The sequence below is a fragment of the Colias eurytheme genome, chromosome 13 (genome assembly GCF_061535395.1).
Source record: "Colias eurytheme isolate Ceu_HAF_F1 chromosome 13, ilColEury1 Martin Lab GWU primary, whole genome shotgun sequence".
Classification (NCBI taxonomy): Eukaryota; Metazoa; Arthropoda; class Insecta; order Lepidoptera; family Pieridae; genus Colias; species Colias eurytheme.
This window is the reverse complement of record NC_142992.1, coordinates 4,596,024-4,656,971: the sequence shown is the minus strand read 5'-3', so window position 1 is coordinate 4,656,971 and position 60,948 is coordinate 4,596,024. Positions and strand designations below refer to the sequence as shown.

At 31.6% G+C, this 60,948-nt stretch overlaps 3 protein-coding genes across 3 annotated transcripts; 1 reads left to right on the top strand and 2 right to left on the bottom strand.

Moving 5' to 3' along the window:
- Positions 1-2,141: 2,141 nt before the first annotated feature.
- LOC149903358 (alpha-amylase 2-like) lies at positions 2,142-18,375 on the bottom strand. The gene is made up of 10 exons (XM_090108743.1): positions 18,250-18,375; positions 15,804-15,982; positions 13,545-13,696; positions 12,414-12,594; positions 8,581-8,696; positions 7,059-7,295; positions 5,795-6,065; positions 4,358-4,558; positions 2,653-2,814; positions 2,142-2,226 (listed from the first exon to the last, which is right to left on the bottom strand). The coding sequence occupies exons 1-10, from the start codon at positions 18,251-18,253 to the stop codon at positions 2,215-2,217; spliced, it is 1,515 nt and encodes a 504-aa protein (XP_089964869.1). The 5' UTR covers positions 18,254-18,375; the 3' UTR covers positions 2,142-2,214.
- Positions 18,376-29,397: 11,022 nt separating this feature from the next.
- Fbxl4 (F box and leucine-rich-repeat gene 4) lies at positions 29,398-43,322 on the bottom strand. Its single transcript, XM_090108502.1, has 13 exons — positions 43,012-43,322; positions 42,761-42,854; positions 42,494-42,686; positions 42,140-42,294; positions 41,854-41,978; positions 38,049-38,201; positions 37,329-37,426; positions 36,164-36,273; positions 33,144-33,299; positions 32,263-32,428; positions 31,200-31,385; positions 30,481-30,550; positions 29,398-29,623 (listed from the first exon to the last, which is right to left on the bottom strand). Exons 1-13 carry the CDS (start codon positions 43,234-43,236, stop codon positions 29,513-29,515), a joined length of 1,842 nt encoding a protein of 613 aa, XP_089964628.1. The 5' UTR covers positions 43,237-43,322; the 3' UTR covers positions 29,398-29,512.
- A 3,889-nt stretch (positions 43,323-47,211) lies between these two features.
- Positions 47,212-50,557, top strand: Spx (Spliceosomal protein on the X). The gene is made up of 6 exons (XM_090108713.1): positions 47,212-47,340; positions 47,930-48,013; positions 48,225-48,322; positions 48,578-48,754; positions 49,508-49,692; positions 50,079-50,557. Exons 1-6 carry the CDS (start codon positions 47,307-47,309, stop codon positions 50,527-50,529), a joined length of 1,029 nt encoding a protein of 342 aa, XP_089964839.1. The 5' UTR covers positions 47,212-47,306; the 3' UTR covers positions 50,530-50,557.
- Positions 50,558-60,948: the final 10,391 nt, after the last annotated feature.

The window sequence follows — 60,948 nt, the reverse complement described above, 5'->3', positions numbered from 1 at the left end:
AAATAAAATATCGTCGTCATTTGTCGTTGAGACGTCCACTGCTGGACAGAGGCCTCCTTTAAATATTTCTAGTAGAATAATATATTAAACAAGAATAAGATCCCTAGCTTTATCTTTTTTTCTTATTTTTAAGCTACATAAAAGTAAAAAGTAACGAGTTTATTATTTTGAGCATGCACTTGTACAATGTACACGTCGCACCTGTTTCATTGTGATGAAAATTATATCTGTAGGTATGGTTTCATTATCAATAAAAAATTTAACTTTGTAACAATTGTTACGACTCTCCTATATTGATATCAATGTAAAAATGGAATAAGGGATGCATATTTAAGACGTTTTACATAGGATTGTGATGTTTTTTGTAAAAAACAAACAGAATAGATAGCTGATAGAACCTTGTTTTTGCACTTTCAAACGAAGGTCGGACAAAAATGTTCCAAGTCAATCAACACCTTTATTTTTAGATAGAGCTCTTAGCAGTCTATAAACTAAAGTTTATAAACTGTAAGGAGTTTACGTAATTCTGTTTATAACTTGTCCAATTTACTGCTTGATATTGACGGGTATATTTCATTACGATTTATTACCTCTACCGAGCGAATTGTTTAAATAACATCAATTGTAGAATTAGACTTTACAATTAAATGAATATTTCTAAGAACCCAACAAAGATCCTGACTTTCACAACATAAGGAAAAGTAACGGTGTAGCAATGTAGTGTGGCAATATAATAAATGTTGATTTATTTTTTACTAAGATAAGAAATAAAAGAATTTTTTTTAACCCGCTTTTATTAGCTTCATTTTGCAATGGCTTACTATTCTTACTAATAACATTTATAATTTCTAGACTAGATTTAGATAAGATAGGAATCTAAAGTACAAAGAATGTGGTTTAAACCTTTTGAAAAACATGTAATCCAATAACATACAGGCATTGTTTTGTATAGTTCATTCAACTATAACAGAATGTACCTAAGGTCAACATTACTATTTGTACATAACTATAGTTGCTCATCAAATTATTGTCTTGTCGGACGTTTGACATTTTAGTTTTGTTTGGTCTATAGATTCATAAAAATACATCTTTCTCTCAGAAAAGTCCAAGGCAGGACGGGTCCCATTGAACCCTGATTTCAACTTTTTCGTTAGGTTAGAAATTATATGAAAATTATTTTAATTATAATTTAATTAACCTACTCGCATTATAAGAAAATTTATATTAACTACCTGAAAATTACTGCAGTTAAACCGTAATAACTATTCAGTAATCTATGATGAAATTAAAGTAATCTATAATAAAATTAAAGCTGAAGAGTTTGTTTGTTTGTTTGAACGCGCTAATCTCAGGAACTAATAATATGTCCGATTTGAAAAATTCTTTCACTGTCAGATAGCCCAATCATCGAGGAAGGCTAGGCTATATTATATTATTATGATCACGCTAAGACCAACAGGAGCGGAGCCATGCGGGTGAAACCGCGGAGCGCAGATTATAGTCTATGATGAAACTCAAAAATTCGTCTCTACGAGGCGAGATTTTTGTAAGGAAGAAACTTACCTAAAGCTAATGACCCAGTAGATAAATAAACTTATTTGAGACTTGCTTCATACAACAAATATATTTATTGTTCATTTCGTGGCATTATTGATATCTCTTTGTGGAAAAAGTGAACGAACAAAATAAAAATCGTTTATTTACATTTATGGCACGAAAAGTTCCGTTTCCAAATTTTTATTAGCTAATTGGATTGGACTTCAAGTCGACTCAGAATTCTTACTTCAATCAAAATTCGAAGAAAGTGCCCAAATTGGTTCGTTAATAAAAAGGCCGAGTAAATTGAAATAATCCACTTTTCCCGGACATATTTTTAATATAATACGTTATCAGTATTCAGTCTCTGATTTTAAATTTCATTTACTTAACGTTTTTTATTAGGTCTTATCTTATGATTGACTTTGATATCTAGTTTTAAGATAAGTGCCAGATTACTCCATTGATTAATCTGTAATCTGTAACATTATAAGATTCATAAAAAATTGATTATTTTTATTGAGCGATTGATATGCCTTGATATTTTAATAATTATTCTATTTTGCAGGACTTCAAATGTAAGAATAAAACTCAGGAAATTTGTATTACAAATTTATTTTCTTTTTACATAAAAACACTTTTATCACTTCTCAGCAATCTTCATTACGCGTGTCAACCTTACAGTCTTGACTGAAACAAAAAAAAAGATGAATTAGTTTCATTGTTACAATGTTTTATATGAAAATTTTTAATTCGATTTGACAAAAAAGTTTTGTTATTTTCAACTCAATCAAACTTTTGATATTGGACATACATACATAAATATTATTATTATCATTCTTCCAAATTAAAACAGAAGAATTTAAAAAATAATGTGTGCGTGTACTAGTGTACACACGTATGAAGTGAAACTTCTTTATGACCTTATTTTTTCAAAAAATAATTTTCTATATGCAACTTTACAGAAATACGTCGAATCACGCGTGTTAGGGATAAGAAAAAGATGGCGTGTAACGGAAAAATGTCTCGCGTAACGAAAAAATGTTACACAAAATTTTTTTCCAACCCCGAATAAAGAAGTTTCTCTTCAAAAATGTAAAATGTAACTCAATTTACCTCATTTCCGCGGTGGATAGCCAGAACCATGTCTTGTTCGTTTGCACCGATGTGAATTTGGGCGCGTCCATTGCCGTCGACAGTGATAGTTTTGCCGGTGCAACCGTTGTTAACCTTTGCTCCTGAGATCACGTCGCAGTATCTACCAGCTGGCAGGCAAGTCTAGAACAAAATATAGTAAAGTGAGAAAGAATTGAATATTACAAAAAAAACTTAACTAATACAATACTTTTAGTATTGTATTAAAGGCGTCTTCCAAAGATTTAGGAACAGACGTCGCGTCGCAGTTAAATAAAAATACAGCATACAGCAGATTATTTGGCAAACTATAAATCAATTTATCAAGTTATAGTTAACGTTACAGCTTATAGCCTTCCTCGATGTGTTTCTTATAGTTCATGTACTTATAAATAAAATAACATTTTACCTAAGATTATGTATTTCAGATTTTGGACAAGTCAGTTCAATACATTTATATTGAATTGAAAAATTCGTCAACACTTATTCGATTGGGAAAAATGTAGTGAATTTTCGCGCGTGGAGTTTCACGAGCGATTCAATTCAACTACTCTACAAATCTAAGCGGACAATGCTGAAATTCCATTTCATTTTCAAATAAAAGTTACCAAAAGCAAAATGTAAACGTCATGATGATGAATGCTCTGCATCTTCATCAGTGGAGGACTATTCAGTATGATAGAGGAGTTAATAATACAATCATAATTTTCTCGTTAAAACTCGCGAAAAAGCTCAAGTTCTACTTAAACGTAAATCGCCCTGTCTTTCATTACCCTAATCTTGTTCTGTCTCCTCTTATTTTACTAAGGAATAACGTAGTTTACTTTTATAAAATAATTTGACATCAACAAGGTGAAAACCCACGCTATACATTATTATAATGTGACCTTTTCTTGGTCAAGTCTTTATATCATTCCTTGTATACGAATATAATTATTATTTTTCCAAAATCCCACCCACAATAAGGAGCTACGAAAAATCCTGTAGACGTTTCCATTTGCAAACTAGTGCGGAATAAGAGCGTAAAATTCCTTTTTCCTAAGACTTGTCCCTAACGTAAACCGCTGAGACGAATAGAATAATACAATTGCGTTTCATTTCTACCTCGTGGGGTATTATTTTACTCTCCTCGACATTTATTTACTAAAAGTTATATCATTTATGTAGTGACATTTTAATAAGTACGAGTTTTATGGTAGGTACTTTTTTTTAACCTTAACTTAAACTTTTAATTAAACCTGAGGATTTAACAGATTACACATGACTTAAATGAATTCTATTTAGATGGAACTTAATCGTGCTTTTTAAAGGTAATATTAAAAAAATTCTTGACGTAGATCAGACTGTTGTTAATATTAAAAAACATATGAAATTGAAGTATTGAACTCGCTATTAATCATTAAATTATAGTTTTTAACCGACTTCAAAAAAAACGAGGAGGTTATCAATTCGGCCGGTATAATTTTTTTTTTACTACACTAAGCACTCAATGCTCGTGCACCGACATCAAACCATTTTAGTAAATAGCACATCTAAATAATATGTAGTAATTAATAATATCAAATCTTTTTTATTTTTTACTTTTCTGTTTTTGAAGTCGGTTGTTTTTAACGCAGTTATTTTTTATTGTGTCTCTGTTGTCTTCCCTAAAACGCCAAATTATGTATTAGATATTTAATTAACAAACCTGCAAGCTCTGGTTCAAGTCGCGGTTCTCGTTGTTAAAAGCGACGAAACCTTGTCCACCACGGCAGAAGGCGATCTGGTTGTTTCCATTGTCCCACCAGTTTGAGAGCCCAGTGTTGCCGGCTGCGTTCCTGAATGCTACCATCTGGTAGATCTGTCTCCAGCGATGTTCGCACACCCAGCCGTTGCCGCAGCTGTTGTCCTGTAAGATAGAATAGTTTATTGCATATATCCTGTAAATTTGATACAATAAAGTAAATATATTATTGCATAAATATCCTATACATTTCGATGCAATAAACAGATAGGTCATGCTTTAGTGGACACAGAATTAACACATAAATTAATGTATTTAAAAAAACGATAAAACACGCTTAAACTCATGATATTATTGTATTGTCACCGATCCTTGATAAGTGTGCAAAGTTTGATTAAAATCTGTCCATTTAAAGGGAGTCAAATTCAAATCTAAGAGTCTTTTACATACAAACATGTAGGTGCAAATGTCTGATAGAATAGGAAACCTTACGGGTACTGTGAAAGACTGCACTATTTTTGTATAAATATTATTATAAAGCTACGTATTTTAAAATTTATTTCGTACTTATATCGCTGCTTAAATATATCATATTATTTTTGTATGGTAAGCAGACTCCCGGTGTCAGTCCTGTGTCTGACACCTATCACGGGTCTCATTATATTCCTCTATTCTCATGTAAATAAAAATATTGAAATATAAATAGTCACTTTGATAACTATAATTTTATATCGATCTAAATTTAATATGAATCATAAATTATTTATTAAATTGAACAACTATGAAGTAGATACTTATAGCTAATCTGATTCTGAAAATTGATGTGAAAAAGAAGTTTCGAAGAAAAGATATTTCTAGAACCTAGAAACCGTTTGTATTTGTCATCAAAGTATCGCGTTAATATCATTGTATTTTTTGTGAAGCGTTATATTGTTGCCTTTACCAAGAACTTGAGTAAACAAGCTATTAACAAGATGTTTATTTAAAGACGAACTAAAGTGCTTTTGTTCGGTTTTTTCTTATACACTAACAAGATTATTAACTGGCAATACACTTACCAAAAATAACTCGACTTGTTATATTATTATTTTTATAGTGTACCTATACTTTTAGATAGTTATCAAAGCTTTCAATTTATTTATTTAGACAAAGTACATCACGTCTTACTTTAAAAAAATATAATTATTCATGTTAAAATGTATTTGTATGTATATTTTATGTAATTTCAACACATAATTGTATTTAGTTTATGTTTTTATATCAAACCGTATGAACTAGGTATTTATTACATTGAACAAAAATGCTATCCCTATTATATTATAATATATAGATTATATATAGATATACACACAACACATGTATGTGTATACAGAATTTTAACCAGATATTGAAAATTCTTACAGAGTTGATGGTCGGTGAACGAATGTTTCCATTAGAGTCCATTGGAGGTCCAGCTTCTGTGTCCGTAAAGTGGAAGCTGCTCATCAGCTGAGCGACACCATAAGGATGCGCCAACATGAAGGCAATCGCTCCCTTATATTGCTTCGGGGACTTGTGGGTTAGAATGTTACCACCAGCACCATGACCACGTTGGTTGTCGTGGTTGTCAATGAAGACGAGCGCATCGTTGGACGCTAGGAGCGACCAGCTTGGACCCCAGTTGGATAGCCATCTGGAATTTCAGGTTTTGTTAAGCTTGATACGTACAGAAGTAAGTTAAAAGATGACTCAGTCAATATTAGCACAGAGGACTGGCTATAGCTTATTTTAAGAGTAGTCTTCTCCAGCTTACTTACTATTTATATCTTTAGTAGGTAAATTCCCATGAAAAGCAGTGATTTTGCTGTTTAAAAACGAAGATTTTTATGTTACATGACAATATGTAGTGCATAAATTTTTTAATAATAATAATCTGTACTTCAAGAGCCTATTTTTGTCAGTTTCACTGTTATTACTATACTTGAAAGTAGTAGTAATAGTAAACGAAGAATAAAAACTACAAACATCTACGTAATATCTCTTTTTAAAAACATTTGTTATAAAATTGTGCTTCAAATACATAAATAATATGAAACTAGTGGAATATGTTGTAAAGCACATTAATATAAACCACTACCACCAATATAAATAGATATTGTAAATTGAAAGCAATGTATAAATAGAATGAAAACAATTGAAGTATTGGAGAAATGTATTAGCTTTTGTTTCTATCTAATTGTATTAATTCTAAAAGTATAAAGAGAGGGAATTGTTATTGATTATAACATTAATTAATCTATAAATAACACTCGGAATTATTGAATTCAGAGAAAATACTCATTTGTTAGACTGAATTGAAAAATTGGATTTAATATTTTAAACTACGATGCTCTACAATTTTTCATTAGTTCTTCCATTTAACGATAATAAAATGGGAGTAAATCTACTTTTCTGTAATACGACATTTCACTGACCATTTTAAACAAATATCATCAAACAGAGTCATTTTAAAAATTGCCCAAATTTTAAACTACCTTTCCCTACCTACTAAGATTCTTATAAAGTTCATCCATTTAACAATTATCAAATTAATAATGCAAAAGTACAAAATTCCACTGTCCGTTCCCAAATCAAAACTGAAAGTTATTCCTTAATATTTTTGTTTATTATAAAAGCAAAAACATACCTAAGTTGATTCTGTCCCCTGAAAGCTCTGCTCAATTCCATGCCGAATCTGAATTCAGTGACCGCCGCTAGGGGAGTGTACTCATTCCTGCTAATAGCTTCTCCGCCAAGATCAATTACTTCTTGGAAGATGTACGGGCGGGCTCCCTGGGGGAAGCCGTGGCTGGGGTTCAGGTTGTGTAGCCTGTCGTATATGACGCGCAGGTCTCCGGGCCACATGTGTTTGGCTGCGTCGATTCTGGAAGGAAGTTTTGGTAAAATTGTTGTTAAGTAACTATAGAAAAGTTTTTCGTTAATAATTATGATTCGATTCAAGAACATTTTATAATGATGTGAAAAAATATGGAACCTGTAAAATTATTACAATGATGTAAAAATTTGATGAAATCGGACACAGAGATAATAAACAAAATTATTTGGTTTAGTTTTATGTATTAGTATAAAGGAAAGCACATTAAAATTTTCCTATCCGCACCAAATAATATCTAAAGCTTCATATAAATCCTCTCATATAAAATACTTATAAAGCAGACCACGGCACACGAAAAAAAAATTGAAAGGTATTATTTCTAAATCTTTTTATCATGCACTGAACTAGACACACTACGAAAATTATTTTTCTGAAATATATGTATTTTATTTATTAAAATAAGGATTTATAATTCCTTGTTTTTCTTTGTGAAAACTGGTTCACAGAATTGGCTAAATCTGTAGGTATGTAGTGTAATTAATTAGGGAATAACAATTATGGACTATAATATTTAAGTACCTATTTCGGCATTAAAGTAGCTATATAAATAATTTTACTGCGCCATAATAAAAGGATCCGTATAAATAATTTTATTGCATCAGAATAAATAGCTCCAACACAACCGCCAATTAATAGCAATCGATCGCTCATGTAACTGAACTATTTACGTCGCCTCTAGGCGTTAAAAATGAAACAAAAATACTGCAGATTTAAAAGGTTAAAATATAACAGTATGGGAAACAAAAAACAATAATACATTGTTGAATTCGTTTCAGCAATATTGAGTTAAATTTTTTAGTGACAATTTTGTGTAATGGCCAATTTGATTCAACGATGTTTATCAAGAGATAACACACACTTTTCAGGATAAATCTAAACTTACTTCACTATTTACTGTAAACGACTTTGAGGTTCTTTATAATGTCGAAAAAAGGCATGCCATACATTCTATTGTAAATACTAATATAATTAAAACATTTTTGTTCCAGATCATGCAAAGAGGTCGACCAGATCAAGATTCATCAACTTCAACTTCAACAAATTCAGCTCAGTTCATTTAAAATATAATTTACTAGCTTTATTATTTAAAAACTTGTTATACGATTCATTTTAATAATTATTTATTTACCTAATTCAAACTACGTAACATTGGATTGTTGCGTATCACAATATCTTAAACAATGTGCCTTAAAAACAAATCAATTTCACTTAATACAATGCGCTCTACAAAATATAAAGCTCTAGTCCCATAAAACATTAGTATAGTTCTTACCTGAAACCAGCAACACCCATATCAATAAGACGGTTCATGAAACCGACAATCTGTCCCCTCACATATTCAGATCCTTGGTTCAAGTCCTTGAGACCAGACAGCTCGCAGTTACGTACCTTTAAATAATTAATTGACACTTAAAACTTCCATTAAATGATTAGAATTGTAGGATCTAGTTTTAGACTAAGGATCTACTCAATTGTGGTATGGGTATGAAATAGTTCATGCGAACAAGAAGGTCAACTAGATGTCCCAAAAAGTTTAAATATTACGTGTTTGGTTTTGTAAAGATATACCTAATATGATAGATACTCATATTGTACATAACATTAAATAGAATAAATCGAGACACGTTGCATTTCTATACCAGTGGATGCATGAAAATCTATACATATAATAAAATCGTAGGAAAGTCAAAACTGTACATTGAATATTTTTTTAAAAGAATACATATTCCATGATCTATAATCGATATAGAAGCCAAAAATATAGTTTTTAGAATTTTTGTCTGTTTGTCTGTTTGTCTGTTTGTCTGTATGTTTGACCGAGCTAATCTCGAAAAGTACTGCATAGATTTACTTCAAATTTTGCATGAATATTTCTTAGAGGTCGGGTGAGGATAGTTTATACATATTATCATGATATCACCTTCGGGGGAGGAGCTGTGAACCTTTATTTTTCTTACCTATTCTGTGTACTACGACAGCGTACAATCTAAAGACTCATGTTTAAATGTTGTTTTTGAGTAAGCCATGCTATTGTCTACCTTTACACTATAAAAACTACATCATTTAAGTAATTTTGGCAGAGAAACAGTATAATGAATCTTAGTAGTATGCAGACAAATTTAAAACAGCGCCATCTATGAGATTTCATTAAAATTAAATCAATTTACATAATATTAACGCTCCTTGGAAATTCATAATTTAAATATTATGATGTTGGTGAGTTTGTTTTTTTTAAAGTTAAATAAATAATTCATATCTTCCCAGAGTAAATTTCAGGTGCGCTTATATTTCATGTGAATATACTAAATTTTTATAAGTGAGGGTAGATGTTTATTATTTGATGTTAGTTACAGTTATATAGGTAATAGACGTAGTATTTGTTTTCTCTTTGGGTAATATAGTAGATAACAGTGATTGTGTTCATTGGTTGCATTTTTAAAAATCTTCGGCTTTTTTTTAATTTTCGCCTTCTTGCGTTCCCACAAAAGGTAAGTTGTAGCTTTTATATTTATTGTTTATTATAATTATATAGTTAGACTCATGTTTTTAATTAGTTAAAGTTATGACAAAATAAGAAAATGATGAAATTTTATTTTTATCATGTATAACTTTTACAAGACTATATTATACGCCCAAAGAAGGTCACTTTAGTTCTTTATAAAACTTTATTTGTTAGTAGCTTTTTATTAAAATTAGGTAGGTACACTTATCTTTTGATTTTTTTTTATTTACAGATTCAATGTTCATAAAAATTGACGATTTGCGTGAGGATGTAGTGGAAATTAGTAACCTTGCGCGTGGTCAATCAATATTCAATACATATTATAATAAAATTCTAGAAAAGTGATGTCTGTACAATGAAAATATGTAAAAAAAATAGCAGGGGTTATTATTAAATCGATCTCAAACCCAAAACTGTAGTTATAATTTTTTTTGTCTGTTTGTCTGTATGTTTGTGCACGCTAATCTCAGAAACGGCTTATTCGATTTAGATGCGGTTTTCACTAATATATTGTGGTAATCTTCATTTAACATTATGTGTTTATTTCATGTTAATCGGTTTGTAAATAAAAAAGTTATGACCATTTAAGTATTCACGGCGAACATTTGCAAAGGCATTCTATTGTACACTATACAGTGTACGATAAAACGTAAGTTATCTGTTATACGCTACAGTAATTATTCCTTATAAATGTCCAGGTGATCATATCGAAAGTCCCCAAGGGTGGGGGGGTAAGCTGAGGTAGTAGGGGGGGAAGGGGTCAAATTAGAATTATGCTTACTTCTAGGTAAATTTTATACATAAAATGTCCTTTAAATTATGTCGTATTATATTTTTAACCCCTTTTAACCATTTTTAACCATCAAAAAGATGGGTGATAAGTGTTTGACCGCTATGTTTGTCTGTTTGTGCCACCGTAGCTCGCTAACAGGTAATACGAATTAGATGCGTGTTAGGCAGCATATTTTCCGACGCTGGTTCTTAGATAAAGTGTATCAAAATCGGTTCATCCATTTGTTATACCTAGGTATATAGAGGTAAAAGTGGGAATGTGGGAAAAAATATTAGTTATATTTTTATCCAATTCAGTTTATCCATTTATTAGATTACAGCGGTGAAAGTGGGAATGAACAATAAACGAATGTGGTCAAATAATATACTCAAGCGGCATATCAAAATATAAAAGAGCAACGTGTTTTATCGAAATCGGTTCATCCGTTTATTACATTAACAGTGACAGTGGTTAGATAAATAAACCAAATGGAGCATCAAACGACAGGATATGACGTGTACATATAGGTATAATTAGATAATATGGTTTACTTCAAAATCGGTTCTGCCATTTACTAGGTGTGGAAAGAGAAGGGTTGAAAGTCAGTGAAAGAAGAGGGGGATATGGGAGCGAGAGGATAGCCACACCCTGGAAATTTTGAACTCTACTCAAAGCCACATAGGCCTGGCTCTTGGCAATTTTTTTTCCTAAAGATACCACTTCTTTTGCCACTGTGATCCATTACAATTTGTGCACGGTTACGGCCCAACTTAAAAGATGTCAAGGAGCAACAAACTTATAGATATCAATATGATGTAGGAATGTAATATGGAGGTAGAGGTAGGTCTCGCTCACTTGAAAATATCACATGAAAATAAGAAACCGAAGTTAAAAATTTAAAAATTAAAAAGAAAAACCCAACGCAACGAAGGAAAAGGAATAAATAATAATTTTACAAACTTCCCGACGATCTATAAAATTAAGTACCATTATAAAAAAAATATAATAATAAATAGAATTTATTTTTATTTTTTAGCTCAGTTTAGTAATAAATTTTACTAACAGTTCGTTTAATTATTTTATGGTAGTACGTGTTTATTCAATAAAAGTTAAGTAGTAACTACCTACTATGCAGTCACTATTCCACGCGGACGAAGTCGCGGGCACAGCTAGTTACTTATATAAAGAAAATCTTATACATATTTTATTAACAAATAGGGTCACCAAGCGAACAAACTATCGTATTCAGAAAAATGTAATTACTGAAGGTAGCATGCAATTATCAAACCACGGAGTAATTACTGAGTCTCTCCACTTAGGTCTTCTTTTTTTGCCAGGTAGAAAGAAACTCCTGGAAAATTCTTCATTTTAATGAGACACAATTTTCATTAATATTTAAATTAATTTTTTATATGCTTTATAAGGTTGAACCACTGATTATCCAGTTTCTACACAAAACTTTTCAATTGTAAGTATTAAAATACATTTCATCGAAAAAGAAAACGTTTCATATATTCTTGTTTTATTGTCCAGCAAACTACATACATTTATAATGCCATGATTAAAAGAGTAGATTATGCGCACCTACGACTTAATATTTCATAGTTATAATTGAAATCCTTATTTTTTAAATTTCATATCCATACTATCCTTATAATTGATATAATAAATGCAAAAGTTGGTTCGTTTGTGTCCCTATTAATGTGATAGGGACACAAACGAACAGCAACAGAGCCATTTATGATATTATGTTTGTTTTTAAAGATAGATTCTACCTATCTTCAGACAGAAGCTTTCCCAGCTTACTCTATCATATGAACTTAGTACTTACTCTATCAGCACAGCATGCGTAGTCATTTCCACCGATGACGCAGTGAGGCCAGTTGAAGTCGTTCCTGCCGTATGGCACGCCAGGATAATGCCAGTTGCCGAAGTTAGCAGTACTGCCACCGGTACCAACGTTCTCGTTCCACGTTCCTGTCATGTGGTTGATGATGGCGTCTACGTAAATCCTGTCGGTAATAATATCATTAGATAGAATTGACGCGTCGATTTATATCTATAATAACATAAACATAATGAGATTATCTAACAGAGGAGGAATATTTAGATTAAGAAGTACATGTAATACATGATCACTTCAGAAGTAATGCATGATTACCCAAGTCCCCCAAGTCGAAGCTATGCGTCTTGAATAAGTATAAATAAAACTTGATTCGTGTGCGAATCAGATTCTACGGCACGTTTTGTTTTTCTAAGAAAAAATATAGCTAAGTTACGTTCATGTTAAACAGTGTTAAATTTATTTATTTCATTTAAAATCAATAATAATCATAATTAATTCACCTCTAGCGAGAAATTGATAATAATCGGCTTAGACTGATCTGCGTAATCCGATAATAATCATTGCTCATCTAGTTTTGAATATAACATTGCTAAATTGTATTTTACAGGAAGTTAAATTTATCGTATGAGCCCCTCGATGACAGACGTTAGCAAAAATAGCTTTTAAATTTCCACACGACCTACTTTTCCCTGTGTAACTTTATTAAAAACTGGACGATACCGATCTTACCAATTAGCCCAGAAGTATAAATAGCGAGAGGCAATTCGGGAGAGAATTTATCCAATGAAACGCTTTTTTCGTTGTACTAATTTTAAGCTTTGCAGACGCATTAAGCATTCTGTTAATTATTAACTGTGTGCCTAATGTGTCTTCACATTGCAATTAGAAAGAAAGAAAGAAAGAAAAGACATTTATTTCTAGATAAAGGTACACACACAAGAAGAAAACACAAAATAGAAGAAAAAAGAAAGTACGATACATAATAGTTTAACTACACAATTATAGTTTAACTACGTAATTTCGTTTTCAAAGTTATTAATTAAGCAGTCAAAATTAATACTTTTTCAGACGTCTTAACTTTAGGAAGACTTTTAACTGTATTGTATTGCTCCTTACCTAACACCGGCGTTATTACACCGACGGACCATGTCTCTGAATTGTTGCTCATTGCCAGACCGTGTGACCAGACGGTATGAAATGGGCTGGTAGCGTTCCCACCATGGGCGGTTCCTAGACCAAATCACTAAGTTTTCATTTGGGGGAGAGATCTGTGAATAATAAATTAAAATAATTAAGTATGCAGCAATTGTTTTTATAGTATCAAAAAGTTAACAGAAGTAGTAACGCCAAGTACCTAAATATTATCGCATATTTTAGATATGCGTATATAAAAACTTAAACATTTCATGTTATAAATTTGGACAATCTTAATCTAGTTTCTTTTTTTTTCGATTAACAAATAATTGTTAGGATATACCTATTATGATTCATCTGATTTGGATAAAATGTTTTCCTCCTGGATGAAATTGTACTAAAACAATATAGCAAGACGAATATAATTAATGCTTATACATTTATACAAAGTACTCCAAAATAATACGATTGATCTCTAATCAAATACCCTTATCGATACTAAGAAAATCGAATAAAATCTATGTCTGTAGATTTTCACCCACATAATCAGATTAACAGATATAATTTGGAACTTCGAGATAAATTAGGGACAGATGACAAATTAATGTGGAAAACTCATTAGACATATTTTTATTAGAGTTTTATTTACTTTTGTACTGAAATACTTGAATAGTCCATCTTAAACTTTATGAAACATGTATTATAAATGAAAAAATAAAACTATTGAATTCTTTCATGGCTTTATAAATACAATGTAAGTAAAAGAGAATAAAAAGTAATCTATCTATATGCAAATCTATTTTCAAATCTATTCAAACACTGTAAAGCCAATATACACTGCCTCTCACTAAAAAAATCAATCGCTACCATAACATTGTTTACACAAGCAAAAAATATCTCAACATATTTCCATGGAAAATATACCTACCAAACATTACAAGACCAAACAATGCGTATAACACTAATTAATAATTTAATTCTAATCGTAATTTGAAGAACTTGAGTCGGTGTTAAGCTTAAGAAATACGGTTGAATAATTGACTTAAGAAGATTTCGGCTCGAGATTAATTCACGCCGTAAACAATAAACTTTGCTCGCTAAACAAACATTACCTATAAAACAAGTTATTATTTTGAATTTGATAAACTCAAATATTAATCAACTGTAATGATCGATCGATCTTTTAAATTATTTAACAAGATATATCAGTTTACGTATTTCTTAATAATTATTTATTCACTGCTCTACCTAGAGAAAAAAAAACAAGTCTTTTTCGCGTAATTTTTGCGAAACTTAGATCTTTAACTAAATTAAGATCATTAAAATAAATAATTTGTAGTTTACCAAGGGTGACAAGTTCAGTTGAACGATTTCACAGTATAATAACCGGTGTTAATAATATTAATAGACTCAGTTTAAATTACTTAAATTCGATATTTTGTATTTGTTAAAATAAAACTTAATTCTGAAAATAGTAATACAATATTTTATATCTTTTTCATACCAGTCTTTAGTTACTCATTTTAGGTAGGAAATATCTTTGATTGCTCGTCGTATTAAATTTCTAAACAAAGAGAGGGAAAGAGCTTTAGATTACCCGCGGAAGAAGATTATCTTATGTGGGCATAATATTCTAAATTATTATAGTACTATTACTAAAGTTATAATAATATTATGTGCATTTCATATAAAATATTTTTATAATGTGAGAATTATTATCGAAAATTGTGATAAAGCCACCCGTGAAAATAATTTCGATTGTTTATTAAATATTTTTTAACTTATCTAATCATTAAAATGTAGGGAAATGAAATTACTTACTAATTTATATCGCGTAAATTATCTTGATAGTCCAAATTATTGATAAATAATAAATATATGCGGATGTGTTTAAATAAAGATTCAAAATGATCGATAGAGTACCGCGCTTGTATTAAATAAGTTGTGTATCAACATACCAACTATAAGTAGGTAGCGATGATGGTTATTAATATTAAAAAAAGTACCTAATGAAAGGAGATTCATTTGACCATCGATATAAAATTATTGACAAAAATTAATTACCCATACTATAACGAAGGTATTTTTTTATATTTTTCCAATACACATTTAGCAACCTCTACGATGTTTCTCAGTTCCTAACATATTTTTGAAGCGTGATTCAACGAAGTCAGAAATTTGTTACAAATTAGAACAAAAAAAACCAACCAACACCTAAAACATTTACAAATTAGGACAAACCTGGATACCACCAAAGCCGCGTGGACCGAGGAACCTCTCGCACTCAGCGGCGATGTCGTTCCACTTCCACTCGAAGAGGTGGACCATGGTCGTCCTGCCAGATGCAAAGTGCGGGTTCTTGTATGCCAGCACCGCTGTCGCGGCAGAGAGCAGGAGGATGTAGCGAAACATCCTGGCAACTGGAAGAAAAAAGAAATGAGCAAAGGTTTTAGGGTTAGGTATTTTTTAGACGTATTTCTTCTTGTATTATAAACGATAGTAATTGACAAAAAATGTTAAAACGTTGCATTTAGACGACTCTACTTGTAAATTATTTTACATTTAAACGACTCTACTTATGGGTAAATTATTATACATAATACCTATAGTATAAACTATAAACTAGAAATATTGTGAAAATTATCCTTTATCAGATCCTCTCTCTTGTTTGTTTTTTTTTATGCTAGAACCGTGGAATTGAAACTTGAAGTGAATAAATTAAAAATAAATTCTTGAAGTCAGAAGATGGTATCTCATGAAAACAAGCCTTAAGATTAGTCTGTTAAAGTTCATGCAGTTCTATACTAATGGCTGACTTCGCAAATTTTCTTTCCCTATAAATAAGTAGACATTATTCGAAATAATGAATGAAAGAGGAATAAAATAACCAAATCAAAGGAGGTTAAAATAATTTAAAATAAAACATTGATAAATAGAAGGCTTTCATAAAATAGTAAGAGCTTTGAACGTAGTGTAATATTAAAGTTTACGTTTTATTACCTCGTTAAAAGAGTATTTATATTTACAGTAGGTATGTTAATAAGCAATTCTTATGTATGCAAACGTAAAGCGATAAATTTTAATCGTATTCCGATTTATACTGAAATAAATATCAACAAATAAATTATACATTCCTACCCTCTAGGTGGATTGATTTGTAAGCCATTACATGCGGTACGTTTGGCACGCAACACATAGGTATATAAAAAATTATTGAACAAGGTTCCTTACATCTTATTATAGACCCCAGACTCCCAATATAGCTTTCGCTGTGTTTCAGGAGTATGTGCCTTCCCGATACATTACATCAGAATTGTTCAATAGTTACTAATATTTATAGTTATTTGTAATATATATACCTATATAAAATTTTATTTTGACTTTCGTTAAAAAAAAATTTAAGACCAATGTCAAAAAAAAATTCATCCGGTAATACAAATGTTTCACACCAAAGAAAAAGAAGAAGAAAATATTCACAGAAGCAGAGAATAAGACGTAATAAAAAATGTAAATCTTACCTTTACACTACTCTACGTGTTTTTAAAATAATTAAGAATTATCTGAGGCCTCCTGCTGAGATATTCCTTATATAGGCAATGTATTGAATTAATCTATGTGCGATAATTAAAAAGATAATACATATACTGTATAATCTTTGCAGCGTAGGTATAATCCGACATGTTTGATTAACTTCCCTATAAACAACAATAATGCTAGCAAATCAGAGGTCAATGAATCATAATGCCATTTTGGGTTAAATAATAATACCTATTAGAATTAGAGAGGTAGGTAGTAGGTACCTACATAAAAATAATTAATTTTAGATTTTGCTTTTTAGATCAATAATATTTTGTAAACGTTACTACTGGAAGATCCTGGATTAAAATTAAGATAAGTACTTATAAAGGAATTGGACTGAGGACTTTTCCGTATGATTAATGTGTAGGTATCTAAACATAAATATTTTTTTAAAGTTGTATACATACATACATAACAAATATACAGCCACAAATAATATTTATTATAATAATAGGTACTTTACTGCAATACTGCGAAAAGGACTTATTTTCAATACAGAGAAAATTGTGAGATTAAACTAAATACCTACTGTTAACGTCACTGATGATAAATAAATAATTAACACTTTTGTCCCATTACATAATATTTTATTGCAAAAACATCAGATTGGAGGGCACTCAACAACAATCAACAATCCAACAATATAGACATTTATGATTTAACTAGCGGTCCGCCCCGGCTTCGCCCGTGGTACATATTTACGTTTTCTCTACATAAGAACCATCCTCGTACTTCAAGGAATATAATAAAAAAAGAATTATCGAAATTGGTTCAGCCGTTCTCGAGTTATGCGCTTACCAACACATTTTGCGATTCATTTTTATATATAAAAGAGAAGATTAAAATATAACTGCTTACGAACTTATGATAGTGAGTCTATGTAATTTATATAATCATACATGTATGCTAAGCTTGTAAGTTGTATGTATCGTACAACTAATTTTAATTAATTTTATTTACAGTCAATTATCTATCATTACTACTCAGGCCAAAATGTAAATACAGTACCTAGGTATCTAAAGGAATGCAATAAATGACTTGCATGCATAATTATTTTAGCCAACTATTTTACATACCTAATGATATAAGGGAAAAATCACATACTTACCCATTCAACTCTATCACTCACTCAGTACGGATAAATAAGGAACTATTCGTAACAACTGCTTATCACAGCTGTTGTACGTATACCTATACAGCTATATTTGTGACTCAATACAAGACTATCCGTAAACAATAATAATTATAGAATATCAAAACATGTTAATATTGCACGAAGTACATACTACTATGGCTACTAACTGGAGTTTACTTAGCTAATTACGTATATACCTACCTTTACAATTGAAATTTGCAAGGCATAGCTATCTTTTGAACTTAAGTACAAAGCATTGTTCGTCACGATATGAAACTATTTACACAAAGGACTGGAATAGTCATGAAAGACACTTCATTTGAACGCAGCGCGAATGAAATGAACAAGTTGATAAATGTCTATGGTATTCAGTTCATAAGGAAAGGAAGATATTTCCACAAATTTTTAAATCGCGTCAAGTAAATTGGATTGGAAAACCTCTTCTTTTAACTTCAGGAGGATTTTGTTTTTTAATAATATGAAGAAATAGCATATCATTCACATAATATATCAATAATACTTTTATGCATTGTCAATTAAATAGCAAGATTGAATAGGTAATTGACTACCTATTTTAAAGCTCGATGGAGTAACGATGGGCTATAAGTTTAGGTACATTTCAGGGAGTGTGTGCGAATGGGCTGGACTTGGCTTGACAAAGTTGAAAGTACCTACCAAAACAAAAAGTTTTTAGGTCATTTAAGATTTACTCATTGAGCAACATGTGTCGTGACCGTTAGCGAATCTTTCGTCTTATATTTAATATTACTATTAGATAAACTTAAGACAAATCACTGAACAAAAAACTATTACCTACTTAGCGAGTGGCTAGCCGAGCTGAGCCCATTTATTTTTTGTCTTAACGTGTTTAATAGACAACAAAATAACAAGCCTATCGGGTACAAAGTTTATCTTTCCAAATTGATTGAACATGATTCGAAGATTTTGGTGCAAGTCACTTTTAAATCACTTAGGCTAAAGACCCTTCAGTGTCTTTATTTTCTCAATTTTTCACAGCCTTCGTACTAAAATGTTCTTTTATTACGTGATAAGAATATCTAAATATTTACTGCGAACTGTGGATCGTTTAGTAGGTACGATTAAGCATTCAATAATGCTTGTAAAATTATGAATTTAACAGATTGCTTATTCAAAATAAAATTGAAGCGATATAATTTTATATAAATTTTAAACTTAGCTTTACAAGAGCTTTTTCTGAGATTATTAATTCTAAACATAGTTATAAACATACAAAAATATACTAAAACCTGTTTTTTTTCTTTAATATCACATTAGGTACCAAAGGTGCCAAGATAATTGAAATGTAGAGTCGTAGAGTTGTAGAGTCTTGCCGCTATAATCCATAGTAGAACGTATTTGTACATTTGTTATTGATTCTAAATCAATAATAAATAATAATGATTTCATTCATAATATAATCCTATTGCACTGGAGATCCTGGTTTAATATTAAAAATTGAGTACAACGAGATAGATAAATTGCTAAAATAATAAAATAAATCATAACAAGTTTTGGATGCATATGCGTCGATAAGTGAAAGATAAAACGATTAATAATTACTGGGCTTGGACAGATAATATTAAATGCAATTCTCCAGTATGTTCTGTTGCCGTGGAATTAAAAAGTACTTATACCTTACGGTTATCATTTTTTGGTCCAATCTTGCTAAATCACCTGATGTTATTTTTAAAAGTAATTAATCCCAAATCCGTAGATAATATAAAAATTTTATCTGAATCCTACCTTTTGGCTTGCGTCGTCTATTATATAACGGTGCATTGACATTAAAGTACAAATGCTCATTCTAACCCCATTATGTCAATTTATTTTAGTGTAAACAGGCATGGAACATTCTTTGTTCTCGCTCGTTGTTCTTAGTGCGTTCGAAAAGATTCTATGCAATGTTTTAATACTGAACAACACTGAATACGAGTTTTCGTTTACACTAAAAGATCACGAAAGAATGCTCTTCCTCTATGTTCGTATGATGTAAATGCACCGTTAGATTGTAAAAATTGTAAAAAATCGATCTAGCTCGCGAGTCACAAGATTGTTATCTGTCTAAAAATTGTTATCCGTGACATTTGCTTTAGTTTTTTTTCGATTACAAGGCGAATACATAGCAGTTACGTATTATGGCAAGAATTTTCTTCTCCCAGCGTTGGTCAGGCGCAGGTTGCGTTTCGACGCATTTATTCTTCTCTATGTAGTAGAAAAGAAACCATATCAATTGTCAAATTCGCAATTCAACGATTGATAGATTATTATTTTCTCGAAAATAGAAAGAAAGAAAGAAAGAAAGAAAATACATTTATTTGTACCGATGCACATTAATACATAAAAAATAAATAAAAAATAAATAAAATTAACTTATAACTAGTTACAACGGCACAAAATGGATAATATCCACTCAGTGCTTTGAGAATCTAAGGACATATACGACACTTAGATTCTCCACTGATTTTCAGTGGACACCACATTGACATCCTGACAGTGGCAGTGTACATATTATGAAAAAATAAAAGTAAAAGTAATAATATAATATATAATAATATAATATAGTAGATAGGAAACATATATATATATATATATATATATATATATATATATATGGGTGATTATACAAAAATGGGGTAACTCGATGTCATCAGCCAATTTAAACAAAGTCTTATTATATTTTATTCAAATAACAATCTATTTTAAAACAATGAAGCGTCCTTTATTTGGTCACTCAATTTCACTTCTTTATTTAAAATACAAATGAATAAAAAAAATAAATTAATACCTCAAATGTCAGTACTTTGGCATGTCACAACTCCAAAAACCAACAATCAAGTGACTATCGTTTAAACATTATCATCGATTTAAGAAAACTTACAAAAACACTACAATCTTTGATGTACATAGTATTACAAACTACAAATTTCATAACGCAATGTTTTCCATTTTATTTAAAAAATAAAATTAAACTTTGTCATCGTTTTCACTAGTCAGTCCGTTGTGTGTTTTTTAAATTCGAAATTCTCGCTAAATATCACCAAGTCGAGGTCAAATCCCTGTCTAAGTATTAATGTTGGTAATGAAGTTACTTGTGCACCGCATATTTTGACGGCCGTCATAACTGTACCAGCGCTAGGGTTGTGTTTGTCCTCTAAAATCTTGCTGCGCCAGTCAACATTTCAGTCCTATGGTGAGTCGTTATTTTATTGTTAATCCGATTTTTATTTTCATTTATAAATGGTTAACTATGATTTGTAAAAATATAGTTTGTTGATATTAGAAATTAGGCAAAAAAACATAATTTGTGATTATAACCTCATATTAAGTCCCTTTTTATCAATCCGCTGGCATCAGTCCTTTGTCAGATATCGTGCCAGAGGACTGACGCGACCCCATAGTACTGATGATTCTGTCGTTTTTGAGAACTTTTATCTTGATTGCTATTGGTATAAGCATTTCTATTTTATATTTCAGTTTAAAAGATCATGCGCCACGCTAAAAGAACCTGAATTTGACTAGGGAAGAAACATTTAAGAAAGAGTAGCAAAGAAAAGAGCTATTGAAACAAACTACTAATAATTTTATTAAAAAAGATCTTATTTTATTTTAATTATTGATTTTGATGCTTTCAGGGCATAGCTTTTTATATTTATCAGATAAATACGTATACGTATATTAATGTGAAGTAAAATTACCTCAAAATAACATAAAAGTTAATTAATATACTTAATAACATTATAAAAATGTCAAGGGGCTCTTATGAAAACTCAGATGAGACTTTCATTCGAGACTTTGGTTTTTAATTTTACTATAATTAGTACTTTTAACATAAATATTGGTAGATTTTTAGGGCTCCGAACCTCAAAAGGAAAAAACAGAACCCTTATAGGATCACTTTGTTGTCCGTTTGTCTGTTAAGCCGTATTTTTTGGAACGCGTGGAGGTATCAATCTGAAATTTATATTGGATACTCAATATTAAGAACCCTTGGGGCTGTAAAAAAATCAAACTTATAACGCAACGCAATCAAAAGATACCTACATCCGTTAATACTGCAAATTTCCGCAAAATTAAATATTCGCAAGGGAATAAAAAAACACACAGGATGCTTGCCGTGTATACAGTCTACTATAAACTGCTATATAGTTTACTTCTACTTGGTAAATAGCAACGTCTTAATAACACAGATAAGGAAAAATTGCTAAAAGTGTAAATTTTTAGTTACAAACATAATAAAAAATAGGTTTTTTAGGACTCCAACTCGCACTTGGCCGTTTTTTTGTTTCTATTGTTTGTGAATTACTTGAAATATCAAGTAAAACTAAGTCAAAGTAGAAAAAGTTAAGTAAGAGAGTAAGAATATTCACGTAGCGTTAAATGTCAGAAGGCTGTTTTGAAACTTGAGACATTGTTTTTTCCCAGTATCACATATTATTAATTATCATTTTTAAACGTAACTAAGTGATTTTAATACTTAAAAGAAATGTGCCATTATTAAAACTGAGAGATTTGTAGTAATTTTCATTCAATTTCTTTAAGAATATTACAAAATTGTGTTTTTTATCAGTACCATGTTAGCCTCGTCAGTCCCCTGGAGGCCAATTTCCGAAAATTTAAAATATCTCACAATCTACTTAAAAAACTGGCTGGCCCGATTTGGAACAATATATTCATTAGATTAGCTATCATATACACCCTAATTTGTAACAATCTGATATAAAAAATATAGTAAACAAAATATCCTCAAAAGTTACCCCATTTTTGTATAATCACCCATATATATATATATATATATATATATATATATATATATATATATATATATATATATATATATATATATTATAAAGAATTATTACTTACATAACAGACAATAATACATTCTACAAGAAGATACAATACTAATACGCGATACATCATAATTATAATTAATAAAAAACAACTACAAATAGAATGATTACCAGAGCCGTACCGAGTCACGTGTTTGGAGCCCCGACCTCAGAACCTTTTTGTAAGCAGAGCAAATGGGACTTCAGTTTGTTTTTGAAGCCCAGTACATTGTTGCTATTGCGGATCGGTGGTGGCAAGTCATTCCAGCACTTAGAGGCACTAAATTTAAAGCTACCCCTAAATGCTGCAGTTCTGTGAAGGGGCACTTCCATCAGTACATTCCTGTACCGTGTTGAGTGACTCGTGTTTGACTCCGACAACCACTTTAGCTTTTTGTACAAATAGGCTGGTACTTTGTACTTAACTACGTTAAATAAGAGTGTAGCTAGATGTATTTGCCGTCGATACTCCATTTTTAAAGTGTTACTGCTGTTCAAATACGGGGTGACATGGGCTCGTGGTGGAATATTGTGACAAAAGCGAGTGCAAGCATTTTGTACCCTCTGCATTATTTTTTTAGTTGATGCTAATAACCGGGGACCTATGACATTAAAATAATGCATTAAATTATAAGCAGTATGTTACGGACTCGCGGGAACCTCAAAAGGTGTTTACAATTTAATAGCGACACAGTATATTATACTTTCTTTAGGTTTTGTTTTTGCCTTAAAGGGTAGGCTATGGGCTTCTTTAATATTTCAAATATAAATAAAAATAAATACTTAAATCATTTATTCCACTTAAAACATTTTACTTAAAACATTTCGTTTGTGTTTTTTCAATAATATTATTAGGTATGTTGTATCTTCTAAATATAAAATCTGTATATTATTCAGACATTTTGTCTAATCTAGGTACTGTTACAATTAATTAAACAAAGATCAGGACAGGATGAAAAAAAACACAAATTTATAAGTATTTTATAAGTATATTAAATAAAATACAATCTTATAACATTACTGTTGTATCTTAAGCTATGACTAACACCGTACTGTGAAGGAAATTGCACCTCGCCTGTGACTTATTAATATTATGCACGCTTAAATTAACTGAACAATTACTTAATATTCGAAGTAAAATAATAATCCATATAAAACATCTATTTAATAATTAAATTTGCAGATAAAGATACATTAAAATCCACTAAACTTACAAATCCATTTTTTTAACATAGAAAATAAACTTTTAAAGTCACTGGAGTAAATTTGGATGGAATATTTCTAAAAGTGTGATTTGGAGAATCACTGTAGTTAGAAATTATAAAACATTTTTGTATATAGTAAATAATATTGCAAGAATAAACAAAAAAAATTGTAGAGCAGAAAAACTTTGCCTGAGTATTCTATAAGATCATTGAAACCATGTTTTCATAAGTAAGATTCCAAATCACACTTTTCAATATTAATTTGCAAGAAAACTAAAATAAATTATTTTATACGTACTTACTCCTATTTTATATTTTATACTCCAAATGCACTATAATTATACAAATACGTAAAATAATATTTATCTTTTTTGTTATAGCTATTCTATATGGAATACAAAACTAATATTTGAAAATAAATAACCCTCTATTTTTATAAAATTGACAATAGACAGTCTTTTTATTACAAAAATCTTACATTAGACTGGGGTAGAAGCCTTTGAAAATAATGAAAAGATAAAAAAAATCGCAGTCGGATGAAACCCATTAGAAAAGGAGGGGAATATGATAAAAATGTAAGGAAAAATAAATTACGGTCAATCCGAGTTCGGGAAGCGGGAGGGGGGAGCTTTAAAGAGAAAAAAATGGTTTCTCTCGATTTCCGACAAAACTACAAGTCCTATAGAAAAAAGTTCAATGGCAAAGTTGTAGGTAATTAAAAGTTCTACAACTTTTGTATTCACAATTTTTTCACATAACCTAAAAATTTTGGTGAAAAATTCAAAAAACCAAGTTTTTGGTCTTTTATTTCTATCTACTTCAAAATTTATTTTTTTTCTACGAAATTTGGTGGAAACTTACTTTATTATGTCCCAAATACACTGTAATTTATTTGATTGAAAATATTTATTTTTTCGCCTTATTTTGAATTAATACCAAAAAAACAACCTAATTTTCAATCGAAAAGTCACCCGTCAAAATATCAGCTTTTTTCAAAAACTTGGGGTGCCTTTTATTCATTGAAATCTCTACTTTTATATGGTGTAAAAAAAATAAACACCACCATAGTAAATGTTCTCAGGAAATGCATACAAACAGTCTGAAAATTAGCTTTTACTAAATCAGGCACACTTCTTGAACTCTATATCTTCTCTTGTATCGGCTTTTCGGTAATATTTCAAAAGAAAAATAATTATCTGTTCTAAGTTTAATATTTTACAGCATATTCAAAAGCAAAATGATGTCGATAAAAACATTTCAGGTAGTTCGAGAAGTGTGCCTGATTTAGTAAAAGCTCATTTTCACACTGTTTGTATGCATTTCCTGAGAACATTTACTATGGTGGTGTTTATTTTTTTTACACCATATGAAAGTAGAGATTTCAATGAATAAAAGGCACCCCAAGTTTTTGAAAAAAGCTGATTTTTTGACGGGTGACTTTTCGATTGAAAATTAGGTTGTTTTTTTGGTATTAATTCAAAATAAGGCGAAAAAATAAATATTTTCAATCAAATAAATTACAGTGTATTTGGGACATAATAAAGTAAGTTTCCACCAAATTTCGTAGAAAAAAAATAAATTTTGAAGTAGATAGAAATAAAAGACCAAAAACTTGGTTTTTTGAATTTTTCACCAAAATTTTTAGGTTATGTGAAAAAATTGTGAATACAAAAGTTGTAGAACTTTTAATTACCTACAACTTTGCCATTGAACTTTTTTCTATAGGACTTGTAGTTTTGTCGGAAATCGAGAGAAACCATTTTTTTCTCTTTAAAGCTCCCCCCTCCCGCTTCCCGAACTCGGATTGACCGTAATTTATTTTTCCTTACATTTTTATCATATTCCCCTCCTTTTCTAATGGGTTTCATCCGACTGCGATTTTTTTTTGTTTCAAAAATTATCTACTCTAGTCTACATAACTTGCAGTGATTTAGCTTTTAATATTTCTAATTCTAATTAAACATATAAAAATATCTTAGAAACTAAACATGTAGGTATTAGAATTTAAGTGACTTAAAATATTTCCTAACTCTATTAAACACAATACATATACAGGTTGTCCCACTATCGGTATACTAAGGTCAAAGGAGGCTATAGTTTTGCATACGCTGAGTACCTACGTAAAAAATACTTATAAAATACCAGACGCATTTTTTTTCAAATAGATGAATTCTTAAAACTCTATGTGTACACCCCAACAAGCAACCTGCCCAACTTTGTCACCCGCATGTCAAGTATCGTTTAAGATTATGTTTTCATAGACAAAATGCTCACATTAGCGAAGCGGTATATGCCGGCTGCGCGAAGCTAGAGACGACATGGACTTTAAGGAAAAATATTGCAAAAAAATTTTGACGTGATTTTGTTGTTTAACTATTTTTTACGTGATTAGTGTATGTAAAGCTACATGTCCCTTCGTGTTTAATATACCGATAGTGGGACACCCTGTATATTTAGTTTATCGTGACAAACAATTGACACAAATTCTAGTACATATTACATTACGTAAAATTTCCGTATTATGTTATGAATTATCATTATTTTTAGATACTAAAAAAATATCAGTCATTCTTTATAATTCTATATATATTAAATTGACATAGATAGTGAAGACTAGGTTTAAAAAAAGATCATTGCAATATTCAAAGTAAAGCCGGCTACTCACGTACCTGCAGCAGGGGCAATATTGAAATTGCACCCTTAATTGTGATGTGTATAGGCAAGCACTATACTCATCACAATTAAAGAGCCTACTACTGTTCTCTAAATTGCAAGCAGGGGCAATTTAGAGAACAGTAGATTCAGTACTAGTTGTTCCAATATTGCCCCTGCTACAGGTACCTGAGTAGCCGGCTTGATGCAGTAATATTTGGTATAAAGCAGAAATCGTATATAGTAGAGATAATATAAATACCACCACTTAGTTTTAATCTATAGCTGTGAAATTGTAAGATAGTAAGTACATGTTAATAGAATATTAATAATTTTGTTGTGATTCAGATCTAATGATAAAACATATCTATCTTTAGATCTAAATACCTATAAAATCTAGTAGATATTATTCTTTTATAGTAGCGAGTGTTACGCATTTAGAAATTAGAATTTGAACAGATTTCAAACGTGATTTTTTGTTATAAATATTTGAAAGTGATTGACTCAATATCATCGCCTTGGTTTGTTGATATGTTGCTAGAACTAAAAACTAGAAAATTTACATCAAGAACTCGTTCTAAGTAACTTTCTGAATGAATATATATATTTTGTAAATTCAAAATTGAAACCTTGAAAGGGCGAAAAGCGGTGTGCGGTTTATAAATTGCGCATTTTGGTAATTTTTTGTTTGAGATACTTATTTTCAAGTAAATCTGATACTTCAAAATATAACAGCGTTCAAAGTAAATAGCTAGTAAATTATATAAGTCTCATGACTACATTTTATCGAAACCTCTTGAGTTATGAGTAATTATTCGCGTTTAAAACCTTTAGAATATCATTAATTTCTTAATAATTTATGTCAATATTATATTAATATTTTAGGTTATTTTTATAACAATAATTAATCCCATATCTTTTATTCCGATTAAAAAACAAAGATACGCATATCTTGGTGGTAAGTTAATTAATAAGTTTAGGAGGTATCTTTGTGATAACATTATACTGCGATTAGACTAAAGATTATCTAAGTGGTGATATAAGAATTAAATAACTATATATAAATAAGTCATGGGGCATGACCAATACAAAAATAGAATACATTATAATGCTGTAGATTCAATATCTTTAATAATTATTAAATTATATACCAAAAATAAACTTCTTGTGAACGGGATTTTTATAGCTGTTCCTTAAAATACAGCATAGCTCCATGCATCTCAAAATAATAAAAAAAATCGTTTCGAATTTAACTGCAATAATTGACATACGAATTGAATACAATAAATATAGTTTATTTATAGTAATTATAAGTGCAATAATGTGAATAAATTGACATTTGGTTTAGTCTTAAAATATATCAAGATAAGGAAACGTACTACACAATATATTATAATTTTATATAATATCTTTTTAACTGTTGTATAATCAAATTTATTAACTTACGTTACTGAACTAAATTTTTGTTGTTATTGTTAATTTGCCAATATTAATAAGTACACCATCGAGTATGATCTACCTTATTAAATAATAATTAATTTTACATAAACAGCAAGAATAGAAAAAAAATTGGTTCGTTTTGAATAAAATATACAGGGTGTCCCACTGTTGGTATTCTAAGCTCAAAGGGGGTTATAGTTTTGCATACGCTGAGTTCGTAAAAAATACTAATAAAACTCCAGACGCATTTCTTTTCAATATTCTTAAAACTTTATGTGTACACCCATAACAAGCAACCCGACCAACTATGCCACCAGCACGTGAGCTATCGTTTAAAATTATGTTTTCATAGACAAAATGCTCACATTAGCGAAGCGGTATATGCCGGCTGTGCGAAGCTAGAGAAGAGAACATGGATTTTCAGGAAAAATTTATCAAACAATTTTTGACGTTATTTTGTTGTTTTAGTGTTTTTTTTCGTGATCAGTGTATGCAAAACTACAAGTTCCTTCGCGCTTAGTATACCAATAGTGGGACACCCTGTATATGTAATATATAATAACTAGTACATATCTGCTTATGTTTTATGTGGGATTATGAGATTCTGTTTAATTTTGAAATGTTTTCAATCAGTCTTATGATTCCGACGTATTCGAATACTCCAGATTAAAGCTTTTGTTTTGGAACATTTGCTCTTTTTTTCATATGCATTATATATCTTTATTATATGAACTATCATTTTATTTTAATTTTAATGTTTGACGAAATGAGATGTTGCTATTTCATTCAAGAAATCATATGGATACTGTAACCAAAAATCTAGTAAAAATATATACTGAGAATAACATTTACTGGCCTATTTTTTCCTTTTACCAGTTATTATATAAGCCAATAAGTTATATATGGAAAAAATGCCTTTGCAAATATATTTTATACATTAACATACTGGTATGTTTTCAACCAAACGTTCTTCGTCTAGCAAGAAGTATCCCTTATAAACATAACAAAAAATAATACATCTCTCAATAAAGGAAAAAAAAAACAAATTAAAAATGCCGCATAATATCTGACAAAGAAAAAAAATAAATATTATTCAAGACTCGGCGCAAGGAACAGTGGATTCGGAGCTGCACTTAGATTGGTCGATTGGAATGACCTTTTAATACTAACGTGAGGATATTGACGACGCCATTCGAGTACCTGAAAACATATTTAATTTAAAACATAATAATAATCTATAATCTATACTAATATTATAAAGCTGAAGAGTTTGTTTGTTTGTTTGTTTGAACGCGCTAATCTCAAGAACTACTCCGATTTGAAAAATTATTTCGGTGTTGGATAGCCCATTTATCGAGGAAGGCTATAAGGCTATATATCATCACGCTAAGACCAACACAAGCGTTGCCATGTGGGTGAAACCGCGGAGCGCAGCTAGTTAAAGATAATACAGGAAACACTTTAATACGTCTCAATGATAAATATAATTTAGCACACCATGTATTTAGAACGCGCAGACGGCGCGAATTTCAGAAACATAGATATTTGCAGTTTTATAGATACAAAAAAACAAACACTCATAAAACGCGATACGAACGTGCGTACACACCGCTCACGTGCGTTTCAAATACGCCGTGTGCCAGGAGCCTTATTGTTTTGATTACCGACCCTATAAACGGTAATAAAATAGTAAAAATGTGGTGATAAACTTGGTGAATCTTTATTCTAGAGTAATCGATGAAATTCAAAAGCATAAATTCAAATAAAAAAATTCGAATGAATGTAAGAATATAAAGAAAAAAAATTCGAATGAATGTAAGAATATAAAGAAGTGAGGCACTCGGGGGCTGCCGCGGTAAACCTATTGCATAGCATGCCTTCAAGCCACACCTCCGTGCCCGTCGGAGTGGGGAGCGTGAGGTTTTTTCGTTACGGAATTTCTGGATTCGGTCCCCGCGCTCAAGGCCCGCGATAGAAGCTATGCAATAGCTTAAAATAATCCTTAAATAATCATCGTAAATTTAAATTACTGATAATCAAAAATTTAGGTCCCTTACCTGAGCTTCTTGAATCTGATCACAGAAGCTGACATCGAGAAGCCGCAGCTCTCTGCACTCAGCCAATATACTGCAACGAGAAAAAATTAAATTATAAATTTGTACAAATATTTAATTTACACTAGCGAACACTGAATGAGATATTTAACAACTCTTTTTTTCCATCACTGTACGAAAGATCACCGTGAAATAGTAGCATCGTGTTTCTTAGGGAAGCCGGAGTATACTTTTCCTTACCCATCCCAGTCCTTTTCTTTATTACTAAACCTTACATTATTTTGAAAATCGGTAATCCAGTTGTAGAGGCGTAAGGTCTGAAACGAGCTTACTTTCTTGCGTGACATATTATGCCGCGCGACCTGGTCGCCGAATGCACGGGGGCACTTACGCCTCTACAAATGTTAAATTTATTAAAGAGCCAATTATATCCATTGAGATATACATAATATGGAGACGACCCCGCCTACACCACTTATGTTCCGCTAATTTAATGGTTTTAAAGTGAAACACATCAAATATGCCTTCGTGTGTGTTACGATATTGCACAAATACTTAATACAAATAATACGGAAAAGTGCAAAGGCATAACTTTCATCGGTAAGTACCTAACTAGATAATAATTTTTAAATCTTAGAGCAGAAAAATGGCGCACAGATTTTGTTCGTGGTGTCACCTCCATACGTAGTAATATTATGTCAATGATTATATCACACACTCACTCAGCACATATATCGGGCGACACAGCCCGCACGCCGAGCAGGTCGAGCTGCGCCAGCTTGGCGGCGCGCGGCAGCAGCACTCGCAGGTCGCGGTCGCACACACCGCGTAGAGCGCCTAGAAACAGCTTCCGTAGTTCCCCGCCAGATAGCGCCGCTAGCCATTCACCGGAACCGCCCGCTTGCAGACTGCGAAGGTAAGTTAGAATTAAAAAAACGGTTAGAACATTGAAGTATTATTACTAGAGAGGGCACCTCGAACAAAATCTGTGCGACAAGCGCGGCGGCGCGGGCCGGCTAGTGAGTCATACACTTTGTAGATATTCTGCCCTTTATTACTTATCAATTAAAACCAATCAATGTAACAAAAAAATGAGTTTGAGACGATTGACTCTAACTCGTGTTATAAATAGAGTAGTAGCGATGCCCTCTCTAGTACGTAGTACATGTACACTATGGGTAGAACAGCTTTTCGTTGTAGTTTTAATCTATAAAATCACGCTATAAAACCATCAGCTGGTTATATTGCACTGCGTCGTTTCACGACTGAACTTTAGCCGCTGAGACGAAACGCGCGGGACTTGCTGATTGCGATGCCGCAACGGCAGCGCTCAGTTGCGTGTGCGTTAATAGGGAAGATACACGTAAGCTCAACAGATTTTTATGTATTTTTGCATTCAGTTTATGCGGAGTAAATGAGTAAAATTGAAAAAATTTACTTGCATTACTAAATATATTTTCGTTGCGTCGACGCAATGCGCCATGTACCCTGGCTCTTACTGTGGCCACGACGCTTTGTGATCTATTTATCACCCTAAAAATAACTAAAATAAACAAAAAAAAAGACGGGTTGCACTCCGGGAGTGCCGGCAGAAGTGAAAACTTGATTATTAACGTTCAGCATGTTTGATATTTTGGAATGGCATCCGTCTTACGCATGGAATATAAGGGCTAAAAAAAATCCGTCTTACCCTTTTTCGATCAGGCCACGTGTCCTGACGCGAGTTTAAGATTTTATACCCAACGCCGCCAAAGAAGTTTTCACTTCAAAAATCCATTTACATACCACCATCCAACATCCAACTCCTGCAATTTCCTACAGTTGCCCAACGCTCGTATGCCCACCGCAGTCAACGAATACGACTTCCAGAAGTCCACGGACATTAGGTCTGGACAGTTCGTGCCCAGCGCTATAGCCACTTCGTCCATACCGGATATCATTTTGCACGATCCTGATCAAGAAATGACAAAAAAATGTAAAAAAAAGTTTTTGACATAAATGTGCAATTAAAAAAACTTAAGTATTTTTTTCAATACGTATATGACATGATAAAATCGGTGGTGGGAAGGAAAAATTGCGTCATTGTTATAAGTGTTAGCAGCTCATTAATTATACATATAAAAAGAAAACATTTAGATAATATTATGATAATAATATATTCAATAAAAGACCCACTTTTTGTATGTCTAGACAAAAAGTACTTAAATTATTTAATATAGATCTATATGATAAGATAAAAATACTCTAAATGAATTGAATAAAGAAGATATAATACTGAGTAATTTAAATATAATTTATGAAAAAAATCTCAAAATCTTCACAATGTATCATTGCGCCAACAAAAACATTTAATGTCATTTCTCAGCAATTCTCATTCAAAACAATAATTATTCATTGTATAAGAAACATTTACACAAACAAAACGAACTGTTATTAATTCTTATAAAAACACAATATATCGTACAGTTATAGTTGAAAAAATCTACAATCAGACAGAACACATCATAGCACACAAAAAAAGACATTATTTTTAGCCAGCTATACATTTGTTAACATACACATCATAATTTACTACTTCAATACAAATTTCACAAATAGATAATAAAATATAAGTAAGTATCATTATTTCTATGGATATACTGTATTCTTAAAACAAAAAATCTTACCAACATTAAGATGTTGAAGTCCAGGATTCGATTTAATGATAGCAACTGCAGCAGTTGTTGTTATATGAGTCCTATAAAGGTCGAGCCTTTTCAATTTCGTCAAAGCAGAGAGACACGCCCAGTCGGAACAAGCCAGGACCGAACGGAGGCATAATTCTGAAAAGTAAGTAATTCATTATCCTTTACCTTGGGCAGCCTGGAAGAGATCGCTGATAAGCGAAAAGGTTACCTTATGTGCTATGCATGTTTTCCATTCCTTTTAATACATATTATGTATTTTAATTTGTAATGGTACATTAAATTAATAAATAAATAAGTAAAGTAGTAATTTAGAATCGTTAAATTTATTAATAAACTAGAAATTTTGTTAGTTATCTGATATGATTATTAATACAATTAACGATGCTGAATTAGTCAAAGAATTAAAAAAGAACAGACCTACGTATTTTTTCTAACCTCACGTATAGTTGAGATATTATTCAAACTTAATAATTTCGAATACATAATACATATTCGGAAAACGATCATGATTTCGAAGAATTTTTGTGTGTATGTTGAATTATTGAGTGTATTTAAATACAATAAAATTTTCAAAATCATTGATAGATACGTCAAAACTCTTTCAAAACAAATGAATTATACATCAAATATGAATTGCGCAGACACATCGCAAATATGGGATTTTTCCAGAATAAATCAAAAATAATGTATTCACTGCAACAAGCACTCAATGAAAGAAACTAATAGTTTTTTATTTTTTTTTTTTTTCAGAATAAATCTTACTGACGTTTAGAATTGTCTATTATTGTAGATTCAAAATAGATTTTTCTATAAAGACAAATGATAATTTCTGATTTGTCTTTATAGAAAGTTGAGTCTTCAAAAACTCTAGCATTCTAATTAAAAAATATATATGTATATGTCACGGCTAAAGGTAGGTGAGAACATAAACTTAAGATTAGCCGGCTAAACTTAGGTTTATTTTCGACGAGGTGTTAATGTTAGTTTGTTCTATCTTTAGCCGGCTAAACTTAAGTGTAACCGCAGGCCCGTGGCTAAAAATGTCGGGGTGGGTAGATTTGGTTAGCGCCGGGCCGGTGGAGGGCTTGAGGGGCCCGCACAGTGCCAGAAAACACTCGCCCTGTTCCTTACATGTATTATAGTAACCAAATCTACCCACCCCGACTCAGGGCAGAAAGCTGGTGGCTAGGTTAGGTTAGGTTAGAACTCTTAAGACCCGCACGAGCCGAGCGAGCGCAGCGAGCGTGCTGCGGCAGCAGCCGGCGAAGTGCCAGAAAACACTCGCCCTGTTCCTTACATGTATTATAGTAACCAAATCTACCCACCCCGACATTTTTAGCCACGGGCCTGCGGTTACACTTAAGTTTAGCCGGCTAAAGATAGAACAAACTAACATTAACACCTCGTCGAAAATAAACCTAAGTTTAGCCGGCTAATCTTAAGTTTATGTTCTCACCTACCTTTAGCCGTAACATATATATAACGAGGCACGTAAACAGTAAAATACCACACTTTTTGCCATAAGCATTAAATGCAATTTATCAATATTGAAAAAATTTTAAGAAATAGAAAAAATCAACACCAACGAGCGCGACTCAGGATATTTATATATTTTTTACAGTAATTTGATGATATTACAGTTTAGTCATTCTGAAATGTATAACGTATTTTTCATATCTAAAATCCCTGGAATATTAGGCTATAAACTTACTAGGTATATAACATTTTTGTCAAAAACTGATTTAACTCAAGTGACTTATGAGTGGCGTGACTAATGCGTATGAGTCGAACTCAATTTACGTTTGTATGTAAAATTATCAGATCCGCAGAAATAGGGCAAATTCCAAAATTATTCCTAAATTAGTGAAGCAAGTTGCGATGCATTATATTTTTGGCTGCAATCCAATCAAAATGATTATATTTCTATGACTCAAAGTCTATATATAGTTTTTACTGAATATATTATTAGTAACAGAGGTAAGTAAACTTCCATTTTATGGAAATACGATTTTAATTAAGTCATATTAATTTATACTATTTATTTAGGAAAGAATTGGAGTTATGACGTAACTTTAATCTTCAGTTTTATTTATATATAATAAAAAAATGAAACCCGTTTTCCTTGGTCACGGCATCACGTGTGAAAGGGTGGACAGATTTCGATAATTCTTTTTCTATTATATGTAAATACTAGATTTCCGCCCGCGGCTTCGCCCGCGTTTTCAAAGGAAAACCCGCATAGTTCCCGTTCCCGTGGGATTTCCGGGATAAAACCTATCCTATGTGTTAATCCAAGTTACCCTCTATATGTGTGCTAAATTTCATTGTAATCGGTTCGGTAGTTTTTATGTGAAAGAGTAACAAACATCCATACATCCATACATCCATAAATCCTTACAAACTTTCGCCTTTATAATAGTACTAGATTTCCGCCCGCGGCTTCGCCCGCGTTTGCAAAGGACAACCCGCATAGTTCCCGTTCCCGTGGGATTTCCGGGATAAAAACTATCCTATGTGTTAATCCAAGTTACCCTCTATATGTGTGCTAAATTTCATTGTAATCGGTTCAGTAGTTTTTACGTGAAAGAGTAACAAACATCCATACATCCATACATCCATACATCCATACATCCATACATCCTTACAAACTTTCGCCTTTATAATATTTATTAGATGTACCACGGGCGAAGCCTGGGCGGACCGCTAGTGATTTGATATAAATGCATATAGTAATTAGCTATCCTATTACTCCCATAAACAAATAAATAATAATAGGTTATGTATTTAAGATTTAGAAGAGTTAAGATCCTTATCTCTTCTTCTACTTTTTAATTATGTTACAAATTATCTCAGTCTAATCTATGTTAAATTCTAATATTAAATGAAAAAAAATCTGTACAATTGTTTGAAATAAATTTATGTAAGTAAACAAATTGCAAGAACACATATTTCTTTTAAATAAAATATTGCTAGCTATTTCTTATAAGAGAATTACCAACCTTGTAAATTAGCCGAGGTGTCAACGATGGCTCTTAGCACAGAGTTGTCAACGAATTTACAGCAATTCATACGCAGGTGTGTTAATTCGGCTCCACTGTCTTTGAGAAAACTGAAATAAATTGAAGAAACACGTAAATATATTATTTCATACAATTTTATTATTGTGCTAGTTTAAGACTAAAATAAATCATGAAATCTGTGCCCTTAAATAACCATAATTTAAAAGTTTTTGTGCAGTTTCAAATGCCTATCGTATTTTTACTTATTATTGTGGAGTATCAAATACCTATCGTATTTTTACTTATTTTCCTTATCGTATAGTATATGTGCTTCATCGTATAAAATATTAAGTCTAATCGTTATAATAAAAAAAGAATTCCCAAAATCAGTTCATAAACGTCGAAGTTATCCACGAACACTCATAAAAAACATATACGGTCGAATTGAGAAACCTCCACGTTTTTTAAATCAGTTAGTATCTTCATCGTTTTATAATAATAACAATCATTAAAATTTCCCATATTCATATAAATATTGAATAAATTAAAAAGATAAGAACAATCCTACATGAACACAACACTATGTGTCATTTCGGGTCATCGCTAATTATTATGATGCAATGTTACCGTTTTATCAAATAAAACCACAATACAATTTATTCTCAATTAAACATTTATACCAAATCATATAAATACTAACAATAAATTAAAATTTAATAACTTCGTCAGGTGCACGATCATAAAACTACGCATCAAACTGTAATATTTTCTCAAAAAATGCCCACTATAGCAATTAGAAATGATTTTCCTTCATCAACGAATAATCGAATATCCCGTTAGTGAGAACAATGCATTCACTTGACGACGTAATGCGGTTGTATCATACAAAACATACAAACACCAATAAATAGTAATTAATGACACCAATCGATAAAAACTACGCATCACACTTTCTCGACCTATCATATTACTAATAAAACAGCGAATTTTATCGCAACGTAATTTCGAAATTAGTGAATACATTTCATTTCAGTTTTGAATATATAATGTGAAATTAGTGTCTAAACTACAACTAAATAACCTATATTTTAAGTCCACATTTTCCATACATTTTGCAATAATTTCCTCCATACAACTAATCTATCTCGTAACACAAAGCACTTACTTCACAACATAATACGATTGTATCATGCAATGACTTCCGCACCACGAGAGGTCAAGTTTCTGCAGGAACTTGCATCGCTTCGCCAGCGTCATCAGGACCTTATAACAATAACATAATTATCGTTTGCCAAGTGTTGTTTCATTGTAAATGTAATTGACGGACAATTACAATAAATTGTATGGTGAAAGACTCGAATTGTACTTATAATATTATCCACATTCCACAGTCGTTGTCTTTTTATTCTATACTACCTGTGCCCTAGTTTTACCTGCATTGCTCCGCTCTTATTGGTCTTAGCGTGATGAAATATAGCCTATATCCTTCCTTGATAAATGGGCTATCTAACAATGAAAGAATCTTTCAAATCGGACCCGTAGTTCCTGAGAGCAACGCGTTACACAAAACAAATAAACACACTCTTCAGCTTTATTATATTATAGTTCGTATAGATGGCAAAAAATACAAACAAAGCAAAATCAAAGCAACATCGTTAGTACGTCAACTAGTAAAAAATCACACATGTGACTTGAAACGTTCTACGGTTTACTAAAACGTGACACCAATAAATTTTCATGAATCACAATAACACACTCAATCTATCGATCATTTTGAATTATTTTAAGCAAACGGAAAAAATATTAGATTTTTTTCTCTAGTCTAGCGTAGTTTCATTGTCACATGAATAAAACATGGACATGTATAAAATATAAGAATACAAACCTGTGACCTGACGCAGTGCCAATAAGGCCTGAGGTCTATACTGCGATAGAGAATAGCATCTGATGCCAATCTACGGAAGTGTCTGTTGACCTGAGCGCAGCGGCATAGCGACTGCATATCCAAATACTTCATCACGGAGAGAATCGTTTCGTCCTAAAACAAATTAATAATAGGTATGACGATGGGCCGAGCTCTCAAAGGTTCGGTTAAGGGACAGATAGTCTTATATTTTAATTTCTAGTAGTAATAAAATGTTATACATAACTAGCTTTCCGCCCGCGGCTTCGCCCACGTAGTAGATGCTACATCGCGCTAAAACAATACCCTATTTCAACTTCCAGCCTCCCTATCTCCAAACAAAAAAGCAAAGCAAACCATAATAAATATTTATTGATGAGCAAAGTTTAATTGTTGTTTTCAAATAGGGAAATTTTGTTAATCGTAATCGATTTTTGGTCATAAGTGTACACGCACCACGTATTGAAAAAACGTAACAACTACCCACGCTATCATTAGCATAAACTCAGGTTTGACCTATTTATCAGTATGTAGGTACTTAACTACAATTACTTTTAACATAAAAACTTGCATTAATATAATACAGAAAGTAAGACCCCTTACTGTGTTTGCGTCACTAAATATAATAACAGGGAATATAATACGATTAGCCGAGCAGATTAAACGGAGCTTAGGCTAATCCAACGCGGTGATACCATCTAAATTTTGAAACAAATATTATATATAGCTCACAGTGTTTTAACAAAAGGTTCTTTCAGGGCTAAAATAATAAAGCAATTTGACTTTACGAAACTGAAGAAATCGTAATCCTTTTTATATATCTTATAAGACTCTGTAAGCTATCTATCTATCCCAGACTGGGATCAATCGTGATTGATGGATTTTAAAAGTATAAAAGTTATAGCAGTTTTATGCATGTGTAAGAAATTCAATCGACTATATACGCCATTGTTATAATGGAAAGCACGTGCATCGTCAATGACACGCATGCTAATAAACAGTTTTATACAAACCTTCATACACAAACGACTGAGTCAAACGCCTAGGTCAGGTTACTTATAATCTTACACTCATAGCTGCTTTTACATATTTTGTTAAAAATAATACAGTAAAATCAAATGTGCGTGAGTGAGGTACATTTTGGATATTTACTTTTGATGCTTGATAAAAAGCTTTCTTATTCATTGATTATTCTTTGGCTTTGAAGTCAGGAAGTAGCAAGTTCCCTTTTGCGAAATAGCTAACTCTGTAACTTTTGAAAACAGCTAACAGTAAAGTAGCACTGTGTTATATATAACGAAAAACAAAGTGCATTTCTCCTAACAATATTGATTTTTGCAGTAACGGTAAATATTTTGAAGATAAAACCCACATAGACAGGCACATATCAACCAATTCGAAATAATTTACCCAATGAGTAGATTAATCCATACTAATATTATAAATGCGAAAGTAACTCTGTCTGTCTGTCTGTTACTCAATCACGCCTAAACTACTAAACCAATTTGCATGAAATTTTGTATGGAGATATTTTGATACCCGAGAAAGGACATAGGCTACCTTTTATTGCGAAATATGTACCACGGGCGAAGCCGGGGCGGACCTGTAGTAAGTCATAAATCTTATTCACAATACCACTAACTCCCCTTCACCTTCAAACAGAATTAGAGTAAAGCACGCAATGTAAGCACAATAATTTCTTTAATACGTATTCGAAGACGAAATTATATTTTCTGTTCGTTCCAATTTTCTATCAATATTTTAGTAGTTCGTTCGTTCCAATGTTCTATTAATATATTATTAGTTCTATATAGGATAATAGGACATGTGTACATATTATATCCTTACTAATAGGACAGGGACAATATTTTATAAGAGAGGTAAAGTGTTAAATTTTAGTCCAGAATCTAGATTATAAATAGGCTACTTAGTACTTTTTGTTTAGGTAGCACGCGAGACAAACCGGAATCAAATTATGGTACCTAGCACTTTTACGTTAAAAACATCGTAGTCCTATTATTTATTGTTACCTTTATTCAAAATGCTTCAGTCGGTAAGCAATGAAACGGAACATTGAAATCATTTGTAAAATATTCAATTAAGATTCAAGGGCATGAATACAACAAATCGAAAATCACGTGTTTTATAAATTCTATAAATTATATATTAGGTGGGTGAATAGTCGTGGATTTTTTTTCAGGATTTTTGATAAATCTGTGTATTCGGAGTATAATTATGATGATATCGTTTAATTTATGGCATTATAATGCCATAAATTATGCTCGTTAATTATGTATTTAGCTGATTATCTTGATTACTTTATAAGACTTAAAATTTAGCACACTTGCCTGATATGAACAAGCTAAGATTATAGAATACTAGCTGCTCCGCGCGGTTTCACCCCCGTGGTTTCACTCCTGTTGGTCGTAGCGTGACGATAATATATAGCCTATAACCTTCCTCGATAAATGGGCTATCTAACACCGAAAGAATTTTTCAAATCGGACCAGTAGCGAGAGACCTACCACCAGCCAGCCAGACCAGCTTCCCGAGATTAGCGCGTTCAAAAAAACAAACAAACAAACAAACTCTTCAGCTTTATAATATTAGTATAAGTAGATAAAAGGAATTACGTACTAAAAAATATTATTTGGGAATAATCGGAATAATTTAATTATTCCTGACCAGCAAGGTGCCTTGTTCTTTTTTTTTAATTATTAGGTATATCAAAGACTCTAATCAGCCATAGGTAATTTTACGTAGGCGCAATTTGCGTACCTAGGTACTGCGTACTTGGATTATTAGCGTAAATAATTATCACGTTTTCCATTTATTTATAGTATCAAACACGTGTTCCGTTATATAAATTCATGTTTAATATATAATTAAATTATTAAAGAATTTAACTACTTTTTACCGTATACTAATTAAAATCGCTTGCAGTGAAACAGAGATGTGCTTTACAGTTTCCAAAGCTGCCTCCTATCTATTCATTTTTTCTTCAAATATAACTTATCTAGTGAAATTATTTGCTGTACATACGAAAAATACAACATTTAATCTTGCGCAAACCATTCTCATAACGTGAGGCAAACAATTTGTATAAAAGAAAACTTAAAAGTTGAAATAATTTTTTAAGCAACCAAATGGATAAAATATTTTCCACCCTCGAATAAAGGAACCCATTAAAGTTTAAGGAAAAACATTTTCTTTGCAAAACAATTGCAAAACATATTATTTGTATTTTGTATTGCATAAGGCGACTCGTGAAAGTAAACGCAAACAAATCACGTGTTTTAGCTTAAGTACATCGCGTGATTTATTTACTGTATTTATAAATATCGGTAAATGACGTAATAAACCGTATTTCCGCAATTCAACAATATAACATACTAATTAATAAATCATTTAATGAAACAAATTGATCTCATTTTAAAAATTACATGGAGTATTTTTTTACGTTTTTTATGCAGATATCTCAAATTTGAAAACGAAAGACTGTTTTTTTTGCCGGTAATATCGCCCAATATAACTAGCAAATAGCTTCTGTATATAAATTATTATAATATCTAATTAGTTTTGCCACATATCGAAAAATAAAAATATTATAAATAGAGATAATATTATAAAGAAAAAATTAAATGCATGGTTAAGCATAATAATTCATGAAATTAAAAATAACGGTATCACTTTGTCAAAACTAATTTTTTCAAAAAAAAATTTTTTCAAAAGATTCTACTAAAGTCATACAAAATCAAAATGATATAGTAATTATATAAAATCTTACCGGCAGTTGTTGAAAGTCTCCTAAGGGTGGTCCGGAGTCTATAAGTTTTTCACTATTTGAAATTAAAGTTGGTGGCAGTACATTTTCATGAAGATTTGATGCTAATACTTTATTCAGGAGCATGCCTAAAATATAATACTTATTGTTATAACACAAAAATGTAAAAAAAATATTTTAACAAAATTTGTTCAATCTCTATAATTGTTATATGAATGATGAAAATCTACAGAAAAAAAATTAGATTTGTTTCAATTTTATTCAAATATTTAAAATATAAAATACATACCTTTTTCTGGCTGAGTCTTCTTATAAAATAGAGTTGAGTATGCAAAATTATTTTTAATTTTCGTTACACTGGGTGGCTCTCTGCCTCTTAATAATATAGCATCAAGCTCTGTGTAGTAGGGGAGCAATCTGTGATTGAATTCTAGCCGTAAGATTCTACAAGAAAAAACATTATTGACATTTTATTGTTTAATAAAAAAAAATTAAATGCTAATGCCTTTTTCATGTTTAATAAATGCAGCATTAATTCATTCATATTATGTAAAAAAATATGAACATTCTTTATATATTGTAGGTATAATCAATTTAACAACCTTATTATTATTAAGATATAATAAATTTATTTATGACCTACCTAGTAGGATAATTAATCTGCCGTATTGGTGGACTAAATATCCTTGGAGTGTCACCTGCATACTCTGGCTCCCCTTCCCATAGTAATATCCATGATGTGGGTCCATAAGCCCAAATTCTTACTAAAGCACCTGGATTGTATGTCTCAAAAACAGCTACTTCAAGGGGATACACAGATCTTTCAAATGACACTTCTGTTGAAAATAGAATACAGAGTAGTTATAAACATTTTTTTTTTATTCTTTTTTTTTTATAAAATTGTACAAACCTACGTAATCCTGGCTGGGAATACTATTCGTATTTTGCGGCATATAATCCTCTTGTACTGAGGGTGCCTCTTCCCACCATGTTCCATAAGTTCTCTGTACAATTGAAAATATTATTTTGTTTATATTTAAAACTGAATGTGTCATTATATTACAATCTTATTACATAAACAAATTTTCTTTGTTTTCACCGATATGTGTTTATTAAAATATGCTCACGTAATTACTTGTTATTTATAAATATTTATATTACCATTACAAATGCTTGGGGATAGTCCCCATAATCGGGAAAGTTGGAAGGTGGTCCGCGAAGATTGAATGCAGTATAGGAAACACTGATTTCGCTCCCGTACTGTGAACTAAAATCTTCAACATTTTGCACAAACTGCTCTATTATTTGAGAATCATTTTCATCATCCACATAATTATCGTCTTTGAACCACAATAATGACGATATAATATCCGAAGCACTTTGCATTACTCCCTTTTAAAAATATATTATACGTGAATGGAAAGATACAACCGCTAACATCGAGTTTTCAAGCGTATGAATCCAAGCAAAACATATACCTACCTACGAAAACTGAAAAGTGAAAACAGAAAATTGAATCTGTCATCTGTCAGTTTAGGACAAGTAAATAAATAGTTGTCAAAAATGACACATTTTTCATACTGGCAGCGTTAAAAACAAAAACCAGAAGAAAAGCTCTAATACACAGCCTCACAGCACAGACGAGGGATTTTTGTCCAAACTGTATTGAGTAAACGCAAACAAGGGATTAAAAGTACCGCGTACAAAAAGTCACCCAACCGCGGACAATGGACATGCAAGGAGCGATCGATATTCATAATCTTCTTAATTAATTTTCTTGACACGAAGTCTAATCATTGCAACATAAAGAAGTTCGCGATTTAGGTATACCAATTTACTCAGAAGTAATTGAGTTAAATCAAGTTAAATAATAACTTCTGAGTAAATATTTTCATTCCCGCCAAATTATAATCCGTGGAATAAATGCGATCCATAATCCATGCGATACTGCCGCGTCTTTCCAAACTATACATAGCCAGAACGCAACCATAGGAAACTGCTCGTGTATATTATATTGTAATGCTGTTTTTAAGTCTGTGATAACAATATATACACGCATTTTGCGTACTAACTATATAACGTATACTTTGTAACGCAGATGCTTGTGTCTTCGTTCCAAACTATACACGATCAGTACGCAAATATACTACACCACTTACACTTGAACGAAATAATAAATATACAGGTAATCATAGATTTGTACAGCTATATCTATCTACTTTTATTCTCCTTGATTATTATTCATTCAGTAAAATATGGAATAAAAATATTATTATGTAAGCTTAGGCAAATAAATAGGTAACAGATAAGGGGTAACAGATAATGTGGGTTAGGTTAGGTTCGGTTTTTAACCCGTTACGCGTCCGGCGCACAGCCGGCACCGATCCCGATAGTGTCAAGGGAGTTCACGAAATCTAGCTTTTTTATGACTACCGAGTTTGAAAATTTTATTTACCTTATTGTTCTATAATTATATGCCATGTATGATATATTTTTGGAAAGAGGAAGAAACTAGTTATAGCATAAAAATGTAATCATGACGATATATTTTTTCTATAAAATTATAAAAAATTGATTTTCTTTTGTTTTAATTTTAATTGCTTACTTAAACCCCTTACAGACGACACAATTTTTCGTCCAATTTGACTAGATCGGCAATCAAATTGGGTCGTCTAGACGGAAATATGAAATTCAAGGTCATTGGGTGGTCGGGATCGGCCGATTTGCGATTGCCTTGGGATTGCCCGATCAAATTGGGTGGTGTGGACGCTAATAATTGGCCAATTTTTACTTGTAATCTCTTCCTGATGCTAGATATTTAAGCGTTACTATTAATCTCTCCTCAGGACTAACGGCTTCTCTCATAACAGTGTCTTGTTTAGTAATGTATGGGCTTACTAGAGATAATAATTCATTAAAAGTGTCATGGTCCATCCGCATAAAATTTGTGAAATCGACACTGTCCAGTTCTCTAACAATATTTATATGACTTCGGCGATTTCTTTTAAGCAACCATTCTTTGCTCCATATCCTCTTTATTTTTCTTTCTTCTAAATTTGTAGTTACAGCCAATATCAGGCCCAATTTTTGTTTTTTACTAAGAGGCATGTTGCAAAATAAAAGTCCAGTCAGTAACAGCAACGGAGCAGAACTAAAATTGGCGATTTAAATGTGTACGTGTGGATAGACGATCAAATTGGGCCCGATTCAATCGGCAATCAAATCGGCTGATTAAATTGTGTCGTTTGGAAGGGGTTTTACATACTAACACTTACATGATAATGCTGAGTCATCAAATGATCATATTCACGTTTTCATATCACTACACGATTGCCAAATACATTCACTTATATTTTCACACATTTAACACAACGTATTTCACTATGAATAATAACAAACCTCCATTATTCACAAACAAGAAAAAAGCGCCATTTTGCGTCTTCCGCACTGAAAAGTTGAGACACTTTTTCACTGAGTATTCTTCAAATATCCCTAAAACCAATATCATAAACGTATTCTACGTAAAATTTCCAGTAATATACGTCTCAATTATCACTCATCTAATTATTCCTCTCGGCATAATTCACAATCCAAATATTCGTTGAACAAGACAAATGTCACAAACTATGGCCGATGACGCAACTCAATCAATGATTCACTTTTTTTTTTATTTTGTGGTTTTGGTCTCTATTGCCTGTCTCGGAGTCGTGTCGATTCGAATTATAAATGTTTAAGGCATAGAGAAATATTTTTTATACTGGAAACATTCACTTGTAAGAACTACAGGTGACCTTCAAAGTCATTGGCCGCGTTATGAACAGGCGTTGTACGCAGGACGCTACAGTACCATTTTGAGTTACGAGCAACCGCCTGTACGTAGGACGCGTCACGGGTTAACTACACAAAAATAGGAGCCCCGCGAAGCGGGGCTCCGTCGCCTCGCAATCGTCTTCTTCTGGACTTATTAGATTTTTTCTTTTAGCACTATTGTCAATTGTAAGTAAGTCGTGTAGTATAGTCGGGAACAAAGACGCAAGCATCCACGATACAAACTATACACGATCAGTACGCAACATTCGTGTATGCATTGTTGTAATAATAGATTTAAAAACAGCAATACAATAATATAAACGCGAGCGATGGAAAAACGCCGCGCTTACTCCGAAACATACACGATTAGTCCGTATGCGTACTGGCGCTGTATGTTTTGGAACGCTATTCTTACTTATTTCACTACAAAGTATACGCGAGTATTTGCGTACTGCTGTTGTATACCTAGATTGGAAGAACTTTGTAAAAAAGTTATTTCCAAACTATACGTGATTAGTTTCACACCGTTGCGTACTGGCCTTGTATAGTTTGGAAATACGCGGTACTGCCAACTGTTTATATTTACTTTGTACATAATTTTTTCGTAGTTATTATTCAAAAAACGTATCAAAAACACACCAATAAAACATAATTTACACAAATAAATTTAACCTTATTCGTATGATTAGAAACTGAAATTCGGTTTCTAATCATACGAATAAGGTGCGCATATACGGGCAACTAAAATTGCTCAATTCCAGTTAATACTCGTCAACTATGACGTCATAGCAACGGCAACAAGTGTCAATGTTTCGCAATACAATAATATGGAGCGATACGGCGCAACTTCATCAACTTGGCAATAAAGTATTACACGAGAAATTCAGTATTTGGTCGATATGATGATGTCGCCCACATTATTCTTGCAGCGGCGGCTTGTAGTTCTTTTTTAGTAATAATCAAAAACAAAAAATATAAAAAAAATAGTTGTATCTGGGTTCGATCGATTTTGGCATAAAAGCCACAGTTTTCAAAAAAATTACTAGAATGTCACAATCAGACTATGAATTACTTTTGAATTTAAAAGTTAGCCCATTAAATTATGAAACAGACGTCCATTAATAAGAGAGTTGCCAAGCAATTATTGGCCTCGTGTAAGCGCAATAAATTTACTTATAAGTAGACATCTTTTTTGTCAATGAATGATCGAAATCAAGAAGCATTTATAATATATAATACACTCTCCAGTGTATGTCAGTATGAACATTAACTAGCCAAATTAGGTGTGAAAGGGATAAAAAAACATACAGGCGTCATTCAACGTCATATTTTCTTGTTACAATCTGTTAATGGTCATAGTGCAATCTCCAGTGTATTAGATATAAGCTTCTTGATCGAAATCGAATTAATTGAATTTTAACTAAAATAAAATATTTGATTCTACACAAAAATGTTTTTTTTCAAAAATTGTGACTTTAGTCCAATGTCAGTGTCATCTGTAAAAAACTGGCAACATTTATTGTCGCGTCGGTTGTACTTGTATCCGTCAGGCGTCAAATAAGGCCAAAATATTAATGTATTTTTTACAATTTCTTTGTAATGGAAATATTATAAATATAACAAATAAACAATAATAGGAAGACACTATGGCTGCGGGTCCTATCGCCGAAAGAAATCAAGGTAGGTAATACATGGATTTTAAAAAGTGTTTAGGTTATGAGCCTACAAACATTTAACATTATTTAAATCGAATAATAATACCTTTTCAAGATAGTTACAGGAAAATTTACAAACATTATGTACTAAGTTAACAAGTAGTTAAATAAAAGACTCCATAAGAATTCATGAATAACGTTTACCACTACTTTCCCTCCCAATACCCAATTGATGCTTTAGTTGGTGATATTTTGACTTAACATTTATCAGTAAAACATGAAATACTAGATTATACTAATTACTAACTAAAATCAAATTCAGCGCTGAATATTGAGTAAGGAACATTCTAGGGAAGTGCGCTCCATCTTAGGCCACATCTCAGCTTACCATCAGGCGAGATTGTGGCCAAGCGCTCCCCTATTGTACAATAAAAGAAAAATATATTGAGTAACATAATATTTAATGTTTACAAAGTGATTTCAAGTTATGAAGTATGCTTATCTGCAATTAACCAAATTTTGCATTGTAAAAGACAGTATTACCACTACAACTGCCTCTATAAATTCAAATTAAATAATAAAATTACACAATTATATTTTCTCTATGCTTCCAGATGCTACAATATATGTGGGAGGTCTTGACGACAGAGTTACAGAGAGCTTGCTATGGGAATTATTTGTTCAAGCTGGACCTGTGGGTATGTACATTTTTTAAATTTACATTTTTAAAGAGGAATTACCTAGTTCAAGGCAGCTACTGATTTTATAATTCATAAGCAATTGTGAACGGCCTACAGATAAATTAATTACATGATAGTATTTAAACTTTTTTTCTTACTAACTAACTACTTATTATTTTCTATAGTAAAGTTATTATAAATAGTGAAATGTCTAACATTTCTTTTACAGTGAATGTTCACATGCCCAAAGATCGGGTGACACAAACTCATCAGGGTTATGGATTTGTTGAGTTTATGGGAGAAGAAGATGCAGACTATGCCATAAAAGTATGTACAAAATATATAATTTAAAACATGTACCAAATTATTATTTTTTTAATGTAATAAATAATAATATAAATAAATGTACAACATACTTCTTTATTGATTTTCATCTTAATTACTCAGTAAAAACATTTTGTATGAAGTGGACTTTCCATAACACATGTTTTTTGTTCTACTTATAATTCATGAAAAAATATTAAAATATGGAAGCAAAGATAGTATTCATATATCTATTAAAGGAGACCATTTATCTTTCAGGTAATGAATATGATAAAGTTATATGGTAAGCCAGTAAGGGTGAATAAAGCATCGGCACATCAAAAGAATCTTGACGTGGGAGCCAATGTGTTCATTGGGAACTTGGATCCTGAAGTTGACGAGAAACTATTGTATGATACATTCTCTGCGTTTGGAGTTATATTACAAACACCAAAGGTAACAGTTTTAACTTAATGGCTGTGAAAATTTAATGTGGAATTATTCTTACAATTAAAATGACAAAGCTGGTGACATAATAATAAAATGTTATTGTATAGCACATAATCAAGAAGCTTATATCTAATACACTGGAGATTGCACTATGACCATTAACTTGTAACACACCAACTTGCCAAGTTGGTGTGAAAGGGATAAAAAAACATACAGGCGTCATTCAACGTCATATTTTCTTGTTACAAGTTAATGGTCATAGTGCAATCTCCAGTGTATTAGATATAAGCTTCTTGCACATAATCATCTTGCTGTTATTTAAGTTTAATTTCTGATGCTAAACAGCTGGTTTCTAATTAGAGTATTGGATGTTAAAAATGTTTCTAACCATTCTTAAATGCTGTTCAAATACTTTCTTGAATGTCACATAAGCTTTCTCAAATCTTAATTGAATCAATTCTCAATGCGGAAACAGACCTTTTATAATTATTGAGAACAACTCCTTACAAAGGCCATTAATATGAAAAATATTTGTTGAAATAAAAATTTCACCAACAGTCATAATTTCTTGTGTTGCTAATGTTCTTGATGTTTATTGCATGCCATTTGAAGAAAATTTAATTAAATATGGTTAAATATTATTTGAAATCTTTTAGGCCGTACAAATATAGTTTAAGTTTGCTTATAGTCTTGCGACCGATTGCCGATCATGATTAAAAAAAAAGAAACTGAAATCATCTAAAAAAATTAACTTTTCAGGTTATGAGAGACCCAGAGACTGGTAACTCCAAAGCATTTGCTTTTATAAACTTCGCGTCATTCGAAGCGTCTGACGCGGCGATAGAAGCTATGAACAACCAGTATCTATGTAACAGGCCGATTTCTGTATCATATGCGTTTAAGAAGGATGTTAAGGGTGAAAGGCACGGTTCTGCGGCTGAGAGGTTTGTGTTTTGGTTATTTATTTATTCTTACAGACATATTATACATATCCACATAATTTATTAGATCTATTAGTATTCATAATATTTTATAGGAGGATGTGTTGTTAGTATAATTGTCGAATATTGCTTTTATTTTCAATCATTCATAATAATTTATGTTTAATTACTGAGAAACGGATAGATATTGCCCCGGCAATATTAAATTTGTTGATTATTTGCGTTGATTACCATTGGATTGTAAATATTACAAAATCAAATATTGAACATGAAAGAAAGAAAAGATTATAATACATTTTAATACCACAAATAGTTTTACCAAGTGTAGAACATAGATAATTTTAGTTTTACTTAAGTAAATACTTTGAAACCATAATGTTTTCTTCCAGATTACTCGCAGCGCAAAACCCGCTATCCCACGCGGACAGACCGCATCAGCTCTTCGCGGATGCACCACCTACCATCCTTGGACCAATGATGATGGCTCCACCACCCCCTCCAACACCAACCCCCATGCCACCTCCAGGCCCACCTATGTCTGCGAGACCACCTCCCCCCCTACCAATGTCAGCGCCACCACCTCCACCCACGTCCATGCCCCCACCAGGACCACCTCCACCCCCCGGGCCACCTCCTCCCCCTCCCCCGTTCCACCACTTCCCTCCCCCTCCCTTCGGACCCCCCGGGTTCGGGCCGCCTCCCCCACCGGGTGCAAGACCCCCTCCCCCATGGAGACCACCGCCACCACAGTTCAGACCGCAGTTCCCGCCGCGTGGACCGCCGCCGTTTGGACATCCGCCGTTCCCACATCACCCCCCGGAACCAAATTATAATTATTAAGAGCTATTAAATATATTTTTAGTAATAATGTGTGTTTTATTTCAATAGTAAATACTTGCTTTGTCAGTATTATATTATTACTTATTAGTTATTAGCGTGGCGAATGTAATGAATTATTTATTATAGTATGATTATGTTTGTGAATAATATTTTTAAATTTGTTGTATTTCAAAACGAAGGCAATAATTTAACATGACATCAACATTAACTATTATTATTAAAGCGAAAAACAATCAAATATTATATTGTGTTGAAGACCGTTCATACAGTCGTACTCAAGTAGATTATTCACTGCAAATTTAATGAAATAAACATATTGTATAAAGTTATTTAGTAGACAGCTGAAGTTGTGTAACTTTTCTTGAAATATTATTATTTTACAAACATACATTTTCCAATATGTTTGGAGGATCAGCACGACATTTTTTTTCAAATCTTAGTTCGAACTCGTAGTTCCCTATGTTAGCGCATTCAACCAAACAAAAATATAATTTAGTATAGAAGTAACTATAGATCACTATATGTGATGGAAACTATAACCGAAGCCGATGCGTGGTTATGAATATGAACTTAGATCATTAAGTAAAATAATCTAAGGTATTGTATGAAAGTACGAATTACCGGGTTTAGGTACTCTAGCCTTTACGTAAGCATCGGAGATCAGAAGTTCATAGTTCGTAGGTACTATACTCGTTGTTAATACATATTTACGTGCTAATCTCGACATTTATAATTAGGTATTGATTATGACAATGATAACTTTACCTTTATGCTATCAAATTGTAGTTTGATACGGGCGGCTACATTTGAAAAGGTTGTCAATCGATGCACTACATACAGCACATTAAATGGCAAGATGCAATGGTATAAGGCATTAGTTTCTAGTAAGTGGTAATCTTTCAATACAGAATTTCTGAAACATACGATCCTGTCAATCGGTTATTCCATTGGCAGTAATTATTCTTCTACAAAGGAAACAATATTAGGACTGATCTTGTGATCAAATAATCATAATATATTATCGCGATTCTGTTTTCACGAGGAAGAAGAATATATTCTTAGGGGTGTAAAACTGGGGCATCATAATATGTAATATATTATAGATAATGCATGGCATATATTTCCAAACGATAAGTACCTAGTTACGTTGATTATAAACACAACCTTTAAAGAACAAAAATTAATTTATTCATGAATGAATACGGACAAAAAGTATCAATGTTTTATACGGTATGTAGATTGCAGGTAGGTACAATAGGTATGATGTAGGTACCTACTTATCTATATACCTACATATTTTTAAAACCATCTAACCTTGAGTGCTCATGTTGCGTGGGTAGGTACGTAGGTAGACACCAACGCATTTAATTATTATAAATTTGATGTAAGTACTTAGGTATATTATTATTTAAGTCTATTTAACTATAATATTTTTTACAATACGTTAAAGTTATTAGATAAGCTTTTCTGATGGTTGAATTAAAATTACAAAAACAAGCTACAATATCTTGAGATATTGTAGCTTGTTTTTGTCTCTGGTGAAAAAGCACCCTTACATTTCGCGAGGTCATAAACGTGGCTAATAACACATCACACACGATACACGTGAAATGCGAAAGTTTGTATGTTTGTTAGTTACTCTTTCACGTAAAAACTGCTGAACTAAAAATCATTTGGCACACATAGAGGGTAACTTGGATTAATACATAGCATAGGTTTTATCCCGAAAATCTCACGGAAACGGGAACTATCTAGTTATGCGGATTTTCCTCTACCTAACTACGCAGGCGACGTTGTGGGCGAAAAGCTAGTTAAGTGTAACTAGATACTTAAAACCAAGTAAACCTTGGCGTGTACTTTTTGGTTTCAAATGGTTTTGGTTTAAAAAAAAATGTGTGTTAGTACTTAATAAAATAAATTTACTTAGTTACTTTTCTTTTGATTGAACCAGCAGGGCGAACAGCGTATTTCCCTAAAATGTTTCAAAAATTTCACCAACTACGATAGCTGTTATAAAGCTAAAAGCATTGCAACGTACAAGTTTATCTCCATCGAAGCACATTCGAGTGAGGTAGGTTTTAAAAAGACGGCTATCGATTTAACAACTTAAAATTTATATTGGAAATGCAATTTTATTGTCTCCTAGGATTTGCAGTGGAGCGACAAAATTGCAAACATGTTTTATTTGCGACCAGATACTGTCCGAAAGGGTTACTTGTTCGGAAAATTTAAATTGCACGAGTCATTATTTTGTTTCGATATAACGAGCGCTTTTAAAATGAGGTAAGCTTCCATTATTATCTTATCTCTTTTTTTGCTCCTTTATTTTATGTTTACTAGACTTGAGCTTATATCAATATTTTCATTGACTACTTATTTTCAACCTTCAAACATTGTAGGTAGGTATCTATATGATTCGGAATATATATCTTGTTACCTACATTGGTCGTTGTATGATGGTCCACAAGCAAAAGTTGTGCCAGTTACAACCAACAAGAAAGAATCTTTAACTATCGACAAGAAGCACTTTTAACAGAGAAAAGTGTTAATGAGCAAGATGTTCCATCGATAGCTATCTTGATTCTTGTCGCTCTGATAAATTGCTAAAGATAGAGTTCTGAGAATGCGGACGTTCAATAAAAATTATTAAAGGTTCAATAAATGAGATATTATTTTGAAAATACAATTGAATCCAGACTTATTCTTCGTCTCCTTTTAATGAAATCTTAAAAATCAGTTACAATTGCTTGTCATGCTCTTTACGCTAATGTATGCATAAATAAATAAAATATCTGAAAAAAGCTTTCCTTCTTCACGCGGTACGCAAGCACTTCAAATGCAAGCAATTTTTGTGTACGCTAATATGACCTCTATTATCATTGCGATTGTGTTTATTTCACGATGACCACCATGGCAACACATCGTAGGTATATGAAAGCAGCTCATTGTACGCTTATCCTAAAGCAGCAAACAACAAAATAACATGATCAGGCTGAGCTTAATCCGGCATGCGTATCATGCGTCGCGATCGCACTCAATAATGGCCGGCCAGGGTAAAGGATTAAAAACATCGTTAACTCGCAAAATGAAACACAAATATTTTGTTTACGTGCTATCAAAACGGATTACGTGGATAGCGAATTTGTACAAATGCAGTTGTTTTAATGCTCCGTCCTTGTTGTGGAGCTAACAGTTATTTGTTTGAGCGTTATACGTTTTATCTTGTAAATTTTATGTTTTATATATTTGTAATCTTTATATTAATTACGTAAAGATGTAGAGCTAAACTCCGTGACTACGCTGGAATATGTAAATATCTTACTGTAAATAATAATAGTTAAAAAAAACTAAAAAACACGCTTTTTATAGAAAACCGAACTAAAAAATAGAAAATTTTATCAAATTAGTGTATTGTCATCGGTCCTCAATAAATCTACAAAGTTTGAACGAAATCTGGCCGTTTAAAGTGGGTCAAAATCGCGCCCAAAGAAGTCGGTTACAAACATACAAACATACAGGTGAAGCTAATATAAAGCGTGTAAAATAGGCAGACAAGAAGTCCAATTACCTATCTTAAAATATGTTTAAGGATTATTATGTTATTCTTCCATTATTTTTATTAAAATCAAGGTAGTAGCAAATTGGTTACACGAGGAAAATTTTGATGATTTTCCTATTCTCAGTTATTTGATTATCTCTACACAAATGGTTACGGAATAACAAATTCTATGAATAGGAGTATTTTTAAAATAATACACGTTCAAGACAAACTAGATCTGTATTTTCCTTCCTGCTTTATCTATAGTAAATAAAAATTTAATGATCGATTTCAATGTAAATATATGGATATGCGTTTCCTACCTTCTGTATTAAGAACACTTCTAATTAAGTAATAGCAGTTTAATCTAAGAAACATAATATTCTCGGTACAAATTTCTGGGGGAGTCTCATTCATTTGATGGAATGCAACTACATGCTAAATGAACATATTACGTTGATACGTATTAAAGCTTCAGTCTTCTTTGAGAATGCAAGAACGATCAAAAGCATACCTAATACTGCAAACGAGCATACCACTACCACCCTAGTTCTTTAGGTTTTCCTCTTTATTTTTTTTTTAATAAAGACTTCTTCTATCTACAGAATAGATATCTGTTTAGATAAATAAAAATAAACAAAATGAGTAGGTAGGTAGGCAAAATACGTGTTATAAGTACACTATTAAAGACTTGTTAGGTGCTACGGCGTAGGTGATTTGTAGAAGACAGCTCTAATTATTATAAATCTACTTTTTTACATATATACATAATATAATATTTAAGTACCTTATAAACACATAATATTCTTATGAATAAGTTTTCATTTTATTACCTTTTTATATCGATTATTATAATTTTCTTGTCCCAAGAAGATAAAATTTAAAAATAGAGCTTGTTATGGAAAATTAATAGCCACATATTTTATGCGTCATAAAATATGGCTGAGAGCACACTACAGCCATAAAGAATAAAACTTTTTCATTGGCTATCGATATGAGACATCGTCTCACCATAAGCGTTTTTGTTTCAAAACTTTCTAAATGAACGCTATAAATTTGTGTTATTGAAAAACATAATAGCTTTCATAAGTTTTGTGCTATCGTGTTTTTTTTATATAATTTTATTACAGTATCTATATTTCTTTCCTAACTCAATGATGACAAACGTATTTATCCCTTTATTTTAAAACATTGAGTTAGAAGTAGATAGTATAACAGTTTTACAGTCAATAAAGAGTCTGGCTTACGTATTTGGAACCTTTCACTAAATACAGGTACAATTCCACTTAATACCTGAAGCACATTGCGTTCCTCTACATTTTAATGAAATTAACGGTTGCTTGAACTTAATCACATACGTGAGTGTAAAGTAACTATTGTTCCGATTCGCAAGGGCAAGATTCTATAAGACCCCAATTTTCGGGAACCCATTCTTCAGTATTGTGAGGGTCTGGTATAATATATTAATGGTGTAATTACAACAATGGAGGGAACAGCTAATGGTGTGGTAATGTGATGTCCTTCATTGTTAGAACTACCTGTAATTAATGAATTTAGTTACGCAGTGTATGGCTGGACTAATAGAAGTTAGTATACACAAATGAGGCTAAAATATTACAGTGCAGTTAATGAATGTATTAAATAATTGTAAAAGTAATACCTATGTATGGATTGTTGAATGTGGTAAAATGATTTTGTACCGAATAGAACCGATTAGAAATAGAGCTGTAGTAGACACATGCTTTTTGTTTACCTGCCTTCGTGGTCAAAACTACGGAGTGAGCAGCTAGAACGTTATAAATAAAATGAGTCTGGAGATTTATATTAGACTTATATTATATTATTAAATGTACTGAATGGTATTCAAGATCTAAGCGTGGAACCAAAGGAAAGTAAAATGATTTTCCGCGTAACAACATTCTGAGTGCGAAGACTAATTGAATTGTTAGCTTTTAGATTGTTTCTAGGTGAAATAGTAAATAAAATTTTTATTTGTATTAAAAAAACCTTATTTTATTTACCTAACTACAATAAAGACACTCTTTAATAAAATTGTACAGTGTGTAGTTATATTTTTTTCTTCTATTCTAACAGATTTGTTAGAATAGTTTAAATACAAAAATCTTTAATTTCACGTAAGTACCTAAAACCTTGAATAATACGAACAAAATTAAAGAACAACCAGATTTAAATAATTAATTCGAATCAATTTCGCTCGAGAACACAATGAGAATGTAGATATACTTGAATATGCAAATTGTATGAAAATTTTTGAACACAAAAATTGCGAAGAATCTCATTCATCGGCATTTAAAATTCATCTGATATCAAGAGAAGGCACGACAATATAGAAACGAGATTAAATCAGGTCGAACTGGAGTTACTGTTATTTTATTCATTGCGAAATTTCCTCGGATCACAAAGAAGTCTAATTCAGTCCACGTTAGGCGTAGGTTCAAGGTAATTGCGGCTTATTGGTCTGTTTTATTAGGTTTTATTCGGGAAATTTTAAGGACGATTTATGAATTCCTATTATTATCTTATCAGATTCTGTGGTGAGTTAATTAAGTTGTAATTTATTACTGGCTCTAATTAGGCGGAAAAATTAATGAGGTTTTATAAGGTTCAAGAATTCTGTGAAATTATTAAACGTCGGTAATTTATGAAAATATTCAAATAGTGCTTAGTAAAATTTTTTCTTCAAAAATGAATAAATAGAAATCTAGCTTACCTACTTGTGGCAATTTCTAACGCGCGATCTCTACAGGAAAACTAAGAGAAAAACATTTGAGACATGAAAAATTTACTGAATGAAGATGGAATGGGCTGCGAGTTTACTAACTTCTTGGTTAAAATATATTTCACTAATATTTTTATTTTAGTTTAAAAAAAATTACATGTTCTTCAGGGTCACCATTCCTGAAAAAGAGCCTCAAATTATAAGTTCTAAAAATAAATAGAGTAGATACTTAGGTTACATATTCGGTGGTTTTTGCCCTAAAAAACATTTAACAAAAAATTCCCTCTAATTTGACAGTGAATTGACACGTAAACGGAAAAAGAGTAAGCTAAAATATATTTAGAAATCCGTTTAAATTTAATGTTTTTCGTTTCCCCGGCGTAGGCACGAGATGTGCAAACAGAGTTCGTTTTTAATCTAGGGCACTCGAGTTTTGCTGCACTATTTTTGTACTAGCCTTTACTGCTTTTTTGCGTTTCTTTTCAAAGCAATATTGAATAGATAAACCTGTAAAGTTTGTTCACCGTGTCATGGATTTTTGATTAATCGTGGACGTCGATGTTTTTTACAGAATCATAAAATATGTTTAATTTTTGAAAAAAAAAAGGTTTGTGTGGTTTTATGAAACCACGGTAAAAGTGAAACTGTTCGAACGGTTCCGAGCACTGCTTTGTGTAGCGCATGTCGCGTGTCGGTCGGCTGCCGAGTAGGTATACCTACTCGGCAGCCGCGATACACGCGACATGCGCTACACAGACCAAAAAGTTTGAGACGATGTTATAAAAGTTTCACTTTAAAAATAAAGAATAAGTAAAGAATTTCATCACGAGGCGTCTCATTTATAAAGAATTTGAAGGACATAAAACTAAATATCAAAATTTTATTTTCACACAATGGGACAATCGTTAACAAATTTTTGATTATAGAAGGGGAGAAACCTCGTTAATTCCCTCCACAAAACATGCATTGAACTTTATTTGTCAAAAAAATATTTTGATAAAAAAAGATATAGAACAAAATTAATCTTTCCAATAATAAGTGGCAATAGGCATTGCATAAAAGGCAGCTCCGTCGTGGAATGCGTATAACTCGACTTTGTCTAATATCACGCTACGTGATTGATGTACGTGGCCCTTGGCCCTTGGCTGTTATAGTTAGGGCGGGGATGCATTGAAGTCGATTTATTTATTTACTTAATTAAAAATAAATAAATTTGATAATTTATTCCTAATTTATAATTTATTTATTAATTTCGGTATGTAATCTACTGAAATTTCAAGTATCAATTTTAGCATAAATATATCGTCTTCAATAATAGCCATTTTACAAAAATATCAATAGGTTATATTATAATGGAAAAAGTAGATAATGAAAAAAATTTAAACAATATTATTAGCGCCTACATTTTGCCCTGTATAAAAGTAATATTTATATTTTAGAAGTGTAAACACAGCCTTCAATATTATTATCGTCCCCAGTGCAGTAGCCAAAATCCATTAAATGACCCAACATATTTAATGAAATCTCCTCTGTAATAAATCTTTAACAATATTGCCTTTGATGCCATTATAAGTTGATGGAAAATATAGCTTTTATAGGTAACTAACAATATTTTCAACCATGTGTTGTATAAAATTTAAAAATAACTTTAAAGGAAGCTCTAAAGTGAGATCATTTTTCTGCAAATATTGGAATTCTAGATGCTGATCGTAAAACTTTTCATTCAGGCACACTCACCTAGTTCTTTATATAGTATATGCGCTTCAAATTAACTACATAAACTTCCTAATATTTTAGTACTACCTATAATACCGAATTTTTTTACGATCTCTGATTGATTTTTAAAGGACATTGGCATTAAGAACAAGTTTCTGCCTAAAATACGTTATCAAGTCAAGTATTTAGGTGGAAAATTTTGGGCTATATTTGTTCCTCACTTCAAAATAATAATAAGATTCTCTACTTACCAAAGAATAAAACACGCCTGAACGCCAAAAAATGTAACCTTATTTATACGTAACTTTATGTCCACCGTAAGTATAGTTATTTTATACAATATATCGTAAATAGAAAAGTTTCCCGTCTAGTTTTTCAGTTGACCTAAAAACAAGACCTTGTATTGTGCAAACTTTTCTTCTTTACGTATTTCTGTTATGTAGGTTACTATGAAACTTTCAACTGTATAATAAATAAAAAGCTTACGGTACTTTACAACTCCTTGAAGGATTCTTAAGTATTATTAGTTTTGAGGAGGAAAGCAGGTCGTTTGTGTAGTAGTCACCGCGTTTACATATACATATAGATATGAGTTAAATCCCCGTGCGAGGCAAAACTAAAATATTGATGGAGGGAGACATTAATAATAATAATGTGCTAACGTTTCAAATGTAGTCCTATGTAGGATAAGCGCCAAGCGGATAATGTTGAATTGTTCTGTATGAATCTATATTATTTAAGGGTAATAATTAGGTAGAGACAATCTGAGGAAATTAAACTATCCCAGTCTTTTCGTTTATGTATAAAATTTCTGAGCCAATCCGCTGTTAATCCAATGTTAAAAGATTTACAAAGAAGACAGTATTCCCTACTAGGTCATAATATTTCTTATTTTATTTTATCTAATTTAGTATGCAAAAACAAATACAGTATCGTAACTACATAATATTTTATTGGATAATATTATGGAATAAATGAAAAATAAAGTAAATGTCTCAATTTACTTGGCAAATTGACTCAATTAAGCTGGTTTACCATTAATCAGACATGAACAAATTACAGTAATTGTTATACAATACCTCTGTAGTATAAAGCATGTCTGGAAACCCTTTAAATTATTAAGTTTTTTCTTGTTTATATCTATATGATATATTATTTTGGTCTAATTATTCATCTAAATTGTATACAGTTGTTAATAGTTTAAAGAGAAGCTCTAGTAAATCTAAATTAATAGAAATTACACTTCTATTGCTTGAAGTATAATTTTAACGAATTTATGATATCGTATATAACAGTAGTCGATAATGAATCTATAACATAAGTTTATCTAGATATAATTTCACTTATTAAACTATTTCTATACCTACTTATAAATGTCGAAAAATAATCCATACTAATATTATAAATGCGAAAGTAACTCTGTCTGTCAGTCTGTAAGTCTGTCTGTTACTCAATCACGCCTAAACTACTGAACCAATTTGCATGAAATTTGGTATGGTGATATTTTGATACCCGAGAAAGGACATAGGCTACCTTTTATTGCGAAATATGTACCACGGGCGAAGCCGGGGCGGACCACTAGTTAGTAATAAATAAAACGACTGGCATTATGATTAATTACAAAAGTGTTTGATTATTAACATTCTCAATAATTTGTCTCTTACTATCTCTTCACCACCGCATAGTATATGGTCATCTAGCTTATTAATTAAATAATCAGTTTAGTATATAATTATGTAATTGAAGATATTAAGAACTAAGAATTGTATTTCATGCAATTTTGTCATTTCATACGCTCATTATAACAGGCCAGTCAAACTGTGCATCTATCGCGTAAAATGTTTTATTTTCTCAATATCGGTCTGCTATCAGGCATGAGGCAGGAAGCAGCGCATAACGAACACTGGTATCATTAGCTTTAGCTCTCGGGAGATTGAAAATTTAACGACTATCATCTTCTTGCTACTGCCGTCCGTTCCTTTTAATACTGCTTTTGACGTTTACTTTTTAAACTAGCGCTCGCTGCGCGATTATTTTTCGTAGTTTTTTATTTTTAAATTAAACTGATATGCACGTCTAACGGATTTAATTAAGAACTTTGTGAATTCATGATTAAAGCATACGTAAGAGGAAATAGATGAAAGATACGTGGAATTTTGATAATTCACTAGAGATGATTCAGCTGAAAAACGGACAGTAGAAAGATACTTATTACTTGTCGTATTTAGTATTCGTTTTACTTTCTATATGTAGTTACTTATTTATTATTTATATTTAATGTTTCTTATAACAGAATGTCATAATGCCAAAATATATTCTAGAAATTAGGGAAAATGTCGCGACTTACGTTGGAAGAATGCAATATAAAAGGGATTAATAAACACGCCTGTCGTGTAAAGAATATGTTGAATATTATATTCATATT

Excerpts from the sequence above, each read along its gene's own strand:
- LOC149903358 (XM_090108743.1), bottom strand. Across the intron at positions 4,559-5,794 it reads GTTCACCGACCATCAACTCT|GACAACAGCTGCGGCAACGG; the intron begins GTAAGAATTTTC and ends TCTATCTTACAG. Across the intron at positions 2,815-4,357 it reads ACTTGAACCAGAGCTTGCAG|ACTTGCCTGCCAGCTGGTAG; the intron begins GTTTGTTAATTA and ends ATTTTGTTCTAG.
- Fbxl4 (XM_090108502.1), bottom strand. The coding sequence starts at position 43,236 with ATGCAAAGTGCTTCGGATATTATATCGTCATTATTGTGGTTCAAAGAC. Across the intron at positions 42,687-42,760 it reads TCCCAGCCAGGATTACGTAG|AAGTGTCATTTGAAAGATCT; the intron begins GTTTGTACAATT and ends TATTTTCAACAG. Across the intron at positions 37,427-38,048 it reads GGCACTGCGTCAGGTCACAG|GTCCTGATGACGCTGGCGAA; the intron begins GTTTGTATTCTT and ends TATTGTTATAAG.
- Spx (XM_090108713.1), top strand. The coding sequence starts at position 47,307 with ATGGCTGCGGGTCCTATCGCCGAAAGAAATCAAG. Across the intron at positions 48,014-48,224 it reads TGTTCAAGCTGGACCTGTGG|TGAATGTTCACATGCCCAAA; the intron begins GTATGTACATTT and ends TTTCTTTTACAG. Across the intron at positions 49,693-50,078 it reads CACGGTTCTGCGGCTGAGAG|ATTACTCGCAGCGCAAAACC; the intron begins GTTTGTGTTTTG and ends GTTTTCTTCCAG.